The sequence below is a fragment of the Sciurus carolinensis genome, chromosome 2, assembly GCF_902686445.1.
Source record: "Sciurus carolinensis chromosome 2, mSciCar1.2, whole genome shotgun sequence".
NCBI classification, from domain to species: Eukaryota; Metazoa; Chordata; class Mammalia; order Rodentia; family Sciuridae; genus Sciurus; species Sciurus carolinensis.
The window spans coordinates 20,037,565-20,100,221 of NC_062214.1; the positions used below are offsets into that span (position 1 = coordinate 20,037,565).

A 62,657-nucleotide genomic window follows, 5' to 3' on the forward strand; every position below is an offset into this window, starting at 1 on the left:
GGGAAATTTATGCTCCAGTTCTGGGAGAAATCCTCAGGACGCTTCTACCTGTCCCTCAGCACACCAGTCTGGGCAGCCTCCTGAATCCAGTGAGCCCCAGGGGGTCGTCAAGCACGCTGCTGTCAGGGGACAGGTGGCATCTCAGAATCTCTTCTCAGCCTGGATGGGAAGCAGAATGCAACCAGAGATAGCGGTCACAGCCTTGGAGGCCAACATCGCTCGGGAAGAGGGCAGAGAGAGGAGAGTGTCCGGGCCCAGGCCTAAGGGACGTGGGCGTCACAGCCCTGTATTCTGGAGCAGAGAGAAGACCGGGGGAAGCCAGGAAGCACCTGGCAGGAGTGAGGGACAGGAGTCTGGGGCAGCTCTGGTGCGACTTGTATTCACGAGGGGTCTGTGTTGGGCACAAGTCTCTGACATGGAACTTTCCAGTCACGGCCTTGCGATTCTTAGACGGCACAGACCAGCTGCCATGAATGTGTTGGAGACCTTCCCCAGGGAACGCCATTCCGAGGGAAGAAACCCGAGGTAGGAAGCCTAGAACGCCCCTGAATCTGTGATACAGGACGAGGTCTCAAACGTGGCCAAAACCTTGTTCTGCAGATGCTGTTGGTTCCCAAGTTCAACGTGACCCCGGCCGATGCCATCACCACCTACCACCAGTGGGGGACTGAGCGGACGACCTTTCTCGGGTCCACGATTTCCCCATTCAGTCATTCGTGACTTCTGATCCTACACCTGCTGCTACTGGGTGGAAAAAAGGTTCCAAGATTTTAAAAATTAAATATTTAATGTTAGAATAATTTTAGATTGACAAAAAGACTTAATGTTTTTGCAGTTAAACTAAAAAATAGTTTTTACGTATTTTTACATCGTTTTAGATTTGTAAAGAGAGTACAAAGTCCTCAGGTATCCTAGCCCTAGTTCCCCTGTTGTTAACATCTTGTATTATTATTTACACTTATTACAACTAATGACCCCATGTCAATATATTATTTTAACTAAATTCTATACTTTATTCAGATTTCATTGTTTTCTTTCTAATGTCCTTTTTTATTTTCCAAGGTCACATCCAGGACTCCACATTAGATTTAGCTCTCATCTGGGTTGTGGCAATTTCTCATTCTGTCTTTGTTTTCTTTCCTTTTTGGTGCTGGGGATTGAACCCAGGGGCACTCTAACCACGGAGCCACATCCCAACCCTATTTTGTATTTCATTGAGAGACAGGGTCTCGCCGAGTTGCTCAAGTACTTGCTGAGTTGCTGAGGCTGGCTTTGAACTTGCAATCCTCCTGCCTCAGCCTCCTGAGCGCTGGGATTACAGGTTTGTGCACGGTGCCTGGCTCTCTCCTTGTTTTTGATGCCCTTGATGGTTTTGAAAACTGACCAGGTGGTTTTTGTGGGATGTCACTTAATTTGTGTTTGTCTGGTGTTTTTCATCAGGGACTTTGGAAAGGAAGACCAGAAAGTGCCGTTCTCATTTGAACATATCAAGGTACGTACTGTTAGGGACTGGACGCTTGTGTCCCCCCAGGTCCATATGTTGAAGCCTAATCCCCAATGCCACAGCATTAGGAGGTGCGTCCTGTGGAGGTGGTTAGCTCATGAGGGTGGAGTCCTGGTGATGGGTTTAGTGCCCTCACGGGGTGAGACACAGAGAGCTGGCATCCTCCTCTCTGAGAGGAGAGGTTGCCGTGGGAAGCCAGGGGCCTGCAGTCAGGAAGAGGCCCTCGCCGGAGCCTGACCGGGCTGGCATCCTGACCTCAGACTTCTAGCCTCCCAAACTGAGAAAAAGCAACATGTGCTGCCGCCGCCAGCCAGTTTGTGGTGATCTGTCATAGCAGCCTGCGCTGACTGACACATACTGCCACATGGCCTACCTCTGAAGAGGCTCACCTTGATCACCTGGCTGATGCAGGCCTGTCAGGTTCTCTATGGTAACTTTGCTCCTGCCCAGGACTCCACTCTGTGGAACAGGCCATTACCTAAGGGTGGGGAGTCACGCCCTGCCTCTCCTGGGGGGCGATATTTGCACAAATTGTTAGAATTCTTCTGATTGGGAGACGTGTCTTTTCCCCATTATCTGGCAAAGCCGCCCAAACCAGCCACTTAGTCTCAACCAGTTGGCTGGGCCACTTTCTCTTTCTGCTTGGCTTTTGGGGAATCATCAGGCAGTGTTCCTTCCTGGGATCCTGACCACGGGGCATGTCGGGCACCGACAACTCACCCGGTGCCACATGAAGGGAGAAAGTGAACCACGTCTGAGGGACGATGACGTGATAAATACTGACTGTGCATCTGCTGCTGCCAGGCACGGTTCAGGCGAGCACATGGCACTGGGAAAGTGCTTACCCCCTGGAGTTTACCTCACCTCGCTACTTAAGGTATGCAACATCTGGGGAGTCGAGGAGTGGAGATGCTCAGCCCCAGCCCAGCCCTACTGCATCGGAATCCGAATTTCACAAGATTCTTGTGGGATTCATAGGCACGTTGAAGTCTGAGAAGTCCTGGCCTAGAAGGCATTTCGCAAGCACATAATCGAACATTGAATAAGTGTCATGATCGCGAATAGGGCAAAGGAAACCTATGAGCTTGGTTGACCCTGGTATGTGACAGAATAACCATCCCTGGTATCTTTGAGGGGTGTGTTCCAGGGTCCCTGTAGGCACCAAACAAAATCTGAGGACACTCAAATCCCTCTCGTAATGTGACATATTTACGTGTGAACCTACACGTGTCTTCTTCTAGGCTTTAAGTCATTTCTAGATTCCTTATTATACCTAATACAATGTAAATGCCATTAAATAGCATTGTTCAGAGAACAATGACAAGAAAATCAAGTCTATACATATTCGGTTCAGATACAAGTTTTTTCTGAATGTCTGTGATCCTCAGTTAAATGAACCCACTGAGGTAGAGCCCACAGGTATGTAGACATGACCATCATTTTAAAAAACCATGAGAAGGGCCAATGGGAAAGTGAGCTTTTGTGTCCTGGTGTGGTCTGCATCTGATGAGCTTGTGACCGGCTTCAAGCGCAGCCTCGAGTCTGCTTCTGTACCCTCCCAGCCAGGGACGCACACTTAAAGCCCTGTAAGGAACCCATCTCTGGATTACCAACCTGCGCACACTCTGGAGCTGGCCAGTCCCACACCTGGGCAGAGCAGGGTTTGCAGCACTGAGGAGCAGAGCTGCGGACAAGGCAGCTGGGCATAGGAGCGGGGGACCTCCAGCCCCTGACCAGGCCATCACGAGCAGATCTCCAGGGCCTCTGACCTCACACTCACCCACTAAGGCCAGCAGTTTGAGGACCGAAGGATCTGGAGGGCAGAAGATCCCGGGTGAAGTTAGTTCTGGCCATCAAGTTCAGAGCCATGAGGGAGGAAGTGACCTCCCCAAGGCCACAGACTGGAACTGGATGAAGCCTGAGCCCTCCGCCAGCTACCACAGGGACAGAGATGGGGAGGAACAATAAACAAAAGTAAAGAGGAGGGAGGAAAGGAAGCCCAGGGGCACCCAGCCACCAGCTGGGAGACAACACATCGTCCCATCTTGGAACACATCTCTGTCACACACAGGGTAAATGGGTCTGTTCCCTGTGAATTATCTACTAGCCAGCAGCTCTATCCATCTGCTCATTAACACAATAATAAAAAATATCAAGCCAGTCTTCTGAGTCCCAGGCCCCGGGGTCTAACTACATAACTTGGAAATGACTCTTTATTAAGTCTGATCAAAGGCTCATTGTTCAGTAATTAGAAATCACGGCCTCTCCCTCCAGGCTTTGGGCTCATAAACAACAGTTGACTGAATTTTTTGGGGGGTGGAACCAAATCCCTTGCCGGATCCATTTCCTCCTCACTTACACCAGCTTCAGTGGGGATGGCGGCAGGAGGCTGAGCTTCAGCTCTGGGGAAACTCGTGGGCTCCTTGTCTGCAGTAGCAAGTGGGCGAGCAGATGTTGAATGATCCTCTGGACCAAGACAGGACAAGGACTGAGTGAGGGACATCAGCACCAGGGCCTGTGCCGAGTGCTGTGCAGAGTCCCTTGCTCTCCTACTGAGGCCCCTCTAGCCATGGCCGCTAAGAAAGAGGGTGTGGTCGAGGTCTAGCCCATGTGGGACTGACCAGCCAAAGACCCCTGAGGCCAGAAGAGGGCGAGCAATAAAGTAAGTAATTCTAGCCAGAACACCTTCATCGATTCGTCAATAAATATTTATTGAGGACTTACAAAGGCTAGGGTTCTGCTAGACATGGGATCAGATGGGGTGTAAAAAATACAGAGTCTGCTCTTAAAGATGTCACAGGTCAGTGGGGGAGGGTGACCCAAATGGAGGAGAAAGTCGTCTGGAGCCAGAGAGGGTCTGGTGCACCTGGCGAAGAGGAAGAGTGTGGGGGAAGGACCCCCAGAGCCGAGAACAGCCCTTCAGGAATCCCCGGAGATGTGCTGCACATCTGGAAATGTGACTGGCAGGTCCAGCTGTGGCCTCCGAGACCCATCTTTCTTCTTGTCCTCAAACTCTCATATACTGGACATTGGCACCCAAGAACAGGAAGTCCTAGAGGGAAGCAAGGCAACCTGGGATGGTAAACAGCATCCGCTACTCCAAAAAGATGCACCTGCCACAGAGGGAGAGCGCCGGCCTGGGAAGCGCAGGCTCTGCCAGAAACCAGGTCACTGCATAAATTGCGAGAGTGCCTGGTTCCCCAAGGTCCCCATAAAGCACGGCTTTTGCCAGCTAACTTCTCGGAGCAGCGATCTGCCTGTCACTTCCCAAGCTGCGTGTTCCTGGAAGGTCTCATAAATGTTCTTCGTGTCACCTAAATTTTTTCCTCCTTGGTGGAGAACGCAAAATTGTGAGCTGCTGGGATTTACTCTCTCGCTCTTAAATTTCCATCTCCCGGAGGGGCGGGAACTCAGAACTCAAGGCAAAGCTCAGTTCTTTCCACAGTGATCCAAGCCCTGCCTTCGGTGGCCAGAAAAACAAACACTGGCGACCTCAGAATTTCAGTGAATATGGTACTAAATAATAAATCTAATCACTCCCCACGTGCCAAGCATTGGCCTCTACCCAAGGGGCCACACCCCATTCTACAACTGAGACCAACTGTGTGAACGATCACTCTGACTTTGCTTTCAGCTATGACCTTATTTCACTTGTGAACTCTCAACAGTGGTTGGGTGTTAAGTATCTTGAGATCCAAAGGACTCTGGACATTTCTTTTTCAAATACAATAGCTGGCCAGTGTTTCCATGTCCCAACCACTCCCCTGACCTTCATGTCCTCTAATAGCTATTATTTGGGGGATGTTGACCATGGACCAGGCGCCAACGCAGACATGATGGCCACACGTCTGCCAGTCCAGTCATCTGAGCCTGGAGGTGCTGTTCTAGAGAGATAGCCTGACATCTGGGTGGACGGATGAACCATTAGGTGCCTGGCCAGGGAAGTGGCCAGAATAATGAAAAATCAGGCTTATTTCCTGGTTAAATCAATTATGGTCCATCTGCGGGGTGAGATGACGCACAGCTCTTTATCATCAGAAGGAAACTGGGGTGTGATAAGAGAACGTACGGGCTTGTGAAAAATTTTAAAAAATGTTCGAATGGGGATGTGGCTCAGTTTCAGAGCACTTGGCCAACATGCATCAGGCCCTGAGTAGGATCCCCAGCACCAGCTCCCCCCACCCAAAAAAGGTTTATATGTAAAATGGGGAACACACCAAATACATATTTATAATACAGTTCTTCCACTTAAGAATTAAGAAGGAATTAGCTGGGCATGGTGGCACACGCCTGTAATCCCAGTGACTCGGAAGCCTGAGGCAGAGGATTGCAAGTTCTAGCCCAGTCTGGGCAATTTCACAAGACCCTGTCTCAAAATTAAAAATAAATAAATAAAAAGGGCTGGCGCTGGGGCTGGGGATACAGTTCAGCTGGTAGAGTGCTTGCCTTGCAAGCACAAGGCCCTGGGTTCAATCCCCAGCACCGCAAAAAAAAAAAAAAAAAGGGCTGGCGCTGTAGCTCAGGAGTAAAATGCTCCAGGGTTCAATCCCCAGGACTGCAAAATAGACAAATAAATAAAAAGGAAATAATTAAAATTTACCAGAGGCCTTCAGAACCTGACCTGTTGGCAAGTCTAAGATGTGCATTATTTTCAAAGTGGAAACCCAGCTTCATCAAACACCTCCTGCTCCAACAGAGCTGCTGCTTCTAAAGGACACCTGGATGGCCTCGTGGCACATTGCAAGATCCTGGAGCATGCGGCCCGTCCAGCAATCCCAGCTCCAGGGCTGGGTGGGATTGGGCGGGATTGGGCGGTGGGATTGGGCGGGATTGGGCGGGATTGGGCGGGATTGGGCGGGATTGGGCGGGATCCCACCCACTGACTTATGGTCTCCAAACCTGTTGGGCTAACCGATTTCCACCCCCAAGTCCTTAGAGCCCCCGTGAACCCACTGACCTTGTGAATCTGAAGAACAAGGTCATGGAGCTGGATACGCTTTAGCAGAGGGAGCGGGAAGCCTTCAGCCAGTTTATCTGCAGGTGGTGACAATATTCAAAGAATGTGTTAAGAGATACAATTAGAGACAATTGTTTTTATGGAAGAATCCTGCTTTGCAAATTCTACACACAATTCTAAGCATTCCCACTTAGGGATCACCAAGGACTGGGAGGTAGATATGATTATCATTTCCATTTCATACACAAGGAAACTGAGGCACAGAGAGATCAAGTAACTTGTCCTAGGTCACTCAGCTAGAAAATGGCAGAACTGGGGTTTGAACTTCAGAAGGCTGGCAGGGGAACCTAAGCCGATAGTCGTGGAGCGCTCTGGAGGAAGTAGCAGGTTTGGGGTAGCAGGTAGAGCAAGTGGTGACTACTCTCTGCCCTCCACCCGTCCTGCTTTATGTTGCAGCCAAATAAATCAACATCTCATGGAACCAGGGGTTGGGACTTTGTGTTTTATTGATTTTTACTATGGATTTGGGCGACTGACTGGGAAATGTGCATTCAAGGTGCCTGCCTGTGCCCCCGGTCTTCGCTGGGAGGGGCACTTCCTGAGTCTCTCCTGTTCCCTTAAGAGGAGCACCAAAGAGTTGTCCCAGCTCCCAACCCCCATAGACCCTGGAGGGACTGAAGTCAAGGTCAACACCCCATCTCGCAGGCCACTGAAGCTCAGACTAGTGACTTTCCCAAGGCCACACGGCCCTCAGGGGAGCCCTGGTTCCCAACTCCGAGTTCAGCTCTCTTTCCCTCAAAAGGCACTGTCTACTTTTGACTTGGAAAAAAATGGCTCTTGAGTCTTACCATTGACCTTGGGGTAGAGTTTCTCTCCAATGTAGTAGTTGAGCAGCGCCTCCAACATCTCCACCTGGTGGAGAACAGGAGAGGTGCCCCATGACCCCGCAGGCCTGTGGCCACCAGTACATAGCCCCACAGCTACCCAGGTGCCCACAGGGCGAAAGTCTTGAAAAACGCCATTTGCAGATAAATGCCTACATCCTGCTGCTATTTTACAAGCTATAACCATTTCGAGATGCACATTTATATGTAAGCAAATAAATAGGAAAGGTTTGAGAGGCTGTACGCCCAGGCTTTCCTCTAGGAAGAGCACCACCCATTATCTTTAGTATTTAATTTTTTTAAAAAAAGTGAGAATATCTTCCTGAATTACTTGTGTAATTTTAAAAAATCAAATGCAAACTGGGATTCCCTATGAAAATTAGGATACGCAACCTTGACCCGCCCACTATACATCAGGCGGGGGCTCAAAGCCTTACCAAGTATGTATCCCATTCAGTCTTCACAAGAACCCTGCAAGGTTCCTATTGATCTCCCCATTTCACAGATAAGGAAATCGAGACCCACAGAATGGAGTGACTTAGAAACTGGACAGCAGGGCCAGGATTTGAACCTAAGTTGATCTGGGTGATGCTGGTTGCTTTTTATACATCTCTTGTGAACACATTAGGATGACTCTGTGTCTTAACATGTGGCTGCTTCACTTTACGGGACATTTTAACATGCTGTGTGCATGTACAACGCCAGTGTATCATGAGCTCATCCCTAATTCTCTGAAAGGAGTCATCCTTGGGACCCTGGGAGCAACATCCCTCCCCACAATCTGTTTGCTTCCACTTCGTAAGTGCTTAGGGAAAGTGGGGGAAGGACAGCAGGAATGAAGTGGTCGCTACTTTGAGCACCTGGATCCATCTATGCCTGAAACCTCCTGCCTTGGGTTTTCATGGTTAATGTTGCTATTTGTTTTTTAGTAATAAGACCCTATGGAGTCTTCCTCTGTGCCTAAGACAGGTTTGAGTTGGCTTTTTTTTCCCTTGCAATTAAAATAATAATGTCCAATAGATAACTTAATTATTTATTATCTTATTTTGGGATATAACCGTTCTTGTTCCTAACTCTTGGATTTTGAGAAGTTCTATAGTTCCCTAGGGCAGAGATCTGCTCTTCTCTTTTTCTATTTCCTATTAAAGGTGCCACAGAAATTGCTTAGCATCCTAACCATGTCAGAAATAAAAACACCAATAACTTACATTGAATACTCCAACTTTGGATTCTTTTAGTTCCACTTGAACCCTAGAAAGAATCAGAGAAGATTCATAGACATGGGCATTGCACCCATGGGAACCCTAAGCAATATGGGGGTCCCAGAAAAGAGGAGGCATTGGCTGAGGGTGGGGGTGAAAAGACAATTAAGTATCTAAAAACTATGACACAATATTGGGAAGACAGAAGGGAGGTGGGGTAGAGTGAAGAGCTCAATCTTGATCACTTCAGGAAATTAATATTATAGCTGGTGTCTAAAATTCATTAAGAAAAAAAATGATCAGCAAATTATTTAGAAATTTGAAATTTATGGGGGCAGGCCCAGCAGGGCAAGAGAATTAGGCCAATTGGGATAAAATTTAAATTTCCTTCCCAAATGGTGAACCCCAACATTGACAGGAGAACCACACCACCCACATCCACCAGCCACAGAAAAGCAGCGACCGAGTCGGGGGAGCCCGGCTGAGCATCCCGTGTGGGCAGGAGGAGGCTGACTTACTTTCCTGGGTTCAGGAACCCAGTGATCTTGCTGGTGTTGAAGGCCAACGTGGCGGATACATTAGTGGCCTGGAAAAGCCAGTGGGAGAAAACAGGTTTAAATGATGGCCTTTGTCAATCCACGGAAAACAATGACCAGAGTCAGTAGTTGTTCTCAACAACCGGCTCAGTGGGTTCAAGCAGGAATCTTGCCCATAGGCTGTAGACCCCAGGGGCTCATGGTAGGTGCTCAATAAATGTTTGGACTTGGACTCAAATGTTTTTACTTAAAATTGCTGACTGTGGCAGCAGTTAAACTTTGAACAGACTACCAAGAGACGGCGTAGAGTATTTATCCCTGGAGAGCTCTAAAAAGGATCATTGCTAGCTATGTCCCGGCTAAGATTCAGCTCTAGTCATAATAATAATAAATTATATTTGATCTTGGAATATATGAACAACAAGAACAATTTTCATAGCAATAACAACACTCTCAAGTTGCAGATAACCCTTCAAGATGAATTACCCTCTTCCAGAGACCTGACTTGTTGAGTTTCAAACCTGAAACAAGAGAACCAAGTTCTCCATCTGGTGAGCAGGGGCCCCAAAAGGACTCAGAACCCCTTCTCTATTAGACAGGGTCCATCAAGAAAGAAAAAAAAAAAAAAAAAAAAACACTCTCAATATTTAATGTGGAGGCAATTTAATGCAAAGCATTGGTTATCTAAGTGATGGAACGGCAAGAAGCCAGAAATGAGTTGTTGAGGCGGCTCAGAGATCAGCAGAGCCAGGAGGCTGCCTCCACCCCAGACCAGAGGAAGAGAGGGTGGAACTGGAATTATGAGAGCCACCACCCAGGAGGGTAGTCCCTGCCAATTTTTTATTTTTTTTTATTTATTTATTTTTTTGCGGTGCTGGGGAATCGAACCCACAGTCCTGTGCTTGTAAGGCAAGCACTTTACCAACTGAGCTATCTCCCCAGCCCGCCAATTTTTGCCCAAGGCAAAGAAAGAGGAAAAATAAACTCTGGTTTGATCCTTTCTCACGCCCTCCATATCCTGATCTTGTCTCCCATTGGCTGATGTAGCTTGAGGTCAGAGTGCAAGGGCCCCTGGGAAATGTAGTCTTTAGGTGTCAGCTACAGCTACAGAGCAAACAGGAGAAAGGCTCCCAAGCCTTCCTGCTCAGAGGGAGATACCAACCTTAAACAAATATGTCTGCAAATAGACACATAAATACCTTGATAATGAGCACTGAAGAAAAATAATGGGGTGCTACAAGAAAAAGTGTCAAAATGTAAGATAGAGTGGGTTCAGAGCCAACAGGAAAGGCCTCTCTGGGGAAGTAAGAGTTCCCTGAGACTGAAGGAATCGGCCAGATGGTGAATGGGGAGAAGAGCGTTCGGAAGGCGGGAACGGCATCTGCAAAGACTCGGAACCTTACCACACTGAGCCGGAAGACGGGCTCCTTGACGGAGTTAGGCAGGAGCACCAAGGCCTCGATCTCCAGCTGGAGGGCCAAGGAGAGTTTCCCGGGGCTGAAGTTCAGGAGTGGGGCCTGAACCACTGCTCCCCGGAGCTCCAAGTTCAAGTTGGGGTACAGCCTGCCTATCTGGGGGCAGAATTAGGAGATTATGTCAAGAGAAGAAAATAGGTCTGCAGGACAGAGAGCGCCACGTAAAGCTGAGGATGGTACTGAAGGGTATGCTATGCCTCCATCCGTGTGAAAACAGTGGGGAAACAGACACACACATTTTCTATTTATACGTAGAATAGCGAAGAAAGATACACACACTCTGACCCTCTTGGTAAACTCGAGTTGAGGACTGGGAGCAGGGGACACCTGTGTGGTTGGGAGACTTTTCGTTCTATACCATCTCTTGAAGGTTGAATCATGAGAATTCATTTCTCATTCAAAAAATAATTTTTAAAGCACTTGAACATCCTTGCACCCAAGCAAGCCCTCTGCGATGGCTAGATGTTGCTAATTAGGGAACCCTTGGTAGAACACACCAGCATTCCTTGGGTTCTTAGGTAACACCAGATGACTTGCATGGCCCCATGAGACGTGGGGCTCAGGCCGGTCACTTGGGCTCTGAAAGAAGCCCTGATGCCTGCAGTCCCCAGTCTTCTGAATCTCAGTCAAGCTGAGAGGGAGGTAGAGGTTTTAAAGAGAAGCCTTGGAAGTCTAGTGAGCTCAGCATGTACCCACGGAGGGTCAAAGGAGCCTTACCCGGGGGGCGAAGGCTCGGAAGGACTTGGTGGTCAGTCGGATGGTAGAGTCGGGTGGACTCTGCAGCAGAGAGACACAAAGAACTTTTGGGGAGCTTTGACTTCTTCTGTAAACTGGGCATTATAGCAATCCCCACCTCTGGGCCACTGGGAGGGCAGAGCACACAGCAGGTGCTCCAGGAAACCATGGGGAGGGGTGAACGAGACGTGATCACAGAGATCCTAGGCTGTGGGGAATCATCCTGAGGACTAAGCCACCCCATCCATTCATCAGATGGTCCCCAGCGCACTCCAGGGTAAACTGGATCATCCAAGTTGGAGCATGCTGTGATTTGCTCATCACCTGATATCCAGGAGAGCTCCACTTTTATAAAGTGCTGCAAGAAACAATCTTTTGAACCCAGAGAAATACATGATTCACTATAAAAGTCAGTCTCCCTTATGCAAAGCCCCATTGAAGACAGTTGTTTTAGAGGTGTTAGGAAGACTTTGAATGGATCACTAAATCATGTACCCTTTTCACTTTGGCTACAAGGAAGCTCCTAGACAAATTTGTGATTTAAAAAAAAAAAAAACAATTAATGGGGCCAGTGTCTTCCTAATTGTGCTTTATGTCTCAGTTGGTCTTATTTCATTTTCTATGTAACCTTATGCTTTTATTAGGGTATCTATTATTTTGGTTCATTCACTAACATGTTTTAATAAACCTCCATGCATCATCAAGATGAGAAAAATTATAAATTAGAATAAAAGCTCTAGACGAGGAGAAAAGCAGTATATAGACTGCAAAACCTTCTATAGTTGTTATAAGGGAGAAAGAACTTTGAATTGGAGCTTCCTGGCAGCCAAAGTAATAAAGGGAACTTGGGCTAACTTACATTTTTTCTGGCCTTGATTTTTTAGTTATATAACTTACCATTTTACTGATGTAAATTGGAATGGAAAGGAAAAATAAGTTATGTTGTCACTGGAGAACACTGTTCTGCCTCGGTCCTCACCATGTCATCTGTGACGGAGAAGTTCAGGTACCCTGCTTGGTGGTACACCAGGCTGGCGGTGTTGAAGACGTAGTCAGAGATGGCGAAGTAGACCATCCGGTCGTGGTCCTCAGGAAGACTCAGGGCAGGGGCAAGACAGGCCACTGGGGAGCGGTGATTAAGATGGAATATTTCACCCTGGGGAGACAGAGAGAGAGGTTCCAACTGGACTTCTCAAAGCCCAGGGACGTAGGAGCACTGGACGCGGGAGCCAGAGAGCCACCAGCCCAAGACAATGCCCGACACCCCACCACTAAGACCTTTCCTCTGGGCCAAGTGTGGTGTCTCCCCGAAGCTTTGGTTTATGAACCCACAGGATGGGATGTACGGGGCTGCCCTCTGTCCCACCTGGGGGCTCCGACCCGCCTCTTCTGCAGGGCGGGAAGGGAAAGGAGGGGGAGGAGGAAGACAGGACATTCAGGACCTAAGGATGGTGAGACGCGGGAGCCGCCCGGCCCTGGGAACAGCCCGTTCTCCATGTTGCCCTCCCTCCCACAGCGGGCACCAGGGAGGCGAGACAGCTGAAGCTGGGAGGGAGGCAGCCAGGAGCGGGCCCATCCTGAGGGCGCACTTCACCCCCCGACTCACCCCAGGCCCTGCTCCAAGGTCCTCACCTTAAACATCACATCCAGCATCTGGGCGGTTGCCCGAGGGGCCTCCATTAAACTGTAGTCGACACCTGCCACGCTGTCAATCTCTGCTATGACTGTGGACAGAGAGGGGCAGCCTTAGGGCCAGTGTGGCCTGTGACTGATGGGAAAGGGCGAGGGCTCTGGCCGGCTCACACGCCCTGTGACGCTCTCCAGACCCTGCGCTCCACCCGGCTTGGGGCACACAACCCCTTCTTGAAGGAGGAGACCACGTGGGTCTTGTCTCACTGGTGGATAAGCCATGGAGAGGGGGTTAGGCTCAGTGTAGGGCCGAGGTAGTTTCCAGGGACACCCCAAGAGGAGCTCAACCGGGCAGCTGAAGCTTCATGCTGGGCCACGTAACCAGGAAGGTGGGCATGTCCAGAGGCCAGACACTCCCCGCCAAGGCCCTGAGTGAACCAATGTTCCCTGTCCCATGCAACGGTCACTGTGCCTTCCTGGGCCTCAGGAAAGAGGGTGTCAACAAGTACTGCATGGGGACATGGGGCCACAGCACTGGAGAACAGAGATGCTTTGCTGGGACTGTCCTGCTCCAAGCTTCACACAGGCACCTGGGATCTGGGGACTCTGCATGTAGCTGATTATTTTGCAGATACACCTCCATGTGGGGCAGAGAGGCACGTCCTAGGTGCCTCTGAAGCCCTGCTGGCACTAGCAATGGATGGAAGAACCCCCGATGCCTATTAGCTGGGATTGTTAAATCAGGGAAACTCCACAGAATGGACTACTACACAGCTATTAAAACAATGAAAAATGGAAAAGTCCGGAAAATTCTTTGGCAGGATCTCATAATGCTGAACCCTACCCACGACGTCACATTGGCCTGCAATTTCACTCCTAGGCATATACGCAAAGACATGCAGCCAACTGTACTGGAACATTCGTCTGAAACAGAAGCTCGCCCATGGCTGGCACATCAGAGTGGATGAATGAATGAAGGACGGTCTCCCAGTGGTGTGATCAAGTGCGGAGAATGAACTAGCTACACCATACACAGCCTTGTGGTCTGACCTCGCATTTTAAAAAGATGAACAAAGAAATCCTTTGGGTATTTGGGAAAGACTCAAAACATGGTATGATTCCAGTCATGCCCTGAGTGCAGAACTACTCTTTGCAGGCGGAAGCTGGGGGAGTGGTTGCCCTTGCAGGCTGGGTAGTAACTGAAGGCGGACAGGAAGGGCTCCGGAAGGCGAGCTGTGCTCTGCTTCTCAATCTGGGAACTGGCTACCAGCGTGCTCAGCAGGTGAAAATTCTGGAAGCTGCCAGCTTACAACCCGGGCACTTTATTTTCTATGAAAATACTACAAAAAAAGTTAAAAAAAAATAATTTCAATTTATGTGTGCTGACATAGAAGACTCTCCAAGAGACAGAAATTGAAAAAGAAACAGGGTGGAGAACAAAGTGTGTGCTGGGTCCAGGAACAGATGTGCATTCACAAGGATGCACTCACACATATTCACGAACCAAAAAGAGACATTTGAGAACGCATATTCATATGCTTAGGTATATTTATATTTGTACACGCAAAAAATATATCCGGAAAGATACACCCCAAACAGAGCTTATCTCTTGGAAGGTAGGTTGGGGAGAAAAGGGGATTTTGGTTCCTTTCTACACTTCTGTCTTATTCAATGTTTTATGATGTACATATATGCTTTTGTCAAAATGAACAGAAATATAGTGTCCCTGTCCTACCTGGCAGGGTTTGGAGATAAGGCTGTAGGTCAGAGGTCACTGATTCCTCAACCATTTCACAAATCTGAAAACAAAACAAAACAAAAAAAAGAAAGAAAAAAAAAAAAGGGAAGAAGAAGCCTAAGTGAGTTTCCCGGCTTTGGCCCGACGCTGTTCTCCTCACTTTAGAAACATTATTCCACATGTTTGCTCAGCGATCATTCGATCTACCAATATTTAAAAAGTGCGTGTCGTGCGCCAGGCACTGAGGAAACATGAGAGACACAAAAACATGCAGGCCCTTGTGGACTCCAGCGGGGTCCAGCCAGACTTCTGGAAGCCTGTGCCAAGGCAGGACATCTGAGCCACGTGAAGGCACTGGCTGGAGATGCCGCCTGAAACTCCGTTATTGAGGCCATTTCTTCTGGGAGGCCCTGGCCTCTGAGAACTCAGAATTTAGAGAGTAACTAGAAAGGGCCCTGCACATAAATGTATAGGTATTGAGGTAAATGCAGGTTTTCTTTTTAAATTTTTGTATTAGGGACTGAACCCAGAGACACTTAAACCACTGAGTGACATCCCCAGCCCTTTTTATTATTTATTTATTTATTATTATTTTTTTTTTGTGGTACTGGGGATTGAACCCAGGGCCTTGTGCATGTGAGGCAAGCACTCTACCAACTGAGTTATATCCACAGCCCTTTATTTATTTATTTACTTATTTTTTATTTTGAGGCAGCGTCTTGCTAAGTTGCTGAGGATGGCCTCAAACTTTTGAACCTCCTGCCTCAGCCTCCAGAGTTGCTGGGATTACAGGCGTGAGCCACCAAGCCCGGTATGAGGTTATATCCTGACTTCCCTTTGCAGCTGCCCCCATTCCTGGGGAAGGAGGTTACCAGGGAGGAGCTGCCAAAAAGCAAAGAAAGGGGTGGTGGGGAGGGTTCCTGCAGGGCTGCTGGGGCACCGGATCTCAGCTGGGACGCTTCCCTTCCAGTTTTCTTTCAGACAGCCTTTCATCAAACCACCCCCAAAGCCCTGAGCCTGGATGTCCCCCTTCTTCAGGGACCTGAAGGATGGAGGATGGGAGGCATAGGGGGCCTCTGTCCCATGTGCACAGTAGGGTCTCCTGGGGAGGTAGAAGGGGGTTAGTTGAGGTTGTAGCCTCGAACAAGCTCAGGTTCAAATCCTGCTTAGTCCTCACTGGTTGCATGGCCTTTGAAGAATTCCCTTTGCCTTTGGGTCTTTACCCGCAGGGTCCTAAGAGAGAAAGTGAGTCTGCATCACCCAGAGATTTCCTGTTCTTACCTCTGCTGGTTCAGAAACCACGCCCCACCCTGAGGGAGGAATCAGCACAGTCCTGAACCAGGCTCCTGAGAGAACGGCCCTGGGAGAAGGAGCTTTCTAAAGACCCACAGGATCAGGGTCCAGGGAGAGCCCCGACTTTCCCAAACCTCAGCCCTTTCAAGGTCTTTGGCATAGGGGGCCCCACATCCTGGAGGGATCCTAGCCTAGCTTCTCAGCAGCCAGGTGTCACCCGGCAAGTGACTCCACTTTTCAGAGCCTCCTCTGTCAAATGTGTAAAGTGGTACTGCCTTCAAAAGTTGAGGTCAAGACGGGGCTTCATGTTGCCTGCCTCTGATCCCAGGGACTCAGGAAGCTGAGGAAGGAAGATTGCAAGTTTGAGGCCAGCCTCAGCAATTTAGCAAGACCTTGTCTCAAAATTAAAAATAAAAAAGGGGCTGGTAATATAGCTCAGTGGTAAAGCAACCTGGGTTCATCCCTAGTACTGCAAAAAAAAAAAAAAAAAAAAAAAAAAAAAAAAATTTGAGGTCAAGATCCAGGGAGTTACATGTGTCAAGTGTTTAGTTTATTATTCCTGGTCAAAACACAGGCTTTTATAAATAAGAATAGTTATGCAATAGCATATTTTGCATTCCTTGTGTTAATTTATAAAAATAATTATTATATTACTTATTATTGTGATAACATAATTAATTGTAACACATTACTATTGTTATATAACATTATTTCTAATCGTCATTCTCACCATCATCAACTGGGGAGTGGAAGTCAGCAATATGGCAACAGGTGCCTGAGTAGGAGGTTGGCATATTTCTCAAGTTCACTTAGACCCCAGGACCCCAGAACTAGAAAAGAAATGTTGCAGCTTGTTACACCATGTGGGGTCCGCCTGCCATTCCTGATTCAACCACTAGGGGCTGCTCAATGCCAGCAGAGGTTGGACTTGCAGCAGCGCGTGTGTGTGTGTGTGTGTGTGTGTGTGTGTGTGTGTGTGTGTTTCCCTTTCTTCCTTCATAGCTTTCTCCTTCTGTAATCTGTGTTATAAGCACAACTCTGGTGTGCAGTATGTCAGAAATGGGATTTTGAGGTGCAAGAGTGTTTGGAGGGACTGAAAATTAATGAAATCTTTATTTTTAGCCAAAGATTACAAAATCTGAAGAGTTCACTTCCCCCCCCCCCCCCCCAGTATTAGGATTGAACCCATTGAACCCAAGGGTGCTTTCGACTGGAGTATATCCCCAGCCTTTTCTAAATTTTATTTTGAGACAGGATCTCTCTAAGTTGCCCTGATTGGCCTTGAACTCATGATCCTTCTACCTCAGCCTCCAAAGCAGTTGGGATTACAAGTGTGCACCATCGTACCCCACTCACGTAATTTTTTTAATGGGTAAAAAATCATAATTTTTTTAACAGGTCACTGCTCCTTCATCCAGGAGAAGTGCTCAAGAGCTAGTCCATTTTCTACCTCGCTCAAGTGCTCTCTGAAGTGACCTGCCTGGTCTCCTCAGGCACTGAGTGTTGACTTCCTTCTTGACTCTGGGGAATGGAAGGCAGTGTGGGGCAGTGAGCAAGGCCAAGCAGGGGGAGCGGCTGGAGTCTGCTCCCCAGCTCTCCATTTCACCCTTGGCCAAGCATCTAACCATTTTCTGCCTAACCAAATGGACTTGGAATTCAGAGACCTGAGTGTTGTCCCCAGCTCTACCACATATTAGCTCTGGGACAGGGGGAGTCATTTGTCATCTCTGGGCCATGGGCCCATGCATGTCCAAACCAGCCCCAGGACCCCAAGTTGGGCCAGAAGCCCGTGAGGACACCCACTGGCTCTTGCCTGGCTCCGCAGGCGGCTGGTGGCCTTGACCTGCTTACCTTGGTCTCCAACTCTCTTCGAAACTTGGACTCGATCTGGTTGTGGAAGAGGTTCAGTAGCCACCTGGCAGGGGACACAGTGCACAGTTGGCTGCCTGGCAGCAGGGGCAGGGGAGCCAGGCCCAGCCCATCCAGTGCCTTGCTGTGCCCCAGAGTCCTGGCACACCCATCCTGGCTCCCTGCATCTTCTCAGCCACATGCTGTGCCAGGATCAAGTTCAGTGGATGGTGGTGGCGGGGTCGGGGGTGGTCTCAGGAATGCACAATTTTCTAATCAAGGGAACTGAGACTCTGAGAGAGGAAATGGCTTGACCTTGGACTTGTATATTTTTATGCCCTCCTTTAGCCAAGACCCTTCATATCTGCCAACAACCAGATTTCATGTGCTTGACAGAGGACCCCTACAATTTTGTGTGTGTGTGTGGAAATGACATACCAGTACTCCTGGTTTGAACCTGCATCCGTTCTTTGCAACAGGAACCCCCTAAATGATCCCGCATGCTGTGTGTGTATCCCACCTGGATGCTTACGCTTCTCAGTGCTAGGCTGGGGGCTGGATGGGGCGTGGGCTGCAACCAGGGGTCCACCTGGCAGTGTCCCAGTGGTGACTTACTCCAGATCTCCTGATATGTCCACACCCACATCATGGATGTGGCTGCTGCAGCTGGAGGTAGTGACCGTGGGCCTCCCTGAGGGCTCGCTGCCCAACAGGAGCTTGACAGAAATGGTGATGCTCTTGACATGCAGGTCAAAGGAGCCTTGCAGTTTCCTGGAGGAGACAGAGGCACGAAGGTCAGTTCCCAGACCAAGATCTGCCACCATTTGGACAGGAAGTGGAAAGCTCAATTCTTGCCCCAAATCAGTGGAGCTGAGCACATATTTAAGAATGAATAATAAACAAAAAGGACTTAACCAGTAAAAGATCTGGAAGAAAGCCCGGGACCAATATTCATAGTCAGGGATGGACACAGACACTTCCGGCATGATCTGAGTCTCCTGAGCCATAACGGAAATGACCGATAAACTCCCAGCATGGAAAATCAAAGCTTCAGTGAACAAAAATGCAATATAAAACAGTTGCATTGTGGGACAAAGAGCTGATTTCCTTAATAGACAAAGAACAAGTTAATAAGGAGAGGGCGAAACAACTGGAAAGAAAATTTAAATAATCCAAGAGAGGAAGCAAGTTCAATGGCAAGTAAGCATCTGAAAAGGTCGTAGAAGGAACATAGCGACGAGGCCAGTGTTCACCTGCGAGTCCAGGAAACCAAGTCTTACTACCCAGCGCCGTGAAGACATGGGGACGCAGAGGCTGCAGAGGGCGCATTGGCACCACTTTCCAGAAACACGCAGCAGGATGGATCCTAGTTCTAACACACATACTCTTTGGACCAGCAATTTCACTTAGATGGATGAGGGAAGCTCACTTTCAGAGCAATGAAGGGACAACCCGAGGTCCGCTGAGTAAGTTGCAGGCCTCCGTGCTCGGCTGCCTCTAGCAAGCTGGGCCTCCCCTGCGATGGACCCGCAGCCATCCATCAAGAGGAAAGAAAGCCTGGTGGAGGCTCTGCTGGGGATGAGCCTCCAGAAGATGCCAAGGGAGAGGATCCAGAAATGTCACCAAGTGTCACCAGGTGTAGGACTCCACTGGTGTGAAATACGCAGAATGGGGAGACCACAGACAGCAGACAGGTCGGGGGTCGCCTGGGGCTGGAGGACGGGAACTGCAGACAGACTGTTTAAAGGCATGGAGGCTTATTCTTGAGGTCACCCAGCTGGGAGTGGCCTGCCCTTCTGCTATGGCCCCCACGGCATCCTCCCCAAATCCACATGTTGAAGCCCTAATCCCAGTACTGCGGAATGTGACCGTATTTGGAGAAACGGCCCTTGAGGAGGCCACTAGGTTGGGCTCTACTCCCGTCTGACTGGCGTCCTCATAAGAGGAGACTAAGACACAGGGAGGGACACAGGCCTTCAGATCAGAGGAAGACCAGGTGAGGACACTGAGAACAGGTACCATCTGCAAGCCGAGGAGAGAGGCCTCAGGACAAACCAGGCCTGCCCCCTCCTTGGCCTTGGACTTCCAGCCTCCTGGATGCCAGCCCTAGTCTGCTCGTTCTGGAGCCCTCGCCGGCTCAGACTCCTCTGTCCAAGCTCCTCTGAGGTCAGAGGATCCATCAAGGTGCCAGAGGGGCAGTGGCCCTGAGGCTGCCCTTGGCCAATAGCAGAGGAAGATGGGGTAAGGCGGTGAGCTGGGTAACTCAGGGGCGTGTCCCCCGGCCGTCCCCATTGCACCACACTCTGACAGGCTGACTTCCCTCCCCGCCAGGCCTCCCTTCTCCCTCTCCTGTGGACGTTTGCTTAGAACACACCCCCAGATCAAGTGCTCACCCCAGAAGTCTTGCCCTTGGGGTCTGCTTCTGTGGGAAGCCAACCGGGAAGACACACAGGGAACACTGAGTTCCCTTGGCCCCACAGGGGCGGGTCTGGCCCCTTTAGGAGATAGACTCAGACAGGAGAGGCCATGCCTCCAAGGGCCAGGATTCGAACCCCTGTCAGCTTCTGGGCACAGGCTCCCTGTGTGCATCATGTGGCCTTCGATGAGCCAGGAACACTTTGGACCCAGGAAGGATGGGATGAAGGCGCAGGCAAGGGCCCGAGGACCTGGGCACAGAGCCAACTTACACGAAGGACTTGCGCACCTTCCACCGGCCCTGGACCTGGATGAAGGAGTCGAAGACGGACAGACTCAGGCCCCCGTCAGCCAGGGGCTTCAGAGCAGAGCCGCGCAGCTCACAGGCGCGGACGTCCAGGCTGCAGGGAGAGACGGAGGGAGGTCAGTGCTGAGCATGGACCCGCCTCGCCAGGGACCAGCAGCTCTGCTTTCGGCAAGCACCCCGTCTACTGAGCCCCAGCGTGACCAGGCTGAGCACCCTCCTGTCATCCAGGGGCCCACGCAGGCTTTGTTCCCTTTTCACAGAGGAAGAAGTAGAACCCGAGGAAGAGATGCCATTGCTCACAGTGGGATCAGACCTCACGGATCTCGGGGTCCTGGGCTTGCAGCTCCTTCCCTCTGCCCACTCCCTCAACACGCCCAGGCGGGAGAAGCAAATTCAAGGCCGGCTGAGGCCACCGTAAGAGGAGGCATGGAAGAGGCCATCCTTGGGGAAGAATGGTCACATCCATTTCCCTTGCCTGGCACATGATAGGAGATCAACAACGTGATTTAAAAAGGAAGAAAGGAAAGAAGCCGTCAGTGGTGGTGAGCTGGGAGGGGAATGACCACGCTCCCTCCATCGTCCATCTTCGAAAGCGCTTCACTCCTCTTTACAAGCACGAGCTGCTCATGCTAGTGACCCGCTAAAGTCTCCACTCCAAGGCCAGCTCCCCTGGGAAGCCTTCCCCGACTCCCCCATCTGCACAAGGCAGCACTAGGCATTGGGCTACTGTTCTTAAAGTTTGTCCAGTTTCCCTTCTGGGCTATTGGATCCTGGGTTATCACCCGGAGGGAGGAAGAGGCAGGGACCCATTTTGCAGATAAGGAAATGGAGGCTCAGGTCACACAGCCAGTTTTCTTTAATATTTGCTGCATGATGAAGGAAGGACCTCAGTCCTCTCCTTTGGAACTTCCTGAAGAATTATCCGCTGTGCGCCCCAAAGAGGTTCCCCAGCCCAGATCTGGGACTCCGTCTCCCTCCCTCTCCACAGGCCTCCCCAGCGACCCAGGAGCCCCAGAGAAGGGGAGAACCACCTGTGAAACTCATAGTGACCACGGCCCACAAACTTGATCTTGAAGTCCCCAGTGAAGTCAGGCAGTGTGATCTCACGCAGCTCACTCTGCAGGACCACCAGCCCCTCTCTGGCCGCTGTGGACAGGGAAAAATCAGGAGCAGCTTGGTCTATCTGCTTCCCTCCCCTGCTCTGAACTCTTCAGTGGCTCCCACTTGCCCTGGGGAGAGAGGCCAACTTCCTTATCAGCACTAATCCCAGCTCCAGGTTATGGAGTGCCTCTATCAGGGAGCAGGGGACCCCAGGGCCGTCCTAGCTCCCACGCTGTGTTCTTACACCTGGGCCCATTTTACAGACAAGGAGACAGAAGGCCTTTGCCAACATCTCCCTCAGGGAAGGAGTACCGGGCACAGGGGTGGGTGATCTTCTTCTCTCCTCCTTGGCATGCAGCCTGTGTAGAAGAGACTGGAAAGATCTTAGGGCTACCGTCCTGACTTTTTCACATCTTTGTAATCAAATGGCTTTTCATGAATCCCCGAGCTTCACTTTTCTTTATGTGTCAAAGAGCATTGATCTCGGGGCTGGGGAGATAGCTCAGTCGGTAGAGTGCTTGCCTTATAAGCACAAGGCCCTGGGTTCGATCCCCAGCACCCCCCTCCAAAGAAAAGAGCAGTGATCTCTCTGGGGCAGGGAAGGACCAAAGGGTGTTATAAATGCAAATCAAAACGGCAACCGGGGGGACAACAAGCACCCACAGCGGGGGCCGGGAATGCAGCGGGGGCTCAGTAAATGCCCACGACAGCCAAGTAGGGCTTACATTATTAAAAGTATGGCAAGAACCAACATGCCCAACTTTAGAGGACCGGTCACATAAACGTGGTACGTCTGCACGGTGGAAGGGAACAAAAGACAGACCCCCCTCGTCAGGGTCTCCATACACACAGCGGTGAGTAGGCCCCGCTGTCTGTTCTGTCCCCGCAGCGCCTGTGCACACAGGTGACCGGAGGGAGGCCTCGTCTGCCCTCTCTGCAGGCTTGCTCTCTTCTTCCTGGCAAATGCATGTGCGGGGGTCCCTGCTGTGGTTGGGATATGAGGTGTCCCTCAAAGGGCTCATGTTAGGAGCAAGGTTCAGGGGTGACCGGTTTAGACCAGGAGAGCTATAACCTGATCAGTGAAGAACCGGAAAGGACCCACTGGGCCGTCACTGCGGGCAGGGCGGGGCTGGGAGAGGCAGGTCACTGGGGGCATGCCTTTGGGTTTCTATTTTGTCCCTGGAGCCCAGATCTCTCTGCTTCTGGCCACCATGAGTGGAGCCACTTTCCTCCACCACACCCTCCGCCATGATGCTATGCCTCACCCAGGGCCCAGAGCAATGGCGTCAGCCGACCATGGACTGAACCTGTGAGCCCCAGATAAACGTCTCCTCCTCTTCGTTGTTCTGGTCAGGTCTTTTGGTCACAGCGATGAAGAGCTGACTCGCACAGTCCCTCTGCCTGGAGGGCTACACTTTGTCCCTGGGTAAATCCCCCTCTTTTCTACCTCACCTCCTCCTGGAATCCGTCCCTGATTTTCCTTTTTGCCCCTAGCCAGCCTGGGACCCCCAAACCCCCACCCGACCAAGGGAATGTCCTTACCTCCTTCGGACATATAATGCAACTTAGGCTTCACAAATGTGCTTTGTTTAGCAAATTTTAAAACAACAGTCTTACTTTTATCCCTTCTTTAAAGTCAGGAAATACTGCACGTAAAGGACCTTAATAGGCACTGATCTTAAAGGTATTGCTAAGTATAAAATAGGCCATGGGACACAACCCAGTTCCCCACGGAGCACCCGCAACCCCTCCAGTCTCCACCTGTCTCCACAGGTGCCTGCCATTCTGACAAATCTTGGTCCCCATCTCTGGGTGGGAAGTCAGCTAACATAAGTAATGTGCCCAAGTCACACAGCCGGTGGGTGACCAGGCCAGAATCCCAGCCAGGGCTGCCTGACCTCCGGGAAGGTGGTACCACCCCAGGGACAGTGACTTGTCTGGGCCTCTGCTGGGCCCAGAGCAATCTGGCGTTGGGTGCAGAGTCCCGCCAACACGCAACCTCTTACCGTAGTCCAGGCCTTTGTCAGTGATCCTGGCCACCAGGCCAGGGTTGGCGCCCAGAGCCCCTGGGGTGGGCGTGAGCAGGAACCCCAGCAGGGTGGACAGCAGGGCCCTGGCCAAGGCCCCCATCCTGGATTCTCAGCAGAGTAGGCCGGGACTGTGGCACGGTGGACGGGCCTTGCTCTCTTAAGTAGCCAAGGCCAGAGGGTCAGGGGTGGTTCCTGAGGGAGGGCGGGCTCCTGGGAGCCGGAAAGGGAGGCCCAGGGACGGGAACCTGCTTGCGACACTGCTGAAGTGTTGGGGTCACGGTCACACTTAGCAGCCTGCTATTTATTGTTGCTTGGGTTAGAAGGAAGGACGGGCTGGTCCTGAGTGTCACCTGCCTCGCCTCCCCACACAAGACCCCAGTCACCAGAGCTTCTGCCTCCCCAGCCAGTCTAAGAACTCCACGAGGAAAGCTGGGTGCTGCCGACGAGGAAACCAAGGCTCACTCAAAATCACTGGGAGGGAAACCAGGTCCAGCACCTCACTGACTCTCCTTCTTTGCCCTCAATGTTCAGTTTATTTAAAAAATAAACTGTTTTCCTCCCATCAGGAAACTGGCTTTTGTAAAACTCAAAGGTGGTGCTATGTTCTGGAAGGCAACTTGGCAAATCTTTAAACATGAATCCCCAGCACTGTAAAAAATCCCCACCACCAAAAATTCTCTTTGAACAGCCATGTACCCTCTGACCCAGCGATCCTACCTCTGGAACTTGTCCCTCTGTACATAATGAAGTCAGGGTGCAAAGAGGTCACTGCACTAGGTGCCCAATGCTGTGACAGAAGGCAGGGGGAGTACTGAGACCCAGCCTTAAGTGTCCAGGAGAGGGGCCTCAGCTGTATGAATGATGATCCAGCCATTTAAAGTGGGGCTGCAGGGATAAATGCATCTCTTGATAAGGAAAGAGGTTCATGAGCCACCAGTTTCCTCTGGCACCAGATAGTAAGTCTCTGTGTCTTTGATCAAAATCAGTCTGGAAAATATTTAGCACAAAGCTAGGAGGGCTTGGGTGGGTAAGATTATGGATATTTTAAAAATTCTTTTTGCTCCTTGGTATTTAACCTTATTATTTTCTTGGGATGTGGTCCTGAGTGTATATTACATTTGCAGTTAAGTGAAGATAATGAAATTTCATTTTGGGAAACAAAACGATTACTGGGGATGGTATTTGATGTTTGGAGTCTCGCCCTAGCATTCCCTGTTTGTGAGTTTTGTTCTGCCTCTGCCACCAGGAAGTCTTCCCTGACTACCCCTACAAGTCCCTGGCTTAGAGAAAGGTCCCAGAATCCTTTGCACTTTTTCCAGTGTAGTGTTAACCACTCTCTGCCTTGTGGTAATTGAGGTCATTTAGAAATATGCCCACAGATTTTCTGACACTCCTTCCATCAAAAGGGGAAGTGTCTGTCTTCTTCCTGTGAGACTGGGAGGCCTTTGTATCTGCCTGAGACTGAATGTGCTGGAGTCACAGAGTGGCTTCCCAGTGGCTCACAGAAGGTCCAGGCGTTAGGATCAGAACTTTCCCTGTTCTGCACGAGGAAGCTCCTGGGCCTGTTGCTCCTCTGGCTCTGGGGTTGAGGTTTGTGGGTGCCTTTGTTCCCTGATCCCCATCTCACCAGGCCTGGTTGCTCCTAGACTGAGCCTTCTCCTCAGCCAGGACCAGAAGGACATGGATGTTCACTGAGCACCTACTATGTGCAGGTTAAGCTGTACACACCTCTGGTCCCTGCTGCAGCCCTCCACTGGGGATTCTAGTCTCGTCTTCAGATGAAGAAAAAGAGGCTCTGAGGGTGAAGTCATGCAGGCTACTGTCACCAGCAGGGTGACAGTAGGTTAGGGAGGGCCTCTCTGAGCCAAGTCCCTGAGGATGAGGAGGCGCCGGCCTTGGAAGAGTTATTCCGACCCAGCCAACAGCCAGGACAGAGGCCTGGGGGCAGGAGAGGGCTCAGGTGTGCCCCAGTGTGTCTTGGGGCCCCTGATCCTGGACCTCAGCCCCACTGGGGGAAGCCAGCTGGCCCGGCCCTGCCCCCAACCCTGTGTGGCTGCAGAGGGCCTCCTCCTGGGGTCTCAGGTCTCCCATGACAGGACAGAGAAGGGGACTCCCACGGGTCCAGCTTGGAGAGTGTGAGAGGACAGTCTGGAGAGCGGGGGCTTTGTGGGGATGTCACTCTCCTTCTGTCGGGAGTTTGAGGATGTCCCCAGCTGAAGGCCATTTACAGGGCTGGGAATCTCCCACAGCAGTGACCTTCCGACCTGAGAGCTGCCCAGCCAGCGTCCAATGAGGCCCAGGCCTGGCCTTCACCCCTGGAGGGCCCAACCTTGGCTGGTGACCCAGGACCTAGGTGAGGCCTCAGGGAGCAGTGTGACACCAACACTGGTCAAGCCCCGGGTCCTTTCTTCTACCAGGCTGTCCATCCATGTCTGCAAAAGTGACAGCTGTCATTCCAGGCACAGTAGCGTGTACCTGCAACCCCAGTGGCCCAGGGGGCCGAGGCGGGAAGATGGCCAGCTCAAGGCCAGCCTCCGCAGCTTAACGAGACCCGGTCTCAAAATCAAACAATAAAAAGGGCTGGGGATGTGGCTCAGTGGCAAAGAGCCCCTGGGTTCAAAACCCAGGGCCAAATAAATACAATAAATGTATAAACAGAATGAAGTGGACCAAATGCTACTATTATGCTGAGTGGATGTACAAACATGTAACAACGTTCCCACCATCATGTATGATTAGGGGCCAATAAAAAGGGGAGAAAGTGAAACTCCAAAAAATAAAAAATAAAAATAAGTAAATAAGAACAGCAGGTGGCAACAATAAAAGGACCAGGAGGAAGGGTGGATAGCTTCTTCTGACTGCAAACGTGTTGGTTGAAAATCTAGAATTTGGAATCTGTGGTGCTGGGAACGCTGAGCAGCATGCAGCCCACAATTGTTGAGGGAATGAATGAGCTTGATGTTTAACTTTCAGGACGCTGGCGCCGATGGCCGAGTTTAAGTTCTGACTCCCCTCCTGGGAGTCCTTGGGCCCTCTGTGGCTCAGTTTCTCATCCATAGTTGGGCTTAGCCAGAGGGCAGCATGATGAGAGGTCAGAGGTCAGGGTGCCTTCCCTGACCGCTTCTCTTGGATGGTGGTCATGGAGACAGCTCTGTGTCCCCCCAATCTATACCCCTGGCCCACGGTGCCTGCCTTCACTGGGTGCTGATCCCTGGCTCCTTTCTCTGCTGCTTCGAGCCTAGGTGCTTGTCCTTGCTGGGTTTCTTTACTAAGAATATCCCCAGCTCTACACACAGCCCTTCATTCAAATGCCAGCCACCCTTGGAGCTGGGTTTGGGTTTGCTGCCTGGACTCTTGATTGACAGGCTGGTAATATGGAGCATTTCTTAAGGACTTAGGGATCTTTGGTAGCAGGTGTCCTCCTCTCGGGGAGAGCTTAGAATTCTTTTCCAAAGCCCCATGGGAGTCAGTAGACTGCTGAAGACAGAACTCAGAACACATAGCTATCTATGTTCTGCCAGAGGTCCTGGGGCCAGAGAGGAAGCTTCATGGAGGAGGTAGCATCTGGCTGGATCTGGAAGGTCACATGGAGGTTTTGCTGAGGAGGGAGGGAAGGGCAATCAGGAATGGGGAACAGCATGTGTTGGAATAAAGAGCAATTGAATGTCAAGGCCTGGGAGCAAGCAGGCCTGAGTCCCTCCCAGGGCTCTGCTCCTGCCAGGCCATGGGACTTGGGGCCAACCCTGCTCCTCATGGTTCCCCCAAAGCAAATGAGGTCCGGGGACTAGAATGTGGCTTGGAAACTATGATGTGCCAGCAAATCACCCGGAGATCACATTTAAATGCAAATTCTGATTGACTGGGTTCCTTTGGGGACTGAGATGCATTTCTAACATGCCTGATCCTGCTTCCAGAACTGGGGGACCACAGGAGCTTCAGGTTTCCTCCTAGCCCAGCAATTCGGCAAACCTGCTCACGTTCAAGTTCAATGCACTTTTCCAAGACAGTGACCACCCTCCTGAGAACTCGGGCTCTTGTTGGAAGATGATAATCCTGCAAAGGCCTGCAACAATGGGTCTCTGTGTGGTGCTTCCGGGTTAGGGGTCGGACGCTTCGAGTAAACCCTTGCCCACACTCACGTGCAGGCACCTGCATGAGTCCTTGAGGCATGTGGATTTACAAACTAGAAATAGCAATGCCAGTGGTAATCTGGCGAGGTTTGCAAATTGTGCAACATCTACCTGAGATGCTAGGAGACCCCTGAGCAGGGCTGGCTGCATAGATCCACAGCCCCTCACGCCAGAAGGAAGTGAAGGAACCTGAGGCCCCTCCCTCCTCCGTCCACTCTTCGCCCCTGCGATTGGCAGCATCTGAAATCACAGCACTAGTCTCACTTTACTGGGTCTTGATGGCTTTGGGGCCCCGAAGGACTTTCTGTTAAAATGGAAATTTCTCAGCAAGGAGAAATTGTTACTGAGCTGTGAGGAAGAGCAGACTTACTAACCAGCGGGGGCTCTGACTCCCAGCTCAGGCTGGTCCAGGCAGAGAGCGCTGGAGCGTATCTGGATCCCTGACAGAAGCTCTGGGTTATATCACTGTGGAATCAACTCCTAGGTCACTGTTTTGTTTGTTTTTACAGTCCTGGGGTGGAACCCAGGGGTGCTTTGCCACTGAGCTGCATCCCCTGCCCTCTTCATTTTTTATAAATAAATAAATAATAGGATCTCGCTAAGTTGGCCAGACTGGCCCAGAACTTGCAATCCTCCTGCTTCAGCCTCCTGAGCTGCTGGGATTACAGGTGTGCACCACTGTGCCTGGCTAACTCCTAGGTCACTTTTAAAATACATATTTATGTGGCAGGCTGTGGGAATACAGCTGTGACAAGCCAGATATCATCCTTAGAGTATGGTGAGAAGAACGGGGCTTATGAATATTTAGGGTGAACTCAGATCATCCCTGTCAACTCCCGTCCCACAGATTCCTCATGTACTTGATTCCCATAACAGCAGTGTGAGGTAGGTACTATTCTGATGCTCGCTTTACAGTTGAGAAAATTGAAGACCAGAGAATTAAATGAACTGCCCAAGGTCACACAGGGTTAGACAGCAGAGCTGGGGATTGCAAGTAAGGATTCTGAGAGCACAGCTCACGCTCTTCATGACTGAGCTGCATACTCAACTATATCATCAATTCCTCTTGCAACCTCATGCCAAAGAGGAAGGCAAGAGTTTATTTTATTTTTATTTTGAGATGAAGTCTTGCTATATTGCTTAAACTCTTGGGCTTATGATCTTCCTCAGTCTTCCAAGGAACTGGGACTACAGCGTGTTCCACCACACGCCCTCAAAATCTGAGGCCAAAATTTTCTCTCTCCTTTTCAGAGGAGGAAAGAGGACCAGAGAGGCTGAGAAGCACTGTAGGTCACACAGTCTGTGGGAGCTGATGTTTGAAGCCAGGTCCAAGTGAGTCCATCGCTGGGATTTGGAACATTGAGCTGAGCCACCTGGGCAGGCCATGTGACCTTTCTATGGACTCTTGGAAAATGAGAGCCACCCTGTCTATGCTTGGAGGTTGTCATGAGGACTAAATGGGATAAGTAACCAGAAGAGATGGAAGCAGGACCGGGCTGCTCATGGCCACCGACAGGGTTCAGCAACATGGCGAACCGGGGTTAGTGTCCCTGTGAGCTCTCCCCTCCCCACCCACTAGAGGGCACTTCCCCTCAAATTTAACAAGTCGGCCTTTCCAGAAGGAACCCCAAGAGGGCAACGTGTGATCAGCAGGAAGCTGCTGTGACCCCAACGAGCTTCCAGGCAATCCAGAGTGGAGCTTTTACAAAGCATTTTAATTTTTTTGCAACTGGACTGACATATATTTTAGATGCCATCACTTAAGGGGTCCAGGGGCTTTTAGTGTGTCCACAGAGTTGCAAAACCAACCTCCCCTGCTAACTTGAGGACACGTTCAATGCCCCCAAAGAAACCCTGGGCATGCTGGCAGGCACGAGCAGCAGGCGGCGCTCGGCCTGAAGAACTGCTCCAATGGTGGGTCTGGGGGCCGCTTAGCAGATCCTCTGGAGCCTGTGGGCCAATGTGCCACAATCCAAACCCAACGACTTTCCCGCCATCAGAGAGAGGTTGCTGAGGGAGAGCGGGTGCCTCTCCCTGGTCATCGGGTCCCAGATCTAAGTGCATTTGTTGTGTAGAGGGTGGGGAGGAGCTGACCGTGTGTTCTGGAAAGCAGAGGGAGGTGCCTCCAGGAGATTGACAGGGCCGGTCAGGTGGGGAAGGCAGCAGGACGGGGTCTCCATCCCCAGCAGCCATCTTTCCACGGCAGCCAGGGAGGGGCTTTCAAACATGTGAATTGGATTGTGTCATTTGTGTGCACGAAGATCTCTTTTGCCTTCCCCTATCTTTAGGGACAAAAGGCAGAGTCGTCTCAGCCTCCCGGACTCATCCCTACCTGTGCTTCCCTTTGCTTTCTTCCTTCCAGTCTCGCTGGCTGCTCTTCTGGCCCTGTTCAGGGCCTACACAAGCCCTTGGCAAACAGAAACAGGTGTACCCTCTTGGTGGACAAATGAGAGGGATTTTCGTTTCCTGAGACTGGTGCCTTTTTATAGTGCACAGTGCACAACCTATGCAACTGAACACAGAAGTCCTGCCTTAAACACACCAAACCCCTGAAAAGACAGTAATTTGACATCTATGGGGAGTGAAAAGAGTGTGGGTTCTGATGGCAAAGGGATAGGAATCCCAGCTTTGCCACGTGCCAGTTGTATAATTCAAGGAGAAAGACTCAATCCAAAAGGACTGGACAAGTCCCCCTTGGGTAGATGTGCTGGCTCGCAGGAGTGTTTGATCCACAGTCGTCCTTCCCCTGTGGCCCTACAGCCTCAACTCCAGCAAAGAACCAATGGTAACTGACTTAGGTGCATTTTCCTTTAAAATGCCTTCATCTGCTTTTCCTCAGTACAAAAGCACCTCTCCCTCCTCACCATCGCCAGCCAGGCTGAAGTCTGAATAACAAATTAGGTTCCTAATGAGCACGGGCCCCTTTCCATTTGTATCCTTCCAAAGCTTTCAGATGGCACAAAAATACCACTTTAGAAACTGAATTTGGTCATGTCTTCCCCCACCTGCTTCAACCCAACTGTGTGTCCTTGTGCATTCAAGTTTCAGATCAAATGTCCCCAGCTCAGAGGCCTCCTAGGACTGCTGGACCATCAGGAAGTCCATCTAATGGCTGGGATGATCCCACGGATGTACCATGGTGGGAAATGGCCCAAAGTCCCCCAGGACGTCCACCACAGGTCTAAGGCAGTCTGAGCTGGTGATCTGGCTCCCATGTCGGGGCCGGGAGAGTCCTAGGGAAATGCACCCAAGGATGGTCTCTCTTCCCTGGTCCAGTGTTCCACAGTGAGCACAATGACTGGGCAGGAGGGCTTGGACCAAGGGGGCCATCACCCTGGAGCCCCTGTGCTGCAGGAAGCCGGGCTGTGCGGGACGGCTGTTCAACAGCGACACCCTGTGGGGATGACAGGAGCCACAGTCCCAGCGTGGGCTCCACAGGAGTAGGCGGGGCAGGATCATCGTTAAACAGTGACACCCTGTGGCAACAGCAGGAATAACAGCCCCGTGGGCTGATCCCAGGAAGCGCCCTCCCTTTGAACTGAAAGAACCCCAAGAACACTTTCTGGTCATGTAGGCCTAGCAGGGGACTCAGGATATTAATTGTAGAAACCAAGAGGTGATTGTATTTGAACTGTACCCAGGCATTACTGACCATACTGGTTATAGACAATGAGGGAATGAATGAACATTAAAAAGATAAAAACAGTACCAACACGCAGAATCCACAGAAAAAACAGGTGTTTGTTTCTTTTGCATTTTTTTCCTTCTTTTGGAGGAACCTGGTTACAATCAAAATGCAATTCTTGGAGGATACATTGTGAAAACAACTTTGAAAGGGGCTCAGAAACCCTGAAATACGCACCACACTCTTTTCCAATGAGCAGTCTCCCGTGTTTAGACCATTTCTGGATCTGAGTTTGGAGAAATTTGCAAGGGGCACTGGGTCAAGATCAAGCAAGGATTCCCTGGAGAAAGGCGGCCTCTGCCACGGCCCCTACCCTGCGCACCCCAGGTGACCTCACACAAGGCGAACGTCTGCTCCAAACTGCAGGAAATTCTGGGGAGAGATGGAGTGTCGTCAGCACCTGGGTGAGTTTGGGGGCGACTGGGTTTTTAAGAGGGAGACTTTGGGAGCCTGTCTGTTGGGCGGGAGAGAGCCAAGTGGGGCCTGTCTGCTGTCAGAATGCGGGAGCCAGCAGGGGCGCCGGGGTCTGCACTGGGGTCCACACGTCAGCAGCTGCCAACCCCGGGATCCGCCGCTGCCTCCCTGGCAGCTGTCTCCTTCTCTGGCAGAGACCCCTGGGCTGTCTGGGAGCCTTCATTTGTCATCCCTGCCTCGTGGCGGCTCCAGGGAGTCCCTGTTCCAATCAAGGCTGCAAAACCACTTCTCTCTGCTCCTTTGTGCCCTTCACTCAGAACTTTCAGAAGTGAAGAAATTAAATTGCGCCAAGGGGTCTCTTTTTTTTTTTTAATGATGAACTTGGTAAAACGTGGGCAATGTGGCGGCTGCCTCCTCCTCCTCCGCTCTCTCCATTATTTTTCCTGTCTCTAAAAGCCCATCAGCTCCTTGCTCTAAAATATTGGGGGTTGACTGACTGGACAAGGGGGTTAGGGAGAGTGAGGAGGCGGGGAGATGGGGGCTTCCGGAGGGCCACAAGTTGTCAGGATCGTGACCCTGGGTGATGACTTTGTTGTGGAGATAACGGCTTCATTGGGATGTGCTGGGCTGAAGGGGCCTGAAGGTGGAGACGTGGAAAAGAAGGCAGGAGTTTAGGGACACTAAGGAGGCTGGCACATGGCCAGGACGCTGGGTGGTGCAGAGGTGACAGGTGAGGTGAGGGACTTGAGAGTGAGCAGGGAAAGTCAAGAGTGGGGAGACCTTCAGCATGTAGGGAGCAAACAGGAGACTGCAAAACCCCGGGCAGAGCTTGGAACCAGGAGTAGGGCCTGGAGACCCGGCCTCCGGGGACAGGCGGAGGGCCGGCAGGGGCCTCCTTTGCTGCCTCTCAATCCACCAGGCGCTGGACCCACCTCCCACCCCACCATGCCTAGCAGGACCCTGGATGCAAAAGGAGGCAGGGAACACCGCTGAAGCACTTCCGGCGCCCACCGTCTAAGACGCACTGGCCACGCACTGAGTCCCGTGGTTATCGAGTGGGGTGGGGGAAAACGGGGAGCCTGGCTTTGAAGCTGGACTTGGGTCAATGCCGGTGGCTTTTCTGAGTTTCTGTCATTCCTCTCTGTTGACTGGCAGCGCCCCCACGCCAGGGTGGCGAGGGTGGAAAGCACAGGAGGCGGGCTTGGCTTGGCACTGAGGACTTGTGGCGACCATAGACTGCTGCTATGGGCCAGGTGGGGTCGGGACACCTGAGGGACTTACCTGGTGGGACTGAAGCAGCAGGTTGTGGAGCCGGACCCGGGCGGGCATGGGCAGAGGGAAGGCTCTCTGCAGCTTCTCTGTGATGGAGACGGGCGGACAGTGAGGGCCAGGAGGGGCTGGCATGGCGTGCCCCCACCCCCGCTGCTGTCCCCCACTGGTCCCAAGGCACCTCCTAGACCCGCGTGCAGTGCGGGCCTCGGTGCATACCAAGGAGCAGCCGCGCAGGGGTGTGGGCGGGGCGGGGCCCTGGCCGAGGGGCGTCTCTGCGCATGTGCGTGCAGCCCCACTGCCGAGGGTGGAGCCGGAGAGGGCAGCGGCTGGGGCCCCTCTCCCCACGCGCGCACAGTGACGGAGCTCAGGGAACTGTAAATTCCAGTCGGTCCCGGGTCTCCACGAAGCTAGGTGTCAAGGTGGGCGGCTAGCTCTTACTCTATGGAGTATGTGGTCGGCCTGTGTATGATTTCCAAATATCCCGGTCACACATGAGTGCGCCTCCAAGGGTCCCTGTGCCCCTGGCTCCCCAAGGGGAGAGGCAGGTGTCCACAGTTCCTACGGCTTGGTGGCTGTGACCTCTCAGCAGAGGTTAGCAGGAGGCTCTCCAGCCTTTGTCCCAGAGTTGGAAAAAGCCTCTGGCTTCAAAGCTGTGATCAGACCTGTCGCCTGCTCTGTGACCTGACATAAGTCACTTAGCCCTTCTGATCTTTCACTTCCTCCCATGAAACCTAGAGATGCTCACAATCCGCATCTCACCAGGCCGTTGTAAGGACTGGCGGAAATCCCAGCTGACGCACAGTAGGAACTTCTGGGTTCCACCCCTTTTCTGGGTCAGAGGCCATTTGAAATTCATGTGGCCTCCCAGCTGGGCCAGGCATGAGGTGCCCCCAGACTGCCAACCCCACCCTCCTTCCCCAGGACTGAAAACCAGTCCCTTCTCTGGGGTTTCTTACCATTGACCTTGGGCAGCAGCACGGTCGGCACAATGTAGTCCATGACAGCCTGCAGCAACTCCACCTGGACACCAGGAGAACAGGCCCACTTGGTCAGGCAGCAGCCCCCCGGCACCCTGCACCCACCCGGGGCCCTCCGCAGGCCCAGCAAGGAAAGCGGCAGCTGGACAGAAGCCTCAGGTGATCTCTTTGTTCTCAGGTTCCCGGGGTAAAGCCGGTTCTAAATTGTATGGTGCATCCACAGAGATGATGAGGAAGGACAGCCCCAAACCTCTGCTTTAAAAAAAAAGTCACTGCAGGCTAGAGGGCAGATGCAGTCAGTCTTTTTGAGGGTTATTTGGTCAATGTTCATCAAAAGTCTTAAAAATGTGTGTGTCTTTGCAGCCAGCACACGTGCCTCCAAGGTATTTATGCTAGGGACATGATCTAGCAAAGATGCTAACCACAGCGAAGAAAGTAACTCCATAAACTGAGAGCAACCTACATGTCCAACAAGAGGGGAGTCAATTGAGAGAAAGAATGGTATTTTGATGCAAGGAAGTCCTTACAGAAATACGACCATCAAGCACAGAGACATGCTCAATCTGAGTGAGGAAAAGGTGGCTATAGAAGTCATCTGATGCCTTTGGGTGCCTGTGTGTTTTGTTTTGTCTTTTTGGAACCGGGGGATCTTATCCAGGATCTCACACATGCTAGGCAAGGGCTCTATCACTACTAAGCTATCTCCCCAGCCCACATAATGCCATTATGTTTTTCCTTGTGAGAACTGGGGATTGAATCCAGGGGCACTTAACCACTGAGCCATGTCTCCAGTCCTTTTTATTTTTTATTTTGAGATAGGGTCTTGCTAAGTGGCTGAGGCTGGTCTTGACCTTGTGATCCTCCTGCCTCAGCCTCCTGAGTAGCTGGGATTTCAGGCATGTGCCACCAGGCTCTTTCATAACATGTCATTTTTAATTCAATAGGCAGAGCAATAGGTCAAGAAGGGTATATTTCAAATTACCCTTGACCTTTATTTTCCATGTTTGGTAAATCTGTAGGTTCCAAATGCTCTATAGTGGATATTTTTTGCTTTGGCAGTAATAAAAAAAATTCAAAAACAATGTGAAGCCATCAAGATGACTGACCACAGAGGTGACATTTACAACTTGTAAATGTGTATGTTTTCGTTTCTGGAACAATTGAGTTTCCTTCCCGGGGCTGTAATTCCCCGGGCTCACAAATGTGGCATCCTCCTTCGTCTGAGTTCTGGCAAATTCACGTTTTTATTTTCTGCTGAAGCAGAAGTCAGTTACTGACAGCCAAGCCCCGGAGGAAGCCTGGGCCCCGGAAAACCCGCAGAAACACTCCGAGGTTGCTTTCAGGCCTTCTGCCTGCTGTGAGCTCACGGGATGGACACGGCTGGCTGGGTTTGATCAGATTTGGAGAGGAGTTTGCGAAGGTCTGACTCCTGGGGCCGGGTGGCTTCCAAGGCTCTGTGATGGGGACCTGGGGGGGCATCTCAGGGACCTAAGGAGATGCTCTCCAGAGCAACTGGAGACAGATTCTCTCCCTCACTGTCCTCCCCACCCCCATTCTGTTTCGTAGCTTTGATCATGATGGAAACAACCTTCATTCCCTATCGTCCCATCTCCCCACTACTGTGTAAGGCTCAGTATACCGCCACACCTAGACAGGCACCTGGCACATAGTAGGTGCTCAATAAAGTAATTAATTTTTCCAACAAATATTTGTGGAGTTTTTTTTTGGCAGGGGCGGGGGTAACGGACTGTGCGTATTTAGTCCCATTTAAACCTCAACACACTAACGCAGGCCAGGAAAGTCTGGATCTGAGAGAAGGTATGGGACTTGCCCACGGCCTCCTGTTTGGAAGCTGGAGCAGGGACTCCAGTTCAACCTTCCTGAACCATTCATTCATTTGCATTATATACAAACGAACCAGTGGCCTCCTAAGTGAGGTCAGGAGCCTGTGACACCCCCCCACCCCAAGGTCAGGCAGGAAGGGGCGGCCCAGGGCCTCAGACTCACCGGGAAGGGGCCAACGTCTGAGTGCTTCAGTTCCAGGATCAGCCTGCAATGAGCGAGGGGAGAGTGAGACCACCCACACCAGTGGTGTGCGCACCCGGGGGGGGGGGGGTCGTGCAGGGAGGCCGCCTGGCTCCCCGCCGGTGTCCACCCCGCCTCCCGGCACAGCGCCATGCTCTCCCTGGGGAGAGGCACTTGTTCCCTGCAGAGGGAGGGCTGCTGACCCCCCAGAGCCCCTGGGTGCCTGGCCATGGGGTGTGGTCCAGGATGGGCCTGGGGCCCCTGCTGGCCCAGCAAGACTTGTCTCAGGATTCTAGGACTACTGGGCACGGGTGCTGTTTTCTACAGCCAGACAGGAAGCTTCCACTTCGTGACAGCGTGCAGGAGATGAGGCCAGCACAGGGGACGGCAGAGCCAAGAGATGGAGAACCAGACTCCTAAGGACATCATCTGAACGCCTGAGTCCCCTCTTGCCTGAAAGCCTGGGACATTCTAGGCACCTGCCTTGATGGCCTGTGGGAAACACAGGGCTGCTTCTGGAACCTGCTATGCTGAGTGCTGTACCCCACTGAATTCCCTTCTCATTCCAAAAGGCAAAGGCCATGTTGCCATTTTACAGATCAGAAAACTGACACTCAGAGAGGCCAAGCAACCTGCCCAAGGCCACACAGCTAACCATTAGCGAAGCAGGATTTCCAAAAGGTCTCTTGGAGGTCAAAGCCCTGTTGTGTCTAACACTCTTCAAATTTTAAAAAACTTGCTGGGCTCCGTGACACGTTCCTGACCAATGACTTGGGAGGCTGAAGCAGGAAGATCCAAAGTTTGAGGCCAAAGATCCTGTCTTAGAATAAAAATAAAAAGGGTTGGGGATGTAGCTCATGCTCTAGAGCCCCTGGGTTCAAAGCCAGGACAAAACAAAAAACTGTTGAAAGATTTGCTTTTGGTCCCTGCACAGGACCCACACCCACGGTCCTCACGCCAGCCCCCAGCCCCACCCATTTCCCAGAGTCGACGCTGCGCCCAGCTGCAGCCTCTCTGGCTCCTGACTTGAGAGGCCCGTGGGTGTTTCGAGGCAAATTAAATCCACATGTTTCCGAAGCAGTAACACTTGTCAAAACGATGCCAGGAGAAATGAGCAGCATGTAGACCTCAGGGACTGATTTCAAGGTTAAGAAGGACAGCTCTGTGCCAGAGAGAAGGCGGATGTGGGTCGAGACGCATTCCAAACAGCTGGACCTGATGAGGGGCAGGCGCTGCGCCTGGGACCCAGTGTCAGGGCGTCACATCTCCCATCCCTCCCACCTCCCTCCCTCTATGTCTCTCTGTGGCTCCCTCTTAATGGACTTCTCCATCTGTCTCTCTCTCTCTCTTTCTCTCTCTCTCTCCAGGCCTTTCTGTCCTCCCTTGTGTCTCTCTGTCCCTCTCTGAGTATCTCCCTCTTTCTGTTTGGCTCTATCCATATTTCTTTATGTGCGTCTCTTTCTCAGGCCCCTCTGTTAATCAAGCACCTGTTATATCCTATCAAGTGCTCCATGCACTTCCCCCATATGAATTGCCCATTTAACCCTCACAGTGATGGTGTGGGCCAGGAATTCTTAGCAGGCTCGTTGAGCAGTCAGGGAGTTGGAGTGTGGGGAGGTTTGGTGCTTGCCCTTCAAATGCCAGCAGCCTCCCGTCAGAGCCCCATCCATAACCTCCAGTGCTGGCATTCAAACCCAGTCCCAAGAATATCATGTGGATCCTGTGTGGCTCTGGACTGTCACCCAGCCAGCGGGGGTTGGGTGTTGAGATCCCAAGGACGGGGGCAGAAGTTGAAGTGGGATTTCCCAGTGCCAAGAAAGGCCAGGGACGTGGGGCACTGGGCACTGCTGTGTGGCATGGGGCCTCAGCTGGCACTCCCAAGCCACATGCTGGCCTGGGACTGACAGGTGTCCTAGGATGCAAGACTTCAGTGCTAGAGTCCAGATATTTTCTGGGCAAACTCAGTTGGTTGGTCACTCTATGACATGTGACCTCGGGCACGTCACTGAGCACGCTTCACTGTCTGCAAACGGGCAGATGGTGCCCATGGCACAGGTGATGGGTACACAGAAGCAAGGACACGCTTGGTACCTGGCAAGGCCCTTGCTCTCCGTGGACCCCAGGGAGGCGTGGGCGGCCCGCTTACCGGTCCACCTGCAGCTCGCCAACGAGCCTGTTGGACTTGGCGCCGACCTCCACGACAGCATCCGCCGTCTGCAAAGCAACAACCCTGGGTGACGCCGTGAGCTGGACAGGGACGCTGCAAGTTCCCCGAGCGGGGGAGGGGACCCAGCTTCTCGAAGGCTCTGCAGAGCACCCAGCGTGGCTGGGTGGCCCCAAGGAGCAGGGAGACTTGCTTGTGCTTTGGGGTGGAGAGGCGTTCTGGACGTCAGCCGACTCCCATCTCCTCCCCCAGCTCTGGGAGCAAAGCACTCTGGGAGGGGTGAAGTGAGAGGCCCGGGCTAGAGTCCAGGCCAGCTCTGGGCCAGTCTCACTGCGCTCACTCGCTGATTCATGGGCTCTGAGCTTGGCGACCCCCTCAGAACCCATTTTATCTGCCTTTCAGTGCCCCATGATGGGAAGAGAATCTGGACCTGTCCCTAGAGGCCACCAGCCGCAAAACAGCCCTCGGCCGTTGTAGGAACTCCTCTGCCAAGTGTCTGTGGAGCGGCAAGATGAGCGAATGGGGCAGGGGACCTGGCTCAGTTGGCAGAGAGCAACGGGATGGAAACCTGAACATGTGGAGCAGCAAGCAACTTTGCAGATGAAGGGCTAAGCAAGGACATGCATGGATGAACAGGGGACCGATGAATGAAAGGAGCGACGATATACAAACAAATCGCAGAGGCAATACAGGTGTGATCCAGGCAGGACAGGACGAACGAACGCACAGAGGGACCGGAGAAGGTGGCACCTCTCACGAATGATTGACCAGCAATGCAGTGAATAAGCGAGTGAATTCATAATTGGGTAAATAAATGAATGAATGAGTGAAAAAATGCACAACTGCATGATTGAATGGTCGCAGATGTGAGCGAGTGAGTGGGAGACAGTAGACACATTTCAGGTTGATGGCAGAGTGAATAAAGGAAAGGGTGAACACTGGGTGCATAAACAAAGAGGTAATGGGTGCTGGGTGAGCACCCTGGGAGCCAGGAGCAGGTGCTGGTGCCCTGACTCACCCGGGAGCTGCTTACCATACTGAGCAGGAAGAGGGGGGCCCGGGAGGAGTTGGGGAGGATCGCAAAGGCCTGGACCTCCAGCTGCGGGGTGAGGGCAAGGCCGGTGGGCTGCGTGGTCAGGTGTGGCGGGGAGGAGACGGAGACTTGGAGCTGCACCTTCATGTTGGGGAACATCGTGGCCACCTGCAGCCCTCAGCAGGAACAATCAACAAAAGAGGGTTACATTCCATACAAATGATCCTGAATTCTATTTGCCCTTCCATGGCATAAACATCTCCAGTTTTTCCCAGGTCTCTTAGAATAGATTCAAATAGCCATTTGGTCTGGCACCTGACACCTGGCCGCCCTCCCTGCACACACCTCTGTCCCTGTCCTCTATCTCTGGGCACAGGGAACTCTTTCCACTCCTCAAATACAACAAGTGATTTGCCATCTAAAACACTTTGCATCCTCTGTTCCCTCTCATTGAATGCTTGTCCATCCATTCTTCCCTGTCCTGGCTCTTTGCCTTCCTCCAGGTCTCAGCTCAAATGTCACCTCCTTAGGCCTGGGGATATAGCTCAGTTGGGACCCTACCAGACACACGCCCCCCCGCCCCCCAGTACTTTCCTATATAGAAATTTCTAGAGATGCCACCATGTCATGGTTTGGATCTGGAAAGTCCCTTGAAAGCTCATGTGTTGAAAGCACAATTCCCAGAGCAGTGAGGTTCAGAGGTGGGGCTTTTAGGCATTGATGAGGACTCTGCATCAGTGGATTCATCCATTTGGTGGATGAATCCACTGGTAACTGAACAGATTCCTGGGAGGTTGGATTTAGTTGGAGGGAGCAGCCACTGGAGGTGTGCTCTGGAAGGGTCTGTCTTGTCCCCAGCCCTTCCTCCCCTCCCTCCCTCTCTTCCTCTGCTCTGCGGCTGCCACGAGCGGACCGGTTTTCCTCCTCGATATCCTTCCGCCATGACGTGTCTACCTTGGAGCCAGCTGACCACTGGCCGAAACCCCGAGACCATGAGCCAAAATGAATCTTAACTTCCTCCACGTTGTCTCTCAGGCATTTCGGTGACAGTGACAACAGCTGACTAACACACACACAGAGACTGTTACAATGGAAGGCTCGTGTGCCCTCTCCCTAAACTCCAAGGCCAAAGCGCGAACCCTGGGTGTGGCTGTATTTGGGGACACGGCCTCTAAGGGAGGGAGTGGGGTTACAGGAAGGCGTGGGGAGGGGCCCTGAGCTCACAGAATTAGTGCCCTTATCAAAAGGGACCCTGAGCTCCCTATCCACCCCGACGCATGCACTGAAGAAAGGCCACACGAGTCTAAAGCCACATCACCAGGAACCAGATCTCCATCTCCCTGTCTCCGGAACAGCGAGAAGCACAGCTGGGCTGTGGCGGCCCCCGGCCCCGGTGTTTCCTTGTGGCAGCCTGAGGGGGCTCATCCAGAGTTCTATGACCAAAGTAACCTCGCCCACCTACGGCCCGCTTATCCCCGCCTGTCTCGTTTTTGTCATTATCTTGTGCAGCTGCATGATAGTTCTCTCTCCCCACAGGACGGCGAGCTGCAGGAGGGCAGGCACGTGGCCTGCTTTACTGGGCCCTGCTGGACGCTCAGTGAGCACCTGTCCAGTGACTGGGCGCCCCCCCAACACCCTCGGCCTCCGCAGTGGGGAGCTGGGCGCCTGTCTCTGGACCTGGATGGGCTGCAGGAAGCTACCTCCACTCTCAGCAAGGCCGCCTCTGGGTCTGGAGGGGGACCTCAGCCTCTCCAGAAGCCCCAGGCCACCTCTCGAGAGGACCGCAGGAGAGTGAGCCCTTGGTACCTGAGGAAGGAAGTTTCCAAGGGACTTGGTTGTCAGTTGGAATTTGGATCCGTTGGGCATCTGCAGAGAAGAGAGAAGGTCTTGGGGGATCACGTTATGGGGGGCAGATGCTGCCTGCGGGGTGAGAGACTGGCTGTGCCGAAGGACAATGGCCAGACCACAGATGATGGAGGCGCCTTGGCCTACAGCCTCGGCAGCCATCGGCCGGGTGGATGGCACGGCCAGTGATGGCCAACTCCCTCACCGTTTGCCCCTAGAAGCCTCAATCTGTTCCCAAACCCAGGAGGTGGGACATGCCCTTTGGTCGGTGCCCACGCCAGCCACCTCCAGTCGAGCAGCGGAGCTTCCCTGGCCTCACCCCGACCCTGGTCCCACCGGCCTTTGAACAAGTGATGGGTGGACTCTCTGCTCTGAATACCCAGCCTGCAGAGTCCCCTCGTGGGTGGTCTCCAGCTTCCACCAGGGCACGTGGGAGCTCACATGCCTTTCTTACCCACAATCCGATGTCTAGTGCAGGAGCTGCGTGAGGAGCCCCACAGGGGGGTGGCCCGGTTGGGATGGGGCTGTCCCCAGACCCTGGAGAGAGGGCCCTTTCCTCATGTACAGAGAGGTGACCTGAGACCCAGAGTGAGATTCAGCGCTGTATGCGACAGAGGAGGAGGAGGAGGGTTGTGGAGAAGCCACGCTGAGCCTGGGTTCCAGTCTGGCGCATCCCGAAGCTCAGCGGCGTGAGCTGTTGGGTTCACTTCTCCTCACCGGCCACAGGCACGTAAGCCTGGAGCCGGGGGTCTCTCAGGCGTTCATGTCTCATTTAACCCTCAGGACACTCTTTGAGGGAGGGTACAGTTACTGACCAGGAAACAGCTTCAGAGAGGTTGATCGACTCTAAGGTCACCAAGCTGCAAAGAACTGGAACCAGTAATCGAACTCTGGTCTGCCTGACTCTAGAGTCCCCACCTTCAACCCCGGGGTAAACAAAGCTTCGAATCCAGGCGTGCTTCCTGTGCGACACACTCCGTGGCCTTACCATGTGGTTCTGGAGGGTGAGTTTCAGGGCTCCAGCCTCCTGGTACACAAGCCCAGCGGTGTTGAAGAAGTAGTCAGAGATGCCCAGGTATATCATGCGGTCGTGGTCCGGGGGAAATGCCATCGCTGGCGGGGCAAAGGGAGGTGGGCTGCGGTGTGCCGGACTGAAAAACTCTCCCTGGGGGTGGAGGCGACAGAGTAAGCCCAGGCATCCTGCAGAAACGAGAACAGCATCTCCACCCCATGGGAAGAGGGGCTGAGAACACGGGTCAGACAGAGGAAAAGCCCATCACCAGAAACGAACACCAGCAGCACACTCCTCCTGGGGCTGATTTCCAGGAGTTTTTCAACTGGGGAGGGTGCCTTCCCACTCATTGTACTGGAGGTGACATCAAGGCACAGGGGGACCAAGTGACCTGCCCAGGGTCACACAGCTCAGAAATTGAACCCGGGCACTCAGAGTCCAGTGCCCACACCCCTAACCACTGCATTGGTGTGGCTTCCACCCGCTGAGCTGTGCAGAAGCCCATCAAAAGAACAGAGAGGCTCTGCTTGTGTCCTCAGGGGAATTTGAAAAGAGTGCTGTGTGCATTTTAAGCTGATCCTGTTCTATTTTTGTGAGAGTGCTCAGATGCTGCTGGGGAAACATGCTTTTTTTTTTTTTTTTTTTCTCCAAAGAGCAATTTGGCCACAGGTTGCAAAAGTAGATCATTAATTTAGCTGAGAAAATAATGTTGAGCTTTAAAAAGCAGATTATAGAAGGGTCCATCTGGTAGGATACCACCTATGTAAAACGTAAAGGTCTATGAAAGTATAAAAACACCCGCCGGAAGTACACGTGCCACTGTCAGCCTGGGTCCCTGGGTGAGGGGCAGTGGGGCAGGTGTGTGTGGGGTGGGGTGGCTGCAGGGGTCCAAGGAGTTGTTTCCACAATTAAAAGAAAAAAAAAAAGAAAAAGATCAGGAGTGAATATGACAAAATGTCACATTTTCCCAACTGGGTGGTGCGTACCCGGACTGCAGCATTCTCGGTGTCTCTGAATCATGAGGTCATTTAAAATGAGTGACCATGATACCCCTCCTATGGGATACCACAGGACTCTTAAAAATAAGAAGAGGGACCTGTCCTGCCCAGGGATCATCTCCAGCACTTACTGCTAGGTAAGGAATGCAAGCAGGATGGTCATCAGCAAAACCTAGACAGGTTTTCACATGCATGTGTGTGAATGCCTAGATCCTGGGACCCAGGAGGTCAACACACCCCTTGGGTCAGCTGTTACCTCTGCACAGGAGCCCAGGAAGTAAATGGCCCTTCCCATTTGCTGGGGTAATTACAAATTGTTCTGATTTTTTTTTTTTTTTTTTTTGGTATGGGGGATAGAACTCAGGGGCACTCAACCACTGAGCCACATCCCCAGCCCTATTTTGTATTTTATTTAGAGACAGGGTCTCACTGAGTTGCTTAAGGCCTCACTTTTGCTGAGGCTGGCTTTGAACTTACGATCCTCCTGCCTCAGCCTCCCAAGCTGCTGGGGTTATAGGTGTGCTCCACTGTGCCCAGCGTTTGTTTTGATCTTTTAACCGCATCGTATCATTTGCGGGTGTGTTTTAAGCATGCAGCTTGGCCCAGTAATTCCACTGCTAGGAAACAGTTGAGAATGTGCACAGATACACTTGCACCGTTGAGGTCTGAAGCCCTGCAAGCCCTGAACAACACCTGCTCTCACCTCCCCCAACACCCAGCTGGACTTCACCTGCCCTTCCTTCCTGCTTTTCTAGAGCTCACCTGTGGCACCGGCTCTTAGTTACCCTCCAGTCATCTTCCCCTGAGCCCAGCCCATAAATACCCCAACGCTGTCCTCAGGGGGGCGTATTTGAGACTTGGGCTTGGGTCTCCTGTCTCCCCACACTCAGTCACCTCGTGCATGATTCTCTTGCAAAACTCATCCTTCCAGTGGTCGGCATACTGCGCGACAGGCAAAAAAGGCCGGTTTTGGTAACAACTGGTTAGGTTCGTGGAAAAAAATGCAGAGTCCCAATGTACCAGGTGGGGGCGCTGTCCACACACCTTATCCCAGACTGTCCACTGGAGATGGAATGGCCTATAAAAGGACGTTTCATGGAGCTGGGCAGGGCACACGTCTGTGATCCCAGCAGCCTGGGAGGCTGAGGCAGGAGGATCGCAAGTTCAAAGCCAGCCTCAGCAACATAGCAAGACCCTGTCTCACCAAGCAACTTAGCGAGGCCCTGTCTCAAGACAAAATAAAATGGTCTGGGGATGTGCTCAGTGGTTAAGGTCCCTGGGTTCAAACCCCATTACCAGAAAAAAAAAAAAAAAAAAGGTGTTTCATGGATGGTGTGGGAGGCTGTTCACTTCACACATTTCTGTTCTCATCAGCTGGAAAGCAGCATGTATAACATGACTTGTGCAAACATGTATGAGTGTGCGTTTCTGTTTCTGTACACGGGGCTTCGTGTTTCTGCGCCTGGGTGTGAGTGAGCATTTTCCTTGGTTTATACCCACAGAGGGGCGTCTGCCCTTGTGAACTGTGTCTCTGGGTTGTCGGATTTGGGTAATCTCCACCTGCTTCCCCTCCTTCCCGTCCTCCCTTCCCCTCCATTTCTTCCTTCCTCCCTTCCAGTTTGTTTAGTCCCATTTCTCTGTCCTTCTGCAGTTTCTAAATTTTCTTTTTTTACATCAAATATGTTTTAAACAAACATAAACAAGGGAGCAAATCACCCATGGTGGAGGGACGGACTGAGCTTGATCTAGAGAGAGTTTCAGGGAGCGAGACAGATCTAGTTGGGCGGTGGGGACAGTTGCTCGGGAGCCAGAGCTAAGCAGGGACACGCTGGAGTAGAGGTGGCACTGGGAGGGGCAGGAGGTCAGGCAGAGGGACAGCTAGGACGGAGGCCCTGGGGTGGGAATCAGTGCTGAATGTGTCTGAGGAAGTGAAGGCCGTGTGTCCGGTTGCAGGTGTTGCAGGCGGGTAAGGGGCATGGAATGAGGCTCCATCCACCCGACCACCCAACAGACATTTACTGAGCTCCTACTGTGCGCACAGCATGGTTCCAAGGGCTGCATGTATGGCAATGAAGGAAGCAGTCCCCGCTCCTTCTCTGATCAGAGAGTGTGCGTGTGTGCGTGTGCGTGTGTGTGTGCGTGTGTGTGTGTGTGTGCGCGCGCACATGCTAGTGATCAGTGCTGCTGAGGGAAGGCGCCGTGTGGGGGAGGCAGAGGGAGCGGTTTCAGGGAGCGTGCTCTGGGACGGCGTCCCCAGGGAGGGCCTGTTTGAATGAAGACAGGCAGGAAGCCGGGGAGACTGTGGGTGTCGGGTGCGGGGAGCACCCCCAGCAGCGGGAAGAGCAAGGGCAGAGGTCCTGGCGGGGTAGGCAGAGTGTCCGGAGGCCAGCGCGCTGGGGCAGTGGTGGCAGGGGAGCAGCGAGGGGGGAGGCAGGGAGGAAGGGGTGAGTCTCTGGGAGATTGGTTCCAAGGGCTATGGGGCGCCCGGGAGGGACTGAGGTCGACGTGAGTGGGCGATTCTGGGGTCAGCCTCACCTTCAGCTGCCCGTCCAGGTTCTCAGCTGTGGTTATCGGAGGCGCCACCAGACGATAGTCGATCCCAGCCACAGCATCTATTTGGGTTGTCACTAGAGGGAAGAGGGTGGACCATGAGCTGGCCCCAGCTGGGAGGCAGGGGCAGTGTCCCCTAGACGTGGATCAAGCACTGCAGGGCTAAGTCCACTCCCCTCCTCCAGGGGGGCCTCCCTGACTCCACTTAAAGGAAATGAGGCACAGAACCAACTTACGTCCTTCTTCCAACAACCTGGGGATGAGTGACCCCACAAACAGAACAAAACAGAAGATGGCCCACAGGGTGAGGGAGGCTGAGTCTGTATCATGCTGAACACCCCTCAGAGGACGTCCCTACCTGCTGCTGCTCCTAGCAGCTTATCATAGGCTTGTCCCCATTTTAAGGCTGTAGAAACTGAGGTCCAGAAAAAGTGATCTGTGTTAGATTTCAGGCCAGTTATGTAACTGTGGCCTAGCTTGCTGGGAGCAGTGGAGCATACCTGTGAACCCAGTAACTCAGGAGGCTGAGGCAGGAGGCTCCCAAGTTTGAGGCCAGCCTCAGCAACTTAGCAAGACCCTGTCTCAAGGTAAAAAATAAAAAGGGGCTCAGTGGTAGAGCAACTCTGGGTTCAATCCTCAGTACTTGGGGAAAAAAAAAAAGGCAAACTGGGGTATCCGGTCGTGTGGCCCCTGCTGAGCTGGGGGTTGATCAGGTGTGGGATTTTCCATCTCACGTCAAGGACCTGGCTCAGTGCCACTGCCACTTGAAATTAGCCAGCTCTGCCCCTTCCCATTCAGGACCAGACCTGTCACACCCACTCTGCCTCCTTCTCTCTCCCTTTTATGTCCCCTTCTATCCTCAGTCCCCACCCAGCTCTCACCTGGAAAATTCTGGACATAAGGTTGCAGCTTGGTGGACACAGAGTTGGTCACAACCTTGCAGATCTAGGGAGAACCAAAGAAGGGAGCTGTAGTAGAAAATATTCTTTGGACACAATGGTACAGATATGCTGTCTTGGTCCATTTTCTGTTGCTGTAGCAAAACACCTGAGACCAGGTCATTTATATGTATATAAAAAAAGAGGTTATTTAGCTCACAGTTCTGGAGGCTGTGAAGACCAAGGGTGTGGCACTGGCACCTGCTTGCCCATCTGGGGAGAGCCTTCCTGCTGCACCAAAACATGATGGAGGTCATCACATGTCCCGACAGAGCAAGTATTCTAGCTGGGGTCCCTCCACCTCTTCTTATAAAGCCACTTATTCCATCCTGGGGACCCCCCTCAGTTAATCCTAGTTGCCTCTCAAAGGCCATGCCTCTAAATACCGTAGATCAAGCTTCCCTTTCTTTGAATATTCTGAAAATCATGTTGCTAGGGCTGGGATTGTGGCTCGGTGGTGGAGGGCTTGCCTAGCATGGGTGAGGCCCTGGGTTCCATCCTCCCACCACATAAAAAGGAATAAAAATAAAGGCATTGTGTCCCTCTACAACTAAAAAAAAATGTATTTTTTAAAAAAATCATGTAGCAAATCAAGTTTCCCTTTCTTTCTTCCTTCCTTCCTTCCTTCCTTCCTTTCTTTCTTTCTTTCTTTTCTTTCTTTCTTTCTTTTTCGTCCACCAGGAAGCTCAGCGTTCCACAGGCGGCTGAGAAAGAACTGCATGCGAAGGTGTGGCCCGCGTTCCAGTTCCCTGGGGTGGAACCTCCCTGGTGAGTGTTTGTGTTTCCTATGTTGTGAGGTGGGTTTTGGATGATGGTTGTTTTGTCTTTTATCTGTTTTTTTTTTGTCCCAGATTCTTCATGGAACCAGGGGGCGAAGAAAGAGAAACACAAGCGAGTGTTGTGGTTTGGATCTGGGACGTCCCCTGAAAAGCTCACGTGTTGAAAGCACGATCCTCGATTTGGGGCGGTTTAGAGGTGAGGCTTTTAGGCCGAGGCTGCGTCCCTGGGGATCACTGGCTGATTAATGATCTGAATGGACTGTTGTGTGGTAACCGCAGGCAGGTGGGGCACAGCCGAGGAACTAGGCCGGGGGCCCCTGAGGACTATATCTTGTCCCTGGCGCTGTCTCTGTCTCTGTCTCTGTCTCTGTCTCTGTCTCTCTCTCTCTCTCTCTCCTTTTCTGCTTTCTCGATGCCATGAGCTGAGCAGGTCCCCCTGACACCCTTCTGCCATGATGCTCTGCCTCACCTCAGGCCCAAAGCCATGGCTTCAGCTTACCATGGACTGAATCTCCGAAACCATGAGCTCAAAATAAACTTTTTCTCCTTTGAGTTGTTCTTGTCAAGTATTTTGGGTGCTGTGGAGAAAGCTGAGTAACTCAGGCGGTCAGTGGTCACCCTTTCCTTATTAGTGCTTCAGGGACCAGGGGGCAGGCTCTCTGATCAAGCCTGGGGGATCCCCTGCACCTTTGCCGTGCATGGTCAGGGAAGCCAGTTCTGCACCCTCCCTACCTCCATGATTCCTAGGGGCAAAACACTGCTCTAAGAAGAACCGAGTCAGGTCACACGCTGACTCTACCAGAGGCGGCTACACTGTTCCTCTAGACCTTCCTTTCCTGACCTGTAAACTGTAACCAGCCCATTGCAGGGACCCCTCTTTATCCAAGATTTGCTTTCCACCCTTCCAGTCACTGTAGTCAACCATGGTCTGAAAATATTAAATAGAAAATTCCAGAATTAAATCATTCATAAATTTTCAATTGTGCACCATTCTTGAGCACAGGTTTCGTAGGTCCCAGTAACCTGGATTTTACCTCAGAATGGCCCCAAAGCTCAAGAGTAACAGTGTTGGCAGTTGTATTACAATGTATCATTATGATTGCTCTATTTTCTTCCTGGTCATTGTTAATCTCTCACGGTGCCTGATTTATAAATGAAACCTTAATGTGTATGTATAGGGAAAAGCATAGGGTTCAGCACTACCCTCAGTTTCAGGCATCCCCTGGGGCCTTGTGCCACAGCTCCCAGGGACCGGAGGACTGCTGATAGTCCTAATCCCACCTGCTCTTCTGTAAAGTAGCCTGGTCACATCCTCATCAAGAGGTGGAGTCTGTGAACACATCCCTAGAGTCACCTGGGCTTGGTGGCTTGCTTCTAACAATAGAACACAGCGTAAGTAACATTGCGTAATTTCAGAAACGAGGTCATAAAAAGGCTGTGCAGCTTCACTTTGGTGTCTAGAAATGCTCCCTCTCTGGTCGCTCCCTCAGGGAACTCAGTCATGTACCCTGAGAAGCCTGAGCCCCGTGAAGCAGCTCAGGTCAGCAGTCTCAGCCAAGCCAGCCTCAGGGCTTCCCAGCCCAGGTGCCAGAGACAGGAGGGAGGGACGTGAGGCCCAGACATCGCAGAAGGAAGCCAAGCTGTCCCCGCCCCCGGCCCTACTTCCTGATCCACAGAGTCTCTGGGCATTAAGAGCAGCTTTGGTTTTTTTCCCGCCCAATTTGGGCTCCCTGTTCAGAAGTAATCAGCCAGCTGAACGCAGGGCGCCAGCCAGGGCCTCCATAGCTTGCGGGATTAGCGCTAATGACCGTCACCTCCTTCCAGCTGCGTATCTCCAGTCCCAGCTTTTGGGACTTCTGGGAGCCCGGGTGTGGGCACCTACTTTCTAGACGCTGCGGCAGCAGGCCTGTGGCCAGGGGCCGGCTCCTCCTCTGTGCCCGCTGTCTCCCCCGGCCTCTCTCTGAGCCCCCGAGTGAGCGAGCGCCTCTGGGCTTCCTGCCCGGCTCCCTGCTCCTTCCCTCTGGCAGCAGATGCCCTTGGTGCCCTACCCAGGCCCGATGGCCCAGCACTGAGCCCCAGCTGCGTGTGGCAGTGCCCGGCTCCAGAGTGCACCCTCCCCGTGCTCCCCATAGGCCACGGGCACCCAAGTCCTTGTCGCGGCACCTGCAGAGGGCGGGGGAGGCTTGTGAAGTCACCCTAGTGCCCCAGCGAGTGGCCAACCCCCAGGCCCTGCCGCACTGACCCTCCTGGGCAGGGGGAAGGAGAGGAGGCTGGGAGGGAGAGAGAGGGAGGGAGGAGGATGTTGGGTTTCTGTTAAGTCCCGGACATTCCGGCTGCCCTCAGGCATTGTCACCCAAGGTTGCTCACCCTCGGGGACAACAGATGGCCCCAAACCACAGCAAGTCACGTCAGGGCCCCCTTCCCACCACACCCCCCCACTCAGGCTCCCACCTCCCCTGCATCCCTCTCCAGGGCTCCCTGGCTCATCCTCCCACTTCCAGCCTCAGTGGCTTCCACTGTGACACCTGACCCTTTCACTGGGGCCGGACTCCCTTCTACACAGGATCCTGTGCTGGGAAAGCCTTCTGCCTCTGCCGTGGCGCAGCCTGGAGTTGGACCTCACCCCCATCGCTTCCTCTTTTGCGGAGCCTTGGTTCACTCATCTGGGAAACGGGGACAATTACGACCCCTGCCCCTCACTGGGAATCAGGTGCCAGAATGTGCGGATTTGACACTAGATCCCACGCAGAGTGGGGAGCTGGTACCAAGCCCACACGGCGCTCAGAACAAGGGTGTCCCCGTCATCCCTGCCACCATCTGCTTCGCCAGCCGCACTACCCTTCAGCTTGGTCGCTATAAGGGGACACTCTCCGTGGTACCAAGAAATAATCTAATGGTTTGAAAGGTTAAATATATCTTAATGTAATGGAATCCTTTTAAAATTAAAAGTCTCATGTTTTTCTTTCTCCCAGCTTTCTGGTAAAAAATATATATATATTATTTTTTCTCCCTGAACTGCTGAGAATGGAAACTGAGACGCTATCCCTGGTCCAGGTAACCGGGAGTGTGACCTATTCTCTGGCTAGTACGGTCTGGCTAAATCTACTTATGTGTATTTCTCAGCTTTAGTTTCTATAAATTGCAATTGACTGGTGGAGACAAATGAGTAGCTTCTCCCCAGTTTGGGCGGAACTGCATTAAATTCATTTTGCATTTTTTACATCATTTGCTTATTTCTAACGCAGGTGGGCAAATCCAGTCAGCTCGGATCGGGGCAGCTTCCCTGGCTGGGCTGTGGGCAACGCTGACACGCCTCTTATACAGTTACTTAATCACACAGGAAGTTCCGGCAGAGTGAGGCAGGCTCACCGGTGCACACAGTCTCATGATCTCATTGTCCTTTCAACACTTCAGAGAAGGAAGTCTCCATTTTACAGATGGCAAAACTGAGGTTCAGAAAGATCAAGTTATTTGCTCAAGGTTGCATGCACAGCGGGTTGTCCCAGGGATTGCTCCCCTGAAATCCCTTCTATAATCACTGTGCTGTGCACCTCGACATCACACATTGATTCCTTTTATTCTTTGGAACTCTTGACACAGTCTTCACACAGATGACCTCACCTGAGGATGCCTCCCTATCTTCACTTCAGAGTCTTTCACCAGGACACTCATGTTACCCCCCTCAGTAGACCCTCGGGGGTGGCCCTTTGCCCACTGTTGGTCCCTGCAGTCGGCCTCCCAGCACACAGGGAAATCATTCTGAAGCATAATTGAGCCAGGCCACCCACCTGCCTAAAACTCTCAATGGCTCCCTGGTGCCCACTGGAGAAAGTCCAAGTTCATCTGTCCTTTGAGACAGGCTCAGGTGGCTCCTGGAAGCTGGTGGTCTGTTAATGGAAAACTAACCCCATGAATGTTCTCTTCTTAGCTAAAGAAGCTGGCTGGCGCTCAGGTGTGGGCGAGGCGGGGAGCACTGGCCTGCCTGTCCCTGGTATCAGTTCCAGCCTCAAGGGGTGCAGGTTCATCAATGGCACGTGTCTGGGGGGCGGTGTGCCAGGCAGGGGATCCGGGCCGAGTAGGAATGGAGCAAGAGGCCGGCAGGACTGGGGAAGAGAAGGCTGGCAGGGAGGCCCGGGGGCAGGAGAGGTGGTTCGGGAAAGTACAGGCAAAGGTTTGCCAGGGGTGGGGGAAGCAGCCCTTTCCTGGTCTCTGGGTAAAATCCTCAGCAAAATGCACATGGCCAGTTTTTGCAGCTTGATTTGTGGTTTCAAAGGGCTATAAGGACTGCCGCGGGGGTCAGGGATGAGAGCAGAAGTGTCCAGCCATGCCAGAGCGTAACAGGGACTTGGGACGGGCTGCCTTCTGCTGAAAGCAGGGACCTTCACTCGGGTCTGCAGATGCCCTACGGTAGCTGGAAGCAGGATGGGGCTTGGCGTCCCTGTCTTCATTTTGAATGTGCCTCTTGATTACCTCAAACTTCAGGCCAGGTGCCTGCTCCTCTCTGTACATAGGCATGCCCATCAGTAAACCCGTCGTGCGATGTTTACTAGCTCTGCACCCTGGCCCCTCTCGTCCCCCTTCGGGACCAAGGCAAGATTTGCAGCAGCCCATTTCAGAACCTCGAGCAGCAGCCATCACAGGGGAGCCACGGAGGCACACGGACCAGACTGCGCTCCGCCCGCCCCAACAGGCAGGGGCAGTGGCCTCATGGGAAATGAGGTGCCCACAGATGAACTGGAGGCTCTCCTGCTACGTGAAATACGCCAACCCCCCAAATCCAAAGGCCGAACGTTCCCTCTGATATGTGGATGCTAACCCCAGTAAGGGGGGAGAGTTCACTGGCTTAGACACAGGGGAACGGAGGGAAGGGAGGGGTGGGAAGAGGAAAAGAGAAGGGGATGAACGGATATACCGTGCCTATGTTCATACATGAACACACGACCGTGTGACTCCACCTCATGCACAACCACAAGAATGGGAAGTTACGCTCCACGTATGCATGATATGTCAAAATACACTCTACTGTCATGTATGTCTGAAAGGAACAAATAAAACATTAAAAAAAGAAAACGCAGGTCTGACAGACACCCATCCTGAGCAGCGAGTGGAAACAATCCCCGTCAAGTGACAAAGGACCTCTCTGGAGCCACCTCACAGAACCAGACGTGAGCAGGATGGGCCAGACCACAGCCTGACAGGACTGCTTCCCTCCGCAGACCTCTCGTCCGGCCCCATTTCCTCTAGTTAAACCCAAACTCCTGCCAGTGTCCCCAGCACGGGGCTGAGAAGCTGCCTCTCACGCTCCTTCCCAAGTGGCCAGGTCGCCGCTTTTCTCTATGATCTCTTCTGTTTGGTTGGGGGCCAGTGGCCAGACCTGCTCTGTGGGACCCTGGAATCACACCTCTGGCCTCAGAGTCTGGTGACAAGAGGTGTGCGGCTCCCAGGGCCTCCCGCTCCCGTCCCGCCTACCTTGCTGTTCAAGGTGTTTCGAAGAGACAACTCGATTTTCTTGTGGAAGAGTTGGATCAGCCACCTGGAGGTTGACATGTAGGGAGGGACATTATGTGTGGCTTCCAGGTGTCCTTGAACTGGCTCAACTGAGCACCCCTCATTAGGCACGTCTCCCCTGTTCCTAGTGCTCTGCTATAGGGTTAGTTCCTTAATAGCTGCACAGCCGGGCCCCTGCCCCATCTCCGTCTCCTTCCTCGGCACCCCCCACCACTCTGCACACTGGCCACACTGACCTACCCTAGCTTCTATGACCCGTACTTCCTCCCACCCCAGTACCTTTGCACATGATGTTCTCACTGCTTAAAACACCTTCATCTCTGACATCTACCTAATTAACCCCTACTTATTCTTTGCATCTCAATGCAAATGCCATGTCATCAGGAAGAACTGGCCAGTCACTAGACTGGGTCCATTCTTCCTGTTCTGTGCTCACTGCATGCTGAACTCTTTTTCTTAGTTTTTATCTCCTTTTGTAACTGCAGGTGAGCCATTCGTTCATGCGATGATGTCATTAATGTGTGTCTCCTCCACTGAGCTGGGAACTTTAAGAGATCAGGGCTGTGTGGCTGAGTCTGGGAACAGATAGTCCTGGACTGAACACTGGCGAGCTACAGAAATAGGTTGTTTCCCTCTCTTTCTGTGTCTTGGTTTTCTCCCCTGAAGGTGGGGTAACGATCGACGGACTTCGTCAAGTCACTGTGTGCGCGGACTGAGGTCAAGAATGTGCTACAACAGTGCTGGGCCCACAGCGAGCCTCCTGTCGAGGTCACAATGCCACGTACAACTGATGAGCCTCTATCAGTCACTACTGTCTCCTCAGCACGCACAGGTCTGGTGCATCAGTAGACGCTTCTGGGATGGATGGACGAACCGCCACCTACAGACTGTGAGGACTGTGTCACTCAGCGCAGACACAGAGGGCTTAGCACAAGCCTGGGGCGCTGAACGGGCCTTTACGCTGGAGGCAGGGACAGTGTCTGCTTCACCTGCAGCCCCGCCCACCCTCCCAGGCCTCCGGACAAGGCCTGGAATGCAGGGAGCACCCTCGGTGTGTTCTAGATTCAGGGGTGATCAGGACAACCTCCTCCAGATCCCTTCTCCCACCCGCAGCCCTGGGAGGTCCTACCCCAGTCTGCTGCCCGAGATGTGCAGGTGGACGTCGCTGATGTCGTTGCTGCAGCTGGAGCAGGTGACCGTGATGTGGCCTGAGGTGGGGTCGCTGCCCAGCTTCAGAAAAGCCAAAATGGAGGTGCCTTGTATGCTCAGGTCAAACCTGCCGCCGGCTATGCTGAAGGGAAGCAGAGAGGAGTGGCTTGAAGAGGGCGTTTTCCACCCCACTATCCTCACCCTCCGCACCAGGGCTGGAGGGCGGAGCGAAGCGGCAGCTTGCCCAAGGTCACGCGGCTCTGAGCCGTAGTCAGGATTCGAACCCGACTCTGAGCCCATGTCTGCCTGGCAGATCCCCGATCTTAACTCCTGCCTCAGTCACTGCCCTGGCTGTGTGACTTTGGGCATGACTCTCAACTTCCCTGAGCTTGTTTTCTCATCCGGGTTCTGAATCAGCAGTGGGACACTGGTGTGTGTGTGTGTGTGTGTGTGTGTGTGTGTGTGTCAGTGTTGCCACTAAAAATCTGAGTGTTTGCAGTCACTGACTTTAGGCAATTACTGCCCCCATTAATTAATGAATGAGGCCAATAACTCCTCCCTCCAGGAGGGAAAGGATTTTAAGTAAGACAGTGCACGTGAATGTAATCTGTCAACTCTTATGTGATATGGTATTATTATTATTATTTTTCATCTATAAATGAAATGAGAGATGCAAAAGAGTCCAGGCCAAGAACGGGGTGATTGCTAAGGTGGGGAGACCCACCTCTCCGCACCTGGTGTGGCTTCTCCTGCATTTCCTCCCCAGGATCCCTACAAAGGACAGGTCCTCAGAGTGATCATTTGATCAGAGCCACAGTGACAGGCGGGCAGGCTCCTTTGTCGCAGAGTTGTAATCTTAATCATGTGCCCCAATTGGCCACAGCCTGCCATGGGGTGGTGGGGAGTGGTGCATTTCCTTGCTCTTGACTTTGGAGTTGGCCATGCGACAGGCTTTGGCCAATGAACTGTGAGTAGAAGTGACCGTGGGCCATTCCACAGCCTGGACCTTCAGAGAACCTGCTTGGCTTCCTTTTGCACCTTTGCTGCCAACAAAAATGGGCCCTGGAGGGGAGCCAAGGAGGAGGGGCCTCAGCAAGGCCCAGCCTGGATCAGCCAAGTGCCAGGCAATGACAGATGCATAGGTGGTAACATGATTTTTTTTAAGCCACTGAGCCTGGAATGTTTTGTTACACGGCAATAGCTAGCTGATAAAGGAATAAATGAGAAGCCCTACTGGGCTTCCCACTCTGAGCCATAGGACCATGGGCCTCACCAAGGCCCATGTTGATAGAATTGCTCAGCGATTCTCCAAGGGTTATGTTAAACCGTCTTAGGTGAAAACTTCCCCCATGAACCCTGTGGCTACAAATGGTAATTTGGGTAAAAACTGGACATTCCCTGCACCCTGGATCTCCTCCCTTCCAACATCACCAAGAGTTCACCCAACAAACCCCAGGTGTGAAGACGCACAGGAAATTCTTTTTTGCTTTCCATTTCCCACTGATCTTGACATTGGCTTTGCTGATGGAGAGTCTGAGGCCCACCTGGGGCTCCAGTTTTATCTGGGGACTGGGCAGCTGGAATCCGAGGATGGTCATGCTGAAAAGGAAAGCAGTTCTGTCAGCTTCCTGGGTGCCTGCCCGGGGACTGGTGAAGTCCTTCACCCCACCCGTTCCTGAAGGAGCCAGGGGCTCTGAGAACAGTCTTGGCCAATATGTGGGCACTGAGTGGCTTGGGCTTCGGAGGCAGACACACCTGCATGTGAATCTGACCCTTGAATGTCCTGTTGTGTGACCTTGGGTCTCACATGCAGTTACCTGAGCCTCAGTTTTCTCGTTTGTAAAATGGGCACAGTCATCTCTGTTGTGCTGGGTGTGTGACTATCAATGAAGATAACAGATGGTAAGCCACTGACTGTGGGCTCTCTAAAGGGGTGGAGTGTGTCCATCTTCACTACTAGAGCCCAGAGCCTGCTGTGCAAAACACATAGTAGGTGCTCAAACTATTCCTTAAATGATGGGGCATATAATACTCTTTGGAGAACATTTGTGGGTTCTCTGTCGGCATCCATACGCTCTTGTGATAACAGAACTGCCATTGGACTTTGGGGGAGCTCCTCCCACATCTGCTCCCTGCCTCTCTGAAGAAGGTTGACTTCCAAGTTCAGGAGGTGGAGCTTGTGACTCAGGTTTAGCCAATTACTGGATTCTATTCCTCTGGCCACAGCCATTGGTTCAGGGGCAGGTACCTAACCTAAGACAGGCCAATCAAAATGAATCTTGGGGTTTGGCTTGAGTTCTCAGAAGGAGGGCCTCTTCTTCAGGGTCTGAGAGTACTGACATTGAGACTTACTGCAGGCTGGCTTGTCTCTGGAGAGGGCCTGGGCCCGAGAATTAGTCCTCTCCAAGAACGCAATGCTGAGATGGAGCAAGAGAGAAACAGGGTCCAGAGACATTTGAGCCTGACTCAAGCTGAACTTGAAGCCAGATGAGTCCAGAGACTTTACAGTCATATGAGCCAATAGCTTCTGGTTTAGGTCATTTGGGATTAGGGTTTTTTTGACCAATAATTGAACCCGGGGGTACTCAACCACTGAGCCACATCCCCAGTCCTTTTTTATATTTATTTAAAGACAGGTCTTGCTGAATTGCTTAGGGACTCATGAAGTTGCTGAGGCTGGTTTTGAACTTGCAACCCTCCTGCCTCAGCCCCCTGAGCTGCTGGGATTACAGGCGTGAGCCACTGCACCTGGCAGGATTAGACTTTTTGTCTTTGAAACTCCTCCCAAATTCTGATATGTGGACCTGACAGAGAGTTTTAGGATTCACCATATATCCCCTGGGAGTTGTGGAGAGTTCCAGAAAGGCAGCTTTTGCAGTTTCCTTCAGGCTTGGCTTGGGGGTGGGCATCCCCTTGGGGATGAGGAGTTGAGGAGCTTGTGGCTGTGGTGGCCCCAGCACACAGCCCTGCAAAGAGGGGGACTTTGACAAGCCTCACCTGTAGAAGCTATAATACCCTTTCCCAAGGTGCTGGACCTTAAAGCTTCCAGAGAAGTCAGGGATGTTGATCTTCTCCAGCTCCTTCTGTAGCATGGCTACTCCCTTCTGGCAGGCTGAGAGGAGAGAACAGGTGGGGACAGTCAGAGGCACAGCATGGGGGCAGGGGTGGTGGGTCAGAGCAGCTCTGGACCCGTGGTTCCTGTCCATAGCAAGGACAGCAGAACTGGAAGGGTCTAGAGCAGGCATACATGATGGTTTTCTATGAAGGGCCAGGGAGTGAATCGTTTCAGCTTTGTGGTCTTACTCTCTGTCACATTATGCCACTCTGGTGTCCCTGAGCAGCAGCAGCCACGGACAGCGTCTAAATAAACGAATGTGACTGCTCCCAGGCTTTATTTGTGGACACTGGAATTTGCATCTCACACAATTTTCACATTGTTTTAGTCAGCTTTTTTACCACTGTGACCAAAAGACCTGACAAGAACAGATGTAGGGGAGGAAAAGTTTATTTGGGGCTCATGGTTTCAGAGGGCTCAGTCCATCAACAGCGGACTCCATTGCTCTGGGCCAGAGTGAGGCAGGACATCATGAGGGCAGGGTGTGGTGGAGGAAAGTGGCTCAGGACACGGCAGAGAAAGCTCCGCTCCCAAAGACAAAATACCAACCTCGAGGGCAGACCCCAGCGACCCACCTCCTCCAGCCACACCCTACCTGCCTTCAGTGACCACTCAGTTAACCATGTGAGAGGATCCGTCCACTGATTAGGTTACAGCCTTCACAATCTGAATGTCCTCGCATTGTCTCACACATGAGCATTTGGGGACACCTCTTATCCACACCACAGCACACATGAGGGGGGTTATTATTTGAGTTTTTCAATTATTTAAAAACATAACCATTTTGGATCATAGGACACACAGAAACATGTAACAGAAATGTAACAGGCTACATTTGTCCCAGGGCTAGTCTGCTGACCTCTGGTCTAAACTTCACCCCAGGCAGCTGGGGGGCACCCTTCCAGCATGCATTACGCAGTCACTCCCTGCTTTGGTCTGCACTCTGTTCTCAGGGAACTTACGCCTCTGACTTTCCCATTCTCTCCACAGGCTCTTTGCACTTGGTATTCCTGCCATGGCAGAAAATTTTCTCCCACATTCACCTGGCCAACTTCTAGTCAGCTCAATCATTATTTCCTTCCAGAAACTTCCATGACTCAGTAGAAGAGAGGAAACCAGCCCCTTCCCTTGTTATCATAGTCAACATGCCACGACGTCTCCTTCTGAGACCCCATTACCATTTGTAATTATGCATTTATTCATGTGACTCTGATTCATGTCTGGCTCCCGTGCTAGATGTAAGCCCCCTGAGGTTAGCGGCAATGTTGATTTTATTTATTAATGTGTCTCCTACATTTACCACAGTGCCTGGCTCTTAATATTTGTTGGATAAATAAATGCCCCAAGGTAGGATCCTACCATCTGTCATTATGTGGCTAACAGCATAGAAGAACCAATTAACACAAATGTGCTGCCTCAGAAGGAGTAAGACGGGGGAGGCTTGCTACCCAGGCTTTTTGTTTCTTAAGAGCCAGGTTGGAAATAACAACAATGATAAAATGTTTAAGCTCTTACTCTGCGCCAGGCACTCTGGGCTGTGCACATGTATTGAATAATTGAATCTGAAACAAACCCAGGAGAGAGGGCCTGTCACTACTCCCATTTCACAGATGAGGAAGCTGAGGCTCAGGAAAGTTATGTGCTCTGTCCAAGACCATATGTCTGACAAGTAGAGGAGACAGGATTTTAACTCAGCCCTTCTTGTCACAGAGCCTGGGGTAAGCCTTCTGGGGTTCCCAAGTAAGCAATGCATATGTGGTCACAACCCAGAAGGGAAAGAAAATATGGGGTAGCCAGAATCTGTAAGTTCACAGGAGCCAGGCCTTGAAGGCTCTCAGATGCCAGGCCAAAGGGTCAGAGTGGCTTCTGAAGGTCCTAGGGAGCCAGTGAATACTGTAAAGGGGGAGCAGGACTGTATGGGGTCAGATTTGCTGCATTTCAGAAAACTCACATGGGCATGAATAGAAGGGGCAATGAGGCTGCTGTGACAGAGCACAGGACTTCTGGGATAATGCCCTGGGTTGAGTCTCTGCTCCCAGGAAGCCTTCAGGAGCACCCCAGCTCTGGGATGCGCAGGGCTGCCCCCCTTCCCCCTGGCTGCTGTGGGGCCTCTGTTGGCACCCCGGGACTTGGAGCTGCCTTGCCTGGGCTGAGGTCCTGTCCTGCCATTCCCCAGGGGTACATCAGCTGGTGAGGACCTGCCTTCGCCTTGCTCTGGTTTCCCTGGTGCTGGAGATCCCCCACCGATCTGCAGTTCATCTCTCTGCCACTGGGAGGCAGCATGGAGCAGCCCCAGGCTGGGGCATTAGACAAAACCAGAGCTCGCATCCAGGCTGCCTGCTTCTGGCCGTGGCTCTGGACCTCAGGTGTGCTGGCCTGCAAGTCCCGCCCACGCTGGCAGTGAGGATAAACGAGACTGCATGTGTAAAGCTCCTGGCACAGCACATTTGTGCCGTGCTCTCCTCTGCCTGCGCCTGGATGAATGGCCTGCAGGAATCTCTCTGAGTCACCCAGGCGTGTTGGGCACAATATGGCGGCCAGCCCCTGCACTGGGAGACCACGAAGGAGGGACCCTACACCTCCCCAGCCTCCTCAGCCGATGGAGGCAGATAGACTTCGGAAAGAAGGAAAGGCCTAGAAACCTGAGCTGGGGGTGGGCAGAGAGGGGACCGTGCACACTCAGGGGCCTGGCACTAGACTTGGGATCTTCTAGACCAGCGCTCCAGTTCCTGCCCCTTCGCGGCCCTGGGATCTCGGGCAACTCACTTGGCCACAGTTTCTTCGTAGGTTAAACAAGGGTAAGAGGCCTACCTTGCAGAACGGAGAGCACCAGGAAAGGCTCAGGAAGGGCTACCTCGGGGGTGGGAGAGGAGGGACGGAGGGCATCCGATTACCGTAGTCCAGGCCCTTCTGGGAGATCCTGGTCAGGAAGCCAGGGTTGGTGGCCGCTGTCACAGCTGTGCCCATGGTGGCCAGCACTATCAGGGGTGCCCATTGTGGCATACGGTCAGGGCCCCTGGCCATTCCTCCTTTGTCCGCCAGGGCTGGCGAAACGTCAAGGCCTTGGAGGAGGACCAGAGACCTACAAAGGAGCCGGCTGGGGAAATGAAGCAGCAGAATGTAGAGAGGAGGAAGGAACTGGGTGGAGGTGGAGAGGGGGAGGGCGGCCCGGCGCCCCACTGAGGCTGCCCTGGTGGAAGCCCAGAGCCGCTGCGCGTGTGCGTGTGTGCACGTGTGTGTGTGTGTGTGTGCACATGTGTGTGCGTGTGTGTGTCTGTGTGTGTGTGGAGGGGGAGTTGGGGGCTCTTGGCCTGGTTCCGCTCCCTGAGCCCCTCATCCCCTGCTCTGAGCCCCCAGTCAAATTCCCCCATGTAAGGACTTCCTCGAAGCTGGGTGGTGGGTACATCAGGGTTCAGTATATTTTTCTTTCTACTTACAATTTCTTGGGTATTTTTCAGAGTAAAACTTTGAAGAAAACAGATCCTTTGATGCTTGGTGTCCCCAGAGGCAGTAATGGTAATGATTAAATGCTCCCTTTTTTTTTTTTTTTTTTTTGTCTAGTTCCTTGGCTGCAGTTTTAAATCTGAACTCTGCCACCCCGCCCCACAGCCATCTGACTTTAAGCAAGCCCTGTAGCCCACTCTGAACCTCAGATTCCTCCTCTGTAGAGTGGGGAGAAGAGTAGTGCCTTCCCACTCCAGCTTACTGTGTAGACAGAACGGATGAGGCTTAAACCAGGGCAAGACAGTTAACCTAGTGTCCCTGCATCATGAACGGCCAAATGGCAGCTATTAATGTTATTCTGACTTCAAATCATCTGTGTTCTTTGGACAAAATTTAAGAAGGATCAAGAGAATAAAAATCACGTGGAATCTCTTCTTTAAGAAGCAAGCAGAGGGCTGGGGTTGTGACTCAGTGGTAGAGCGCTTGCTGAGCTCGCGTGAGGCACTGGGTTTGAGCCTCAGCCCCACATAAAAGCAAGTAAAAAAATAAAGGGTAGTGTGTCCATCTACAAATAAAAAATAAATTAAAGGAAGGAAAAAGAAACAAGCAGAGCCTGTAATCCCAGCGGCTCAGGAGGACGAGACAGGAGGATCAAGAGATCAAAGCCAGCCTCAGAAACTTATGGAGGTCTAAGCAACTCAGAGAGACCCTGTTTCAAAATAAAAAATAAAAAGGGCTGGGGACGTGGCTCAGTAGTTAAGTGCCCCTGGGTTCACTCCCTGGTACCAAAAACAAACAAACAAACAAAAACCAAGCCAGCAGGAGCCTATTTCCGAGTACTGCCTCTCGCGCTCCCTTTTCCTTTCGGAAAGCCTACATGGGTGACCGTGTGTGTTTATCTTCCAACAAACTAAAATGGGGTCACGCTGGTCGCCTTCGGGAAGTGGCTTTTCATCCGTCAGCTGGCGACCCTTCCCGGCGCTCCCCTGCGCTCAGCCCGCGGTTTCCTAGACGGAGCTTCTTCCTTCACCGTCGCCCCGCGGCAGCTGCGCAACCGAGGCTGCGCTGCGGCGCTGCTCCTCCCGCAGGCGCGCAGCCCGGGCTGGGGTCTGCCGCGCGGCGCCTCCACGGTGATGAGAGGAGGGCCGGGGCTGCCCGGGTCCCCACCAGCCCGGGCGCCCTGCCTCCCAGCGCCGATCTGAGGCAAGTCTGAGGAGGCTGTGGGCCCGGGGCCGGAGACCTCCGGGCTCCCTGGCCCTCGCCCTTCCTCCGGCTCCTGCTCCCGCCGCACTGCGAGCCCGCGCTGGCCCCGGAGTGGAACCCGGGCCGGACCCGGCGCCGCCGGACCGCAACAGGCTTCGCCTGCGAGGCAGTGTGGCTATTCCCCCTGCGGAGACGAGGAAACCGAGGCACAGAGCGATGAAGTCGCCCTCATGGCCACTCTGCTTTTCAGGGATCCGAGACCCTCCCCACTACCTTGGGGCGGTCGCCAGGGGCACTTGTCGCCCTGGGTCCTCATCCCAGCCTATCTTCTTCCCGCCAAGAAACACCTCGGCTCCAGAGTCTGCATTTGCACAAGGACCATCGCTGGAAGTCGCAACCAGAGCAGAAAGATCGGGGACTTGTCATGAAATCACTTGCACTTTTGAACCCCTCCAGCTCTTGTCTGCCCAGGGTCCCTGAGAGCCCCCCGCCCCAGGGCCCAGCAGATACTGCATCAGCGAAGGTGTCAGGAAAAGAGCATCGGATGGAATCACAGGATGATGACGCCCTGGCTATAAAATTAGAATCTTAAACTCAGCTGCCATGTTTTTAAACAAGCCACCTCCACCGGCTTCCCCCGGATTGCTCATGCCCCGTTAAACTTAGAGTCCCTCAGTGACCCTCCTTTTCAGTCCTTTTTTTTAGCATCTCCCTGGCCATGGAGATGCCTCACTGCTTCAGATCTGACCCTCTACCCTATAT

General features: G+C 52.4%; 2 protein-coding genes and 2 non-coding genes across 8 annotated transcripts; 1 reads left to right on the plus strand and 3 right to left on the minus strand.

Moving 5' to 3' along the window:
• Positions 1–4,194: 4,194 nt before the first annotated feature.
• On the minus strand, positions 4,195–23,836 carry Lbp (lipopolysaccharide binding protein). Of its 2 annotated transcripts, XM_047541675.1 has the most exons (15): positions 23,631–23,835; positions 21,555–21,669; positions 20,489–20,617; positions 18,417–18,572; positions 17,805–17,868; positions 14,658–14,721; positions 12,926–13,017; positions 12,273–12,449; positions 11,276–11,335; positions 10,487–10,654; positions 9,066–9,133; positions 8,554–8,596; positions 7,310–7,373; positions 6,462–6,538; positions 4,195–4,556 (listed from the first exon to the last, which is right to left on the minus strand). In XM_047541675.1, the coding sequence occupies exons 1-15, from the start codon at positions 23,752–23,754 to the stop codon at positions 4,512–4,514; spliced, it is 1,446 nt and encodes a 481-aa protein (XP_047397631.1). In that variant the 5' UTR covers positions 23,755–23,835; the 3' UTR covers positions 4,195–4,511. The 2 variants fall into 2 exon arrangements, with proteins under 2 accessions (XP_047397631.1, XP_047397633.1); XM_047541677.1 differs by lacking the exon at positions 11,276–11,335 and having other exon boundaries at positions 23,631–23,836.
• Positions 15,260–15,333, minus strand: Trnav-cac (transfer RNA valine (anticodon CAC)). Its single transcript has one exon. It is a non-coding gene; the product is annotated as a tRNA-Val (tRNA).
• On the plus strand, positions 22,116–22,189 carry Trnai-uau (transfer RNA isoleucine (anticodon UAU)). Its single transcript has one exon. It is a non-coding gene; the product is annotated as a tRNA-Ile (tRNA).
• A 7,573-nt stretch (positions 23,837–31,409) lies between the features above and the next one.
• Positions 31,410–60,743, minus strand: LOC124977814 (bactericidal permeability-increasing protein-like). Of its 4 annotated transcripts, none has more exons than XM_047541673.1 (16): positions 60,686–60,743; positions 60,143–60,345; positions 57,131–57,245; positions 55,604–55,732; positions 54,114–54,275; positions 52,946–53,009; positions 46,641–46,704; positions 45,745–45,836; positions 42,188–42,364; positions 41,161–41,220; positions 39,355–39,522; positions 38,304–38,371; positions 36,140–36,182; positions 34,112–34,175; positions 33,165–33,241; positions 31,410–31,841 (listed from the first exon to the last, which is right to left on the minus strand). In XM_047541673.1, exons 2-16 carry the CDS (start codon positions 60,270–60,272, stop codon positions 31,803–31,805), a joined length of 1,452 nt encoding a protein of 483 aa, XP_047397629.1. In that variant the 5' UTR covers positions 60,273–60,345; positions 60,686–60,743; the 3' UTR covers positions 31,410–31,802. The 4 variants fall into 4 exon arrangements, with proteins under 4 accessions (XP_047397629.1, XP_047397626.1, XP_047397628.1 ...); XM_047541670.1 differs by lacking the exon at positions 31,410–31,841 and adding an exon at positions 31,849–32,520; XM_047541672.1 differs by lacking the exons at positions 31,410–31,841; positions 60,686–60,743 and adding an exon at positions 31,849–32,520 and having other exon boundaries at positions 60,143–60,354.
• Between the last annotated feature and the right edge of the window lie 1,914 nt (positions 60,744–62,657).

Coding starts and splice junctions, on each gene's coding strand:
- Lbp (XM_047541675.1), bottom strand. CDS start 23,754: ATGGGGGCCTTGGCCAGGGCCCTGCTGTCCACCCTGCTGGGGTTCCTG. Junction 13,018..14,657: donor TTATCTCCAAACCCTGCCAG/GTAGGACAGGGA, acceptor CTCTGTCCACAG/TCATAGCAGAGATTGACAGC. Junction 12,450..12,925: donor TGCTGGATGTGATGTTTAAG/GTGAGGACCTTG, acceptor CTGTCTCCCCAG/GGTGAAATATTCCATCTTAA.
- LOC124977814 (XM_047541670.1), bottom strand. CDS start 60,272: ATGGCCAGGGGCCCTGACCGTATGCCACAATGGGCACCCCTGATAGTG. Junction 42,365..45,744: donor ACCTGGACGGGCAGCTGAAG/GTGAGGCTGACC, acceptor CTCCACCCCCAG/GGAGAGTTTTTCAGTCCGGC. Junction 39,523..41,160: donor TTGGAAACTTCCTTCCTCAG/GTACCAAGGGCT, acceptor TGAGGGCTGCAG/GTGGCCACGATGTTCCCCAA.